This window comes from Oreochromis niloticus, linkage group LG7 (assembly GCF_001858045.2).
Source record: "Oreochromis niloticus isolate F11D_XX linkage group LG7, O_niloticus_UMD_NMBU, whole genome shotgun sequence".
In the NCBI taxonomy this organism is placed as follows: domain Eukaryota; kingdom Metazoa; phylum Chordata; class Actinopteri; order Cichliformes; family Cichlidae; genus Oreochromis; species Oreochromis niloticus.
Window position 1 is genome coordinate 45,360,654 of NC_031972.2, and position 71,006 is coordinate 45,431,659.

Consider the following 71,006-nt stretch of genomic DNA (forward strand, 5'->3'; position numbering starts at 1 on the left):
GTCTTGACTTTGCTTGCCTTTTTTGCATATCCATTTTGTCATGGGCTCAAATTCTTTTCCCTATACTGTTTTTCATATAACATCTACTGGCTGGATTGTTGCCTACATCTGGTGAGAATTTCATGTCAATACCACCTTTCAAAATATATTTACTTAGAAAATTGGTGAAAAAGTGTTCAATATGTAAATATGTAAGAAAAATTGTGTATGTTTCTGTTCTGTGTCCTGTGTACTGTTTGTTTGTATATGTGTCTTTTTGGCTGCTGTTACAACCAAATTTCCCCTTGTGGCACAATTAAAGGATTATTCTATTCTATTCTAATATTTACTTTTATTAAACTTCCTTGTTTTGATCATGTGAATGACGCAAATACTTGAACCCAGCACAGCACTGCACAAATGTGAAACTAACCACCAACGTCTGCTTTCAACTCCTGTATACTGGGAACTTGGCTGTTAATGGAATTTGAGTACGGACCTCACATAATCACAGACGACTGAGTCCAATGACTGACATGTTTCGTGATACTGGAACTGAAGATAGGGTTGTTTTTGTAGAGTCTGAGGAGAGGGACGATGAACTTCAAAGTAGGAAAACTTTTTAATTTCCATTTCGTTTTGTGTCTGTGTAACTGTGTGTGTGTGTGTGTGTGTGTCAAGTGTGTGTGTGTGTGTGTGACAATGCTGTCTGTTTTTATGAGGCTGTTGCATAATGGGGGAATCTTTTTCTTGAAGTTTCTCTGCCATATATTGAAGTTGTGACATAAGAATCTTTATGTTTCTCTTTGGTTGTAATTGGTGTAATTGGTTGTGCAGTATTGGTAAGGTTAGTACAGTTTTCAGAAGAAGACATCTGCATTTGTTCTGTGCTCACTTACAGAAAAGCAATCAAGATAGTAAATGTAGGCTTCAGAATTGGGGGAGGGGTGGTAGGTGATGTTTATGTGCTCAAGCCCACTGACACTCAGCATATTCATCCAGCATGTCAGACCTATCAAAAATGGCTTCATGTAAAAAGCAGAAGAGAGATTTTATAACTGTGCTTAAACAAATGTTTGATGTCACTGCATGCTAACTTAGTTTGTGTCACCAACTGTGAGTACAAAATCCTCAGAAAATCATGTGTTCTGTCCCAAAACATGTTTCATATTCATATCATTTACATTATTTATTTATATTTATTCATTTATTCATTCAGTGAATTCATAATTCAAATATTTAAAAAAAATCAGTTGCGAGGACACAGCAACCTTTTGGAAATACCTGGGCCCCAAAGACAGAGCTGTAACTGTTCAGTTTCTAGTAGAGCCAACTGCTTTAACTCTCTCACTGTCTAAAGACTTCAAAAATGAAATCATCAGTGTCAGTAACTCTTTTCAACATCTTTCCTCTCTCCAAACTGCAGCTGAGCTCAGACCAGTGACAGCAATGAAACCTCCAGCTTACGTTCCAGTGCAGGTGAGGGCCTATGATGGGCCCTCTGGACAGCCTGGAGGATCTGTATTGGTTCAGCACACCACTGTGAACGTCATCACTGAGCCTCCAAAGGACCATTTTATCTGGTCCCTCCTCTGCTTTCTCTACTCATACCCTTGGTGTTGTCTTGGACTTGCAGCTCTCATTTATTCTATCAAGGTGTGTTTGTGTGTGAATATATACCTGCCTGCCTACCATATCTTAATATACATTGATTTACCATATAAATCAAGCTACATGATCATGGCATCAAAAACAACAAACACCAAAATTGAAGTGCAAAAGTGTGTTCTAACACTTTCCAAGGAAAACTCAGTCCTAACTAAGACCACTGCAAGAGTCATAAGGACAGTTTGGGCTGAAGCACAACAATGTACATGGCACAGTAAAGATAAAAATAGAGATAAAATGATTTAATGAAAGAAATATCTTAAATATGTTATACAATTTACATTATTTTCTACACCGATAGTAACAAGGAAACTATATGGGCACAAAAAAACCAAAAACCAAAAAAAAGGCAACTGGGATTATTATTATAATTGTTTGCACTTACTAAAAACAGGAAGCTTAAGTTTTCCAGAAAATGAAACTTAGGCTACGCTTAACATTTTCAGTTTCAGTTTACATTGGGATAAAGATGATTACACTATTTACAATCTATATGTTTCTGTCCTTCTAGGCCAGAGACCGGAAGGTGGCCGGAGATCTGGAGGGTGCACGACGTCATGGGCTCACTGCCCGTGGGCTTAACATTGCCGCCACATTCGTGTTTGCCATTGGATTTGTGATTGTAATTATTACAATCAGTTCTGTGACTGCAAATCTATCTGCTTAGGCTCACAGAGAACCGTTTACACCGGGATTAAGTTAGTTGCTTCTTTGACTTGTTATTAAGCCTCATATTCTGTACAAGGAAAACACAGCTTCAGACCCACTGTTTAATTTCAGAAATAGGGGTGTGTTCTAATAGTTCATTTTGCTTAGTCTCTCAGTTAGGAACTGTGGCGGTCATAATAAAAGCTGTTCCAATTATCCAAATACTAAGGAAAGGTGCTTCGGTGCTTCTTTTATTGCTTCCTTTAGCATAGGGTACACTGGAGCATCCTTTATAAAAAGGGAGGAGAAAAAGTGTCCCATAATTCATTGCAACAGACCATTTGGCCGTTCATGAAACAATGCATATAATAAACAAAGTTGCGCAGATCATGTAAGTGTGGTTGGCCACCAGTGGTTCTCCAAATGATCCTGTCTCCAAATCTTAGAGAAAATTGTTTATTGCCAATTGATGGATTTTTTAAAACGACAATGGTATCTTAGAGGTGTCCCAATCAGGTTTTAAAAACCTCCATAGCACTGAGTCAGCACTCTTATAGGTTTTTAATGATATCTTTCTTACCTGTAATTCTGGTAATCATGTTGTCCTCGTCCTCCTTGACCTAACAGCTGCTTTTGACACTGTAGACCACAACATTTTACTGTCTCGCTTACACCATCTTGCAAGGCATTCATGGTACTGCTTTGAATTGGTTTAGGTCTTATCTTTCTGACAGAACTTTTAGTGTTAACTTTTTAGGATTTGAGTCCTTTTCTGCCGCTTTTCAGTTAGGGGTCCTGCAGGGCTCAATTTTAGGGTCTTTGCTTTTTTCATTATATTTACAACTCTTGGGAACCATCCTCAGAAGGCATGGAATATCCTTCCACTGTTACGCCGGTGACTGCCAGATTTATCTCCCTCTGAAGCAGAAAGATGCGTTCTCTATTAAACCGCTTCTAGCATGTCTAGAAGATATTAAATCTTGGATGTCCCTAAACTTTTTAAGATGTAATTCAAGCAAAACTGAGGTGACTGTGTTTGGTCCTATCGGACCACTATTGATTTGGGACCCCTGGCAGAGTATTTTAAACCTGTTATTACTAACCTGGGTTTTAAGATGGACAGTAATTTTAAATTGAACACTCAAATTAGGGCTACTGTCAAGTACAGTTTTTATCATTTAAGGCGCTTGGCAAAGGTAAGACCTATTTTATCCAGGCCGCATTTTGAAACAGTAATCCATGCTTTTATTTCATCTCCTTTAGATCACTCTAATGCACTGTATTTTGGAGTTAGTCAGCTTCTTCTCTCTCATCTGCAGGTGGTTCAAAAGGCTGTTGCACTACTTTTAACAGAACTCTCAAAAGAGAGCACATAACTCCCATCTTCGCTTCACTCCATTGGCTGCCTGTATATCTTAGAGTTCATTGTAAAATTTGAATATTTGTTTTTAAATGTTTAAACAGTCTTGCCCCACCTTACCTCTCTGAGCTTCTTCATCCTTAATCACCCCTTGGGTTTCCTAATCTCTGGAACAATCTGCCCCAGCACATTAGAGAGGCCCCTTCATTGTCCACTTTTAAAACATGTCTTAAAACCAATATTTACTCGTTGGCATATGACACAGTATGACCCTGATTTTGTTGTTTTAGTGTAATCTAATGTGCTGATTTTATTGTCTTTAATCCAGTTCTAATTATCATTTTATACTATTTTATTTTTGCTATTTGTGCTAATTTTATTATTTTAAAATTAATTCTAATCATCATTTTACATGTGACTTCTTGCTTATCTTTATTCATTGTATCATTTTTGGCATGTCAAATGTACATCACTTTGTTTTCAGCTGGGAGCTGTTCCGAAAGTGATATATTAATAAATTTCTTGCTTGCTTACGTTCTTCCCTCCACTTAAATTTAATAGTAACTGATGGCCAGGGGATGTCAGCATTTGGGTTGTATAAATATTATGACACAATTTTTCCTTTGGGAAGGTACCATCTGTGCAGTCTGCAATTCTGTTGAAGAAAGATGTTGAATCTATTTAAATATTGTAGAAAAATAATTGATTTCTGTGCATTTCTTTTTTACAGGTACATTAAATTAAAGTTGATTACGTCATCACGAGGCGGAGGGTGGGGGGTGGTTCCCTATTTTTTTTTGCAGGGAGTTGGCAACCCTATTAGTTAGGTTGTTTAATATTTCTGCTAAGTACTCTTTCAAATACCAGAATAGGGAGGATGGAGTAGGTTTAAGTTTATTAGACTGATCAGTATTGCTGAACTATGAAATATTTTGGGTGCAGTGTATTTTTTGCATACAGGTATAACAGAATAGCTTCAGTGTTTTGTTTTTTAAAACTTGAGTATGAACTTATACAAAATGCAGCAAGATATTAAAAACAGTTTTATTGATTAAAAAATACACTATATCGGATTCATATCGGTATCGGCAGATATCCAAATTTATGATATCGGTATCGGACATAAAAAAGTGGTATCGTACCATCTCTACCTTAAACCACAGTATTTAGAATAGAATAGAATAGAATAGCTTTTTATTGTCACTGTTACAAGAACAGTGAAAGGCAGTTTGGCATTTCTCCATGTGTGTGAAGTACACAATAGCGTAAGTATTTACACAATAACAGACAAATTTACATTTACACAAGAAAGATATGTACAAGTTATACATACACCTGCAAACATACACGCACATACATACCTATATGTATATATACATATTTGCATCCGTACATGCATACACACACATATTTCCACATACACGCTTACATCTATATACATACACATACATGCCATCTAACTAGCAGGTGCACTGAGAGGTCCAGTGTGATCAGTGATATTGCACATTGAGTGTGTGTGGGGGGGTGATATTGCACATTGAGTGGGGGTGTGGGGGTGGGGGGGTGCTGTTGGAACTATACTAAATAATGTTATAATAAATACAGTTTAAAGTGGTAAAGGTGTTGGTTGCATTGAAGTATAAACAGAAATACGATTTATAAATAAGGTGTAATGTCCATGAGTGTTGGCAGTGCAGTTATCCTCCAATCAGGGTGGAGGCAGGGCATGTTTGACAGCCTGTGGGTAAAAACTTCTGTTGAGTCTGTTTGTCTTTGACCTGATGGACCTGTAGCATTTACCAGAGGGAAGGGGTGAAAAAAGTGAGTGTCCAGGGTGTGAGGGGTCTTTGATGATGATGCTGGCTTTCTGCTGAAGTCTGCCAGTATAGATGTCTCTGAGGGGGGTTAGTGAAGTGCCGATTGCCCGCTCTGCTGCCCTCACCACCCGCTGCAGTTTCCTCTTGTCCTCCGCGGTGCCGCAGTTGAACCAGAGTGTGCAGCAGTAAAGGTGCAGGTCTCCATGACTCCGGCCATACAGGTGCAGTGGGCGGCTTCAACCTTCCCTGTGATGCTCACAATGACCCATGGCTGCAATGCTGGTTCATTCAGTCTTTGAGAGTGCAGTACCTGAAACATACAAAGACAAATTTAATTTAAAGACAAGGACTTTAATGAGCCAAGGCCGACAAAATCTCAATATTTTGAAGATTAGTACAAAGGAAAAGTATAATACAATTAATGATATTAAAAATGAAGGTATAACTCAATATAGACATGCAGAAATGGGAGAAAATTTATTGATAGTTAAAAATATTCAAGATCATTGCTGAGGGATGTGGTGTGGCTCATCTCCCTCGGGCGTCTCCTGGTAAATTGTGATGAAGATGAGACCCTTGAGCATCTCTTGTGGGACTGCTATAGGACTATCGAGATAAGAAGGAGAATGAGGGAAACTGGTTACGAGGTCTTTTGTCTCTTTCTCCACTGTAAGAGGTAGCAAGGGAGTGTAAAACTTTCTTTGGGTGGGGAAAATCAAAGGTGTGAAACCTTTGTGTACTGCTTTTTGTTCCTGTAAGTGGTATTTAACTGAGAGCCATGCTAGGCTCAGGGAGGGACTCTGCTGATCGTCTGCCCCGCGATGATGCATTCCCTCACCAAGCTCGGTTTCTGTTCTTGTTTTGATTAAAGAATGTTAGCTGCCGCTCACCGCTTGTCTGGAGGCTTTATTAAATGGAAAACTTCCACAACACATCTCATCTGGTCTCATCTGACCAGATTATATTCTCAGAGTATTTCACAGATTTGTCTAAATGTTTTTCAGCAAAGCTTAAAAGTTCTTAAACTCTTCTGATATTTCTTTTCACTCCTCTGTGTCCTGACCTCCAGTGTCTTGACTTTGCTTGCCTTTTTTGCATATCCATTTTGTCATGGGCTCAAATTCTTTTCCCTATACTGTTTTTCATATAACATCTACTGGCTGGATTGTTGCCTACATCTGGTGAGAATTTCATGTCAATACCACCTTTCAAAATATATTTACTTAGAAAATTGGTGAAAAAGTGTTCAATATGTAAATATGTAAGAAAAATTGTGTATGTTTCTGTTCTGTGTCCTGTGTACTGTTTGTTTGTATATGTGTCTTTTTGGCTGCTGTTACAACCAAATTTCCCCTTGTGGCACAATTAAAGGATTATTCTATTCTATTCTAATATTTACTTTTATTAAACTTCCTTGTTTTGATTATGTGAATGACGCAAATACCATAACCCAGCACAGCACTGCACAAATGTGAAACTAACCACCAACGTCTGCTTTCAACTCCTGTATACTGGGAACTTGGCTGTTAATGGAATTTGAGTACGGACCTCACATAATCACAGACGACTGAGTCCAATGACTGACATGTTTCGTGATACTGGAACTGAAGATAGGGTTGCTTTTGAAGAGTCTGAGGAGAGGGACGATGAACTTCAAAGTAGGAAAACTTTTTAATTTCCATTTCGTTTTGTGTCTGTGTAACTGTGTGTGTGTGTGTGTGTGTGTGTGTGTGTGTGTGTGTGTGACAATGCTGTCTGTTTTTATGAGGCTGTTGCATAATGGGGGAATCTTTTTCTTGAAGTTTCTCTGCCATATATTGATGTTGTGACATAAGAATCTTTATGTTTCTCTTTGGTTGTAATTGGTGTAATTGGTTGTGCAGTATTGGTAAGGTTAGTAGAGTTTTCAGAAGAAGACATCTGCATTTGTTCTGTGCTCACTTACAGAAAAGCAATCAAGATAGTAAATGTAGGCTTCAGAATTGGGGAAGGGGTGGTAGGTGATGTTTATGTGCTCAAGCCCACTGACACTCAGCATATTCATCCAGCATGTCAGACCTATCAAAAATGGCTTCATGTAAAAAGCAGAAGAGAGATTTTATAACTGTGCTTAAACAAATGTTTGATGTCACTGCATGCTAACTTAGTTTGTGTCACCAACTGTGAGTACAAAATCCTCAGAAAATCGTGTGTTCTGTCCCAAAACATGTTTCATATTCATATCATTTACATTATTTATTTATATTTATTCATTTATTCATTCAGTGAATTCATAATTCAAATATTTAAAAAAAAATCAGTTGCGAGGACACAGCAACCTTTTGGAAATACCTGGGCCCCAAAGACAGAGCTGTAACTGTTCAGTTTCTAGTAGAGCCAACTGCTTTAACTCTCTCACTGCCTAAAGACTTCAAAAATGAAATCATCAGTGTCAGTAACTCTTTTCAACATCTTTCCTCTCTCCAAACTGCAGCTGAGCTCAGACCAGTGACAGCAATGAAACCTCCAGCATACGTTCCAGTGCAGGTGAGGGCCTATGATGGGCCCTCTGGACAGCCTGGAGGATCTGTATTGGTTCAGCACACCACTGTGAACGTCATCACTGAGCCTCCAAAGGACCATTTTATCTGGTCCCTCCTCTGCTTTCTCTACTCACACCCTTGGTGTTGTCTTGGACTTGCAGCTCTCATTTATTCTATCAAGGTGTGTTTGTGTGTGAATATATACCTGCCTGCCTACCATATCTTAATATACATTGATTTACCATATAAATCAAGCTACATGATCATGGCATCAAAAACAACAAACACCAAAATTGAAGTGCAAAAGTGTGTTCTAACACTTTCCAAGGAAAACTCAGTCCTAACTAAGACCACTGCAAGAGTCATAAGGACAATTTGGGCTGAAGCACAACAATGTACATGGCACAGTAAAGATAAAAATAGAGATAAAATGATTTAATGAAAGAAATATCTTAAATATGTAATACAATTTACATTATTTTCTACTCCGATAGTAACAAGGAAACTATATGGGCACAACAAAACAAAAAAAGGCAACTGGGATTATTATTATAATTGTTTGCGCTTACGAAAAACAGGAAGCTTAAGTTTTCCAGAAAATGAAACTTAGGCTACGCTTAACATTTTCAGTTTCAGTTTACATTGGGATAAAGATGATTACACTATTTACAATCTATATGTTTCTGTCCTTCTAGGCCAGAGACCGGAAGGTGGCCGGAGATCTGGAGGGTGCACGACGTCATGGGCTCACTGCCCGTGGGCTTAACATTGCCGCCACATTCCTGTTTGCCATTGGATTTGTGATTGTAATTATTAGAGTTCTGTGACTGCAAATCTATCTGCTTAGGCTCACAGAGAACCGTTTACACCGGGATTAAGTTAGTTGCTTCTTTGACTTGTTATTAAGCCTCATATTCTGTACAAGGAAAACACAGCTTCAGACCCACTGTTTAATTTCAGAAATAGGGGTGTGTTCTAATAGTTCGTTTTGCTTAGTCTCTCAGTTAGGAACTGTGGCGGTCATAATAAAAGCTGTTCCAATTATCCAAATACTAAGGAAAGGTGCTTCAGTGCTTCTTTTATTGCTTCCTTTAGCATAGGGTACACTGGAGCATCCTTTATAAAAAGGGAGGAGAAAAAGTGTCCCATAATTCATTGCAACAGACCATTTGGCTGTTCATGAAACAATGCATATAATAAACAAAGTTGCGCAGATCATGTAAATGTGGTCGGCCACCAGTGGTTCTCCAAATGATCCTGTCTCCAAATCTTAGAGAAAATTGTTTATTGCCAATTGATGGATTTTTTAAAACGACAATGGTATCTTAGAGGTGTCCCAATCAGGTTTTAAAAACCTCTATAGCACTGAGTCAGCACTCTTATAGGTTTTTAATGATATCTTTCTTACCTGTAATTCTGGTAATCATGTTGTCCTCGTCCTCCTTGACCTAACAGCTGCTTTTGACACTGTAGACCACAACATTTTACTGTCTCGCTTACACCATCTTGCAAGGCATTCATGGTACTGCTTTGAATTGGTTTAGGTCTTATCTTTCTGACAGAACTTTTAGTGTTAACTTTTTAGGATTTGAGTCCTTTTCTGCCGCTTTTCAGTTAGGGGTCCTGCAGGGCTCAATTTTAGGGTCTTTGCTTTTTTCATTATATTTACAACTCTTGGGAACCATCCTCAGAAGGCATGGAATATCCTTCCACTGTTACGCCGGTGACTGCCAGATTTATCTCCCTCTGAAGCAGAAAGATGCGTTCTCTATTAAACCGCTTCTAGCATGTCTAGAAGATATTAAATCTTGGATGTCCCTAAACTTTTTAAGATGTAATTCAAGCAAAACTGAGGTGACTGTGTTTGGTCCTATCGGACCACTATTGATTTGGGACCCCTGGCAGAGTATTTTAAACCTGTTATTACTAACCTGGGTTTTAAGATGGACAGTAATTTTAAATTGAACACTCAAATTAGGGCTACTGTCAAGTACAGTTTTTATCATTTAAGGCGCTTGGCAAAGGTAAGACCTATTTTATCCAGGCCGCATTTTGAAACAGTAATCCATGCTTTTATTTCATCTCCTTTAGATCACTCTAATGCACTGTATTTTGGAGTTAGTCAGTTTCTTCTCTCTCATCTGCAGGTGGTTCAAAAGGCTGTTGCACTACTTTTAACAGAACTCTCAAAAGAGAGCACATAACTCCCATCTTCGCTTCACTCCATTGGCTGCCTGTATATCTTAGAGTTCTTTGTAAAATTTGAATATTTGTTTTTAAATGTTTAAACAGTCTTGCCCCACCTTACCTCTCTGAGCTTCTTCGTCCTTAATCACCCCTTGGGTTTCCTAATCTCTGGAACAATCTGCCCCAGCACATTAGAGAGGCCCCTTCATTGTCCACTTTTAAAACATGTCTTAAAACCAATATTTACTCGTTGGCATATGACACAGTATGACCCTGATTTTGTTGTTTTAGTGTAATCTAATGTGCTGATTTTATTGTCTTTAATCCAGTTCTAATTATCATTTTATACTATTTTATTTTTGCTATTTGTGCTGATTTTATTATTTTAAAATTAATTCTAATCATCATTTTACATGTGACTTCTTGCTTATCTTTATTCATTGTATCATTTTTGGCATGTCAAATGTACATCACTTTGTTTTCAGCTGGGAGCTGTTCCGAAAGTGATATATTAATAAATTTCTTCCTTGCTTACGTTCTTCCTTCCACTTAAATTTAATAGTAACTGATGGCCAGGGGATGTCAGCATTTGGGTTGTATAAATATTATGACACAATTTTTCCTTTGGGAAGGTACCATCTGTGCAGTCTGCAATTCTGTTGAAGAAAGATGTTGAATCTATTTAAATATTGTAGAAAAATAATTGATTTCTGTGCATTTCTTTTTTACAGGTACATTAAATTAAAGTTGATTACGTCATCACGAGGCGGAGGGTGGGGGGTGGTTCCCTATTTTTTTTTGCAGGGAGTTGGCAACCCTATTAGTTAGGTTGTTTAATATTTCTGCTAAGTACTCTTTCAAATACCAGAATAGGGAGGATGGAGTAGGTTTAAGTTTATTAGACTAATCAGTATTGCTGAACTATGAAATATTTTGGGTGCAGTGTATTTTTTGCATACAGGTATAACAGAATAGCTTCAGTGTTTTGTTTTTTAAAACTTGAGTATGAACTTATACAAAATGCAGCAAGATATTAAAAACAGTTTTATTGATTAAAAAATACACTATATCGGATTCATATCGGTATCAGCAGATATCCAAATTTATGATATCGGTATCGGACATAAAAAAGTGGTATCGTACCATCTCTACCTTAAACCACAGTATTTAGAATAGAATAGAATAGAATAGCTTTTTATTGTCACTGTTACAAGAACAGTGAAAGGCAGTTTGGCATCTCTCCATGTGTGTGAAGTACACAATAGCGTAAGTATTTACACAATAACAGACAAATTTACATTTACACAAGAAAGATATGTACAAGTTATACATACACCTGCAAACATACACGCACATACATAATACATACATATATGTATATATACATATATGCATCCGTACATACATACACACACATATTTCCACATACACGCTTACATCTATATACATACACATACATGCCATCTAACTAGCAGGTGCATTGAGAGGTCCAGTGTGATCAGTGATATTGCACATTGAGTGTGTGGGGGGGGATGATATTGCACATTGAGTGGGGGGGGGGGGGTGCTGTTGGAACTATACTAAATAATGTTATAATAAATACAGTTTAAAGAGGTAAAGGTGTTGGTTGCATTGAAGTATAAACAGAAATACGATTTATAAATAAGGTGTAATGTCCATGAGTGTTGGCAGTGCAGTTATCCTCCAATCAGGGTGGAGGCAGGGCATGTTTGACAGCCTGTGGGTAAAAACTTTTGTTGAGTCTGTTTGTCTTTGACCTGATGGACCTGTAGCATTTACCAGAGGGAAGGGGGTGAAAAAGTGAGTGTCCAGGGTGTGAGGGGTCTTTGATGATGATGCTGGCTTTCTGCTGAAGTCTGCCAGTATAGATGTCTCTGAGGGGGGTTAGTGAAGTGCCGATTGCCCGCTCTGCTGCCCTCACCACCCGCTGCAGTTTCCTCTTGTCCTCCGCGGTGCCGCAGTTGAACCAGAGTGTGCAGCAGTAAGTCAGAAGGCTCTCAATGGTGGAGCGGTAGAAGTTTACTAGCAGTCTTTGGGGTAATTGGGCCTGACGTAGTTTCCCGAGGAAGTACAGCCTTTGTTGTGCTTTCAAAATAGAATGGCCCTAGACCGTTGGCCGAAAAAGGAAGTTTGTGTGCCATGTTTGGTGACATGTGTTGTACTTTTATTCCCAACAACACTGCTCCGGACGGCTCTGTAACCAGGGCTCTGGAGGGTCTGAAAACTTTATCCAAAACTATGCATGAACATTCGGGGGTTAATAACGCACTGGAGAACTGGATGACCTCTGTCTTTGGGCAATGGAAAGGTGTGTTTATGTCTGCCATGTTTTCTCTTGTTACTTTCATAGGAATATTGGTTATAGGTTGTTGTCTCATCCCTTTGGCCAGACGAGTGCTGGTGAAACTGGTAGAGAGGGCTATGGATTCGGGGCCAGCTGGTTTAACTAGCACGGGGTCTATGATGCCGTTGCGGGAGGTGGCTGAGTGGCCTGAGGAGTGAGACAATAAGAGGGGTGTTGGCCTTCTTCAAAGGCCAAAGAGGAGGAGTGTGGAGATTAGAAAATTATTTTGCTGTTACTATTCATGTTGCATTAGTTATCATTTCATCAAAGCATCTATTGAAGCTGTTGATGCTACATTAAAGTCTGTATTTCAGGTGTTATCATAATCACACAGTTATATACATTTGCATTGTTGTGCTTATTAAAGACTTGAAGCTCGGTCAATTAATTGATGGTCGGAAGCTTCAGCGGTGCGAGGTCCGACTGATCTATTGAGTAAAGTGACCTTGAGTTATGAAAGTACTGCATACATGCTTACAATACACCACATAGTATATAGGAATTCAGTAACCTGCGGCGTTGGAGTCTGCCTGGCAACAGATGACTCAGAGTCTCTGCTTGTCGAGTGAGGCCATGCACTGAGGTCAAAGCACACATAGTTTGCCTGCACACATACACAGTATCTAGACTTGTTTTGCTTGAAACTGCAAAGTTGTTTTACCTGCATACGTGACAGTTAATTCCAAAGTAAAGGACATTAAGTGAAATAACAGGACGCATCGGGTGGAGGAACAGAGGAAGGAAAGGTTATTTTTGAATGTGTCCAAGGTTGGGATTACTGGAACTGATGCATGTTATCTATCTGCTTTGACGCATGATGTCCATCATCAATGTTATATTATAAATAAAACTGCTGATGTATTGTTCGGGGGAGATCGATGCTGATTGTGTGACGGTGCTCATCTTCCCCACACGTGTGTTTAATAAAATCATTGTTTTGACACACTGGGACTTTGCAGTCGTCTGTCTCTTCCTCAAATCCGAATCAGGACACTACCTGGTGGGAGATGTTTGTGGACCAGGTAAGGTCGGCCGAGATGTGGACTCCGAGGAACTTAAAGCTTTCTACCCTTTCTACCTCCTCCCCATCAATGTAGAGCGTAGAGTGCTCAGAACGCTTTGTTCTTCTGAAGTCGATTACCATCTCCTTGGTCTTGGCTGTGTTCAGATGCAGGTTGTTGTTGTCACACTATTGCTTCAGATGCTGAACCTCCTCTCTGTAGGCTGAATCATCGTTGTTGTCGATCAGTCCTATGACAGTGGTGTCATCAGCAAATTTTATAATGGTGTTACTGGTGTGGATTGGTGAACAGTCATGGGTGAAAAGTGAGTATAAGAGGGGACTGAGGACACACCCCTGTGGGACACCCACATTCAGAATGAGGGTGGAGGAGGTGTTCTCTCCCATTCTTACGTTCTGGGGTCTGTTGCTCAGGAAGTCCAGTATCCAGCTGCACAGTGAGCTGCTGAGTCCTAAGTTGCTTAGTTTATTAACCAGTTTGTGGGGTTGAACTGTATTGAAGGCAGAGCTGAAGTCCACAAACAGCATTCTCACATAGGTGTTACTACAGTCCAGGTGTGTGAGGGCTGTGTGAAGAGCTGTTATTATGGCGTCCTCTGTCGACCTGTTTGCCCTGTATGCAAACTGGTGTGGATCGAGGTTTGCAGGGATGGCAGCTTTAATGTGGGACATGATGAGCTGTTCGAAACATTTGGCAATTATGGGTGTTAAAGCAACTGGACAATAGTCATTCAAGCAGCTCACTGTGTTCTTCTTGGGCACTGGAACGATGGTGGCTGACTTAAGGCAGGATGGTACTACAGACTGTAGCAGTGAGAGGTTGAAGATGGTGGTGAAAACCTCTGCTAGTTGGTCTGCACATGCTTTAAGCACTCTACCGGCTACACCGTCAGGACCAGCTGCTTTCCTCGCGTTGACTCTGCGCAGTGTGGCTCTGACCTGGTGCTGCTCCAGCTGGATGGGAGCGTCGTCCCTCTCTGTAATGGCAGGATGGGTGATGGTGTCCCTGTTTTCTTGGTCAAAGCGGGCGAAGAAATGGTTTAAGGTGTCAGGTAAGGTGATGTCTGGGGAGTTGGTTTGTGTGCAACTGTCTTTGTAGCCAGTGAGTGTCTTGATCCCCTGCCACATGTTTCTGGAGTTCTTTGTGTTAAAGTGTTCCTCGATGTTCTGTTTGTATTTGCACTTGGCTTCTTTTATGCCTTTAACCAGAGATTGGCGTGCCTCTTTGTAGACTTGTTGGTCTCCTGATTTGAAGGCGCTGTCACGTGCTCTTAGTAGGGCTTTCACTTCACTGTTGAGCCATGGCTTCTGGTTCGGGAACACTTTAACAGTCTTTGTTGTTGTTACACTCTGAGTACAGAAGCTGATGTATGAGAGTACGGCAGATGTGTGGCCCTTCAAGTCTGATCCTTCTGCAAATACACTCCAATTCGTGTTATCAAAACAGTCTTGTAAGGCCGTGGTGGCTTCCGCGGTCCACACTCTTACTGATTTTTCAGATGTTTTTTGTCTTTGAATTAGAGGTTTATAAGCAGGGATCAGGGACAGAGAGAGATGATCAGAGAGTCTGAGATGAGGCAGGGGGGTTGCCTTGTAAGCATCTGGGATGTTGGTGTAGACCTGGTCTAGTGTGTTGTTTTCCCTCGTCGGAAAGCTCACGTTTTTAAAGAATCCAGGCAGGACAGATTTCAGGTTTGCGTGGTTAAAATCTCCTGCCACGATCACAGCGCAGTCCGGGTGCGTTGTTAGCTGTTTATTAATGGAGCGCTGGAGTAGCTCCATGGCTGACTTAGCATTAGCTTGCGGCGGCACATTAACTGCTATTATTGTGATCGCTGTGAGCTCTCTCGACAGGTAGAAGGGTCTGCACTGAACCATCATGTATTCCAGTGGTTCCCAAACTTTTTTTGCCAGGCCCCCCTTTTTTACAAGAAAAATGTTCGCGCCCCCCCACCACCTAACACCCCCCCCCCCCGCACAAACACATCCTCCAAACACACACACCCATATTTTGTTTACAAACTCCATTGCGGTTTATTTCACACCTCAAACATTTAGTAAGCAATTAAGCAAATACAAGTAAACGGCAATAAATTACAGGTAGTAATAAAATATACTACTAACTCTTTTACGCTACGTCCACACCTACACGGGTATTTTTGAAAACTCAGCTGTTTCTATGCATTTGGGCTTTTCGTCAACACGTAAACGGCGTTGCGATTCACCGAAAACGGAGATTATTTAAAACTCCTTTTTTGCGTTTACGTGTGGACGAGGATTACAGAGTTCGTTGCAACGTCAAAGGTATGTGCCTTTTTTCACGTCACGCTGTGCGCCACGTTATTGTTTACATGAGATGAATTGCAGAATGGCAGATAAGAGACAAAATACTGTTAATTAGTGATGCGCAAATCATGAACGAATCGTTCAATACTCGAGAATCACTTTACTGACTCGTGAATCATGATTCACAAGCGCAACTGACTCACTGACTCATCCCTGTTGCTGTTAGCAATCTAATTTCATTAGTAGAAATATATCTAGCTTATAATTCAAATTGTGAAGAAAAACACAACATCCAGTATCTTAACAAAAACATTTCTGCTCTGAACTGGAAGAAAAAACCCTGAGTAGAAGCTCACATCAAGACAATAGCTCCTCAGTTCAAAGTAGCATCGCTCTGTTAACATGCTAACAGCACATTTGAGCTACTCACCCCCTCCCTTCCTGCGCTGAATCATAGGGGAAGCAAATAACTCATGACTCACTAACCCCCTCCCTCCTGTGCTGAATCATAGAGCGAGCGAATCACTCATGACTCACTAACCCCCTCCCTCCTGTGCTGAATCATAGAGCGAGCGAATCACTCATGACTAGCTAACCCCCTCCCTCCTGTGCTGAATCATAGAGCGAGCGAATCACTCATGACTCACTAACCCCCTCCCTCCTGTGCTGAATCATAGAGCGAACGAATCACTCACTCACTCACCCCCTCCCTCCTGGCTCGCAGCTACTTCTTCTTCTTCTTGGTTGGCAACCAATGTTAAGGCGCACTACCGCCCCCTGGCTCACAGCTCAGTGGACATTTAGATGAGAAAATATATATTTGACATATGTAAGGAAAATACTAATAAAATAAAAATAAACAAAAGAAATGTTCCATTTAGAAATTCTTTTGCTCTTTTTTGCTATATAAAATAGTTGTTTTCTTTAAGAATCACTCATCTTAGTAGTAGGATTTACATTAAAAGAGAAACAAATTAAGTTTGAGTGAAAATGTACATTTTTTGCACTCTCTGGTCAACTGACTCAGTGACTCAAATGACTCAAAAAACCCGATTCACTTTGGTGAGTGACTCATTAAAACTCGATTCAGTAAAAAGAATCAAATTTACCATCACTACTGTTAATCTGACTATCTTCAGGTTTTACACGCTTACATATACACATGCAGTTACTGTCCCTCCATTTAGAAAGGCAGAGGCGTCACGGTGTAATTCTTTTACGTGTAGTTGTTTTTTTTTCCTGTGTAATAATATTCAGCATTGCTATCAATACATTTTTCAAAATGGCTCTCTGTGCAAAATGGGTTTAAACACATAAACAGCTGTGGGATACTGTTTGTCCGTGATTTGAACAGGGGGAACGAATTACGGCAGGATCAGCCTGATATTATTTGTATCCCGCTGTAACTTTACTGCATAAAGAGCTAACATGTCCAAAATGTCAGGAGTAGTTAGTTATTACAAGAAGTGTTTATGAACTAAAAATCAAGAATGTGGGATACTGTTTGTCCGTGATTTGGAGAGCCCAGCGCTGCTCCCGATGCAGGGAAACTAATTTTGCAGGGGAGACCTACCTTGGCACTTGTGCAGGTGAAGCCAAAGGGAAGATATGCTTCACCATATTGTAGCGGGTCAGGGCTGTTCGGGGATGTTATGGACATTTATGTTATGTTTTACAGTTCTGTTTGTTGTCATGTTGTCATGGTGACGGGCGTCGCTCCCTCTGTGTGTGTTTTCCGGTGAGAGAGTGCCCTTTTGTGTTGTTGTTGTTTTGGTTGCCGCGCTGAGCAGTTGCTCGCGGCAGTGTTCTCCAAAAAAAACTCTTAATAAACGGCTGTGCTCCCGGGCTAACACGGCGGGTAGCAAGACCGAACGGAACCTCTGTCTCCTCCGTTTCCTGAGCTCGCCACATTGGTGTCAGAAGTGGGATAGCTCACCCTCGCCGGAATGGAGAGAGACATTCGGAGGCTAGAGCAAGCTATCGAGGAGAACATTACCTGCCTGGGAAGCTGGCGATTGAAGAGAGAGGAAGCTAGCGGCCATGTAAGTCCTCCGACGGGTCCCGACGGCGCGAGCGCACCGCGGCGGCGGCCCGCTGTGACCGATGCTAGGGCAATGCTTGATGGGCTGCCTCCGTCGGCCGACACACCGGGCCCCCGACAGCGAGCAGTGATGCCTGCAACGCCAGCTAAGGTACCGAAATATAACGGGCTAACTCCGCTAGAGCCCTACCTCTCACAAGTACGGCTAGCCGCGAGACATAATGGCTGGAGCGACGGCGAGGCTGCTACCCACCTAGCGTTAGCATTGGAAGGAGATGCACTGCAGGTACTCCATGACTTAGCCCCGTCAGAGCAGCATGAGCTCCAGGCCCTCACCATAGCACTCGAGAGGCGATTTGGGCAGCGGCACTCCACTGAGCAGAGCAGGGAGCAGCTGATTAACCGGAGCTGTAGGCCGGGGGAGAGCCTGGGCACTTTTGCAGCGGATGTGTTGCTGTATGCTCGTCGTGGCTACCCAGAGTTCCCAGCAGCAGCCCGTGAGGAGCTTAGCCTGCATGCTTTCCTGCGAGGGCTTTTTCCAGAGCGACTGCGCCAACACGTCCGCCTGGCCATGCCTCAGACTCTCAGTGAGGCGCTCCTTCAGGCTGAAAGGGCCGAGCCAGTGCTCACCTCGCCGCCTAACCAGCAGGTGCGGCCCCAAACCACCCTCAAATCAGAGCCGCAGACTGCGACGGGGAGGGGGCGGTCGCGGAGATATGCCAGCTGCAGCCCTCGGTGCCTCAGAGGCGTCCTCGTCGTCCCACCGACCGCTGTTACCGGTGCGATGAGCCTGGCCACGTGGCGCGTGACTGCCCAGCACTTGCCCCGACGGCCAGAACTACGAAGCCACAGGGAAATGGGGTGGGAGCGGTGTAGTGAGGGGACCACCGCCCCAGGTTCCTGTCCCCCTCCAAGGACGATGCACGGTGGTGGGCCGGGTTGGGCACCTCAAGGGACTCTACCTGAGCTGCTGCGTTGAGAGCCAGCCATGCCGGGCCCTGGTGGACACGGGGTCCACCATCTCCCTGATACGACCTGGCGTGCTTCCTGGAAAGTCCGGGTCGCTGGACAAGGGTTGGTCGCCCACCGACACCCAGCTGATGACAGTGACGGGGGAGAGAGCTGATATGCGGGGGAAGAAACCGTTGCAGATCCGAGTGAAGGATCTGGAGCTGATTCACGACTTCTGGCTTGCTGACATTCAAGACCAGTGCATCATCGGCCTCGATCTGCTGACCCGCTGGGGGGCCCGCGTCGACACCGCAAAGCGGGCTATCACTCTTGGCACAGAGACCCTCGGCCTCCAGTGCGGTCAAAAGCAGGGAGCGACGGGGGCCAGAGCCAGACGAGACAGGCATCGGGCAGCTGCCGCTCAGTGGACTTCGGGCGCCGGTGGCCCCGGGTCATCTCTACTCACCTCAGCCCCGGCCCCTCAGCCCAACAAATCTCCTTCGACCGAGACAACCGAGGCTGTTTGTGACCTGTGGCAGCGCAGCAGCGTGGGTCTCAACGGTGATCAGCGCCAGCGGTTGCGGTGCCTCCTGGACGAGAATGTGGACCTCTTCGCCGCCAGTGACAAAGACTGCAGGCAGACAGGGCTAGTCCAGCACACCATCGACACAGGCTCCGCCCAACCCATCCGTCTGCGCCCCCACCGGCTGCCCCTCTCAAAACGGCAGGTGGCGGAGGGAAAGATCCGTGAGATGGCTGCGGCTGGGGTGATCGAGCCGTCCAACAGCCCATGGGCGGCACCCGTGGTCCTGGTGGGGAAGAAGGATGGCAGCCCGAGGTTCTGCGTGGACTTTCGCCGTCTCAACGCAGTCACGAAGAAGGACTCGTACCCGCTTCCGCGGATCGACGAGGCCCTAGACTACGTCAGCGGCTCTAGCTGGTTCAGCTCCCTCGACCTACGCAGCGGTTACTGGCAGGTGGAGCTAGCCCCCGAAGCAAGGCCTAAGACTGCGTTCACCATTGGACAGGGGCTGTGGCAGTTCAGGGTCATGCCCTTTGGGCTCTGCAATGCGCCAGCGACGTTTGAGAGGTTGATGGAGAGGGTGCTCGTGAACATCCCCCGTAGCCGCTGTGTTGTGTACCTGGATGACCTGTTGGTACACGGGGGCGACTTCGACAGTGCGCTGTCCCACCTGAGCGAGGTCTTCGGTGCCATCCGTCAAGCTGGGCTGCGGCTCAACCCTGCGAAGTGCCGGCTGTTGACGAGAGAGACTACGTTCTTAGGCCATGTGATCAGCGCTCAGGGCATCGCCACCGATCCCGCAAAGGTGGCTGCGGTCCGGGATTGGCCGACTCCCTCGAACGTCAAAGAACTGGGGAGCTTCCTGGGCCTAGCCTCCTACTACCGTCGGTTCATTAAGGGGTTCGCGACGACAGCCAGCCCCCTCCACCGCTTAACCGACAAGGGCCAGCCGTTTGGCTGGAGTGATGCCTGCGCTGCGGCCTTCGCACAGCTGAAGGAGGCCCTCACCAGAGCCCCAGTCCTGGCCTACCCCGACGCCCGGCAACCCTTCATTGTGGACACTGATGCTAGCGACGTAGGAGTTGGGGCGGTCCTCTCTCAGCAGGACGATGCTGGAGAACGAGTGGTGGCATACTTCAGCCGAACTCTGGGGCGAGCCGAGAGGAACTACTGTGTGACCCGGCGGGAGCTGCTGGCTGTGGTGCTAGCGGTGCGGCACTTCCGGCCATATCTGCACGGCTGCCGGTTCCTCCTGCGCACCGACCATGCATCTCTGACTTGGCTCCTGAACTTCAAACACCCGGAGGGTCAGGTGGCCCGCTGGCTGGAGGTCCTTCAGGGTTACGACTTTGAGATCCAGCATCGGGCAGGTCGACAGCATGGCAACGCTGATGCCCTCTCCAGAAGGCCCTGCATGGCCGTCGAGTGCCGCTACTGTCTGCGACAGGAGGAGCGGGCCCAGGAGGCGCTGGGGTGGCTGCTGCTCAGGCCACGGCCAGCGGAGGGGGATGGCTCCCACTGACCCCGCAGCAGCTGAAGCGGGAGCAGGAGGCCGATGCGACGTTGGTTCAGGTAGGGGCCTGGCTGGAGGCGGCGCAACGCCCCGACTGGACGGGGGTGTCGGGACAGGAGCCCGAGGTGAAGGCCTACTACTCCCAGTACAACAACCTGGAGACCCACGACGGCCTCCTGTACCGGAGATGGCGGACCCCCGGGCAGGGCAGAGATCTCCTGCAGTTGTTGGTGCCTCGGTCGCTGCGGTCGCAGGTGCTCGAGCTCGTCCACGGCTCGGTGGGGCCGGCCACTATGGGAATGCCAAAACTCTCCGCCGTCTCAGAGGACGGTTCTACTGGCCTGGCTGTCAACGGGATGTGGAACTTCATGTGCACTGCTGTGACACCTGCACGGCGCAGAAGGGCCCAACTCAACGCTCCACTGCCCCCCTTCAACAGTACCTGGTGGGGGCCCCGATGGAGCGAGTGGGAGTGGACGTCCTAGGGCCTTTCCCTGTTACGGAGTCAGGGAACCGGTACGTGTTGGTGGCCATGGATTACTTCACAAAGTGGCCGGAGGCCTACGCTGTGCCGGACCAGAGCGCATCGACGACGGCGGAGAAGCTGGTGGAGGAGATTTGTGTCCACGACTTCTTCCGTTCTGTGTCGCGTTGACAATGTCTCATCCCTGAACCTGTGTGAATTTCCCTGTGTTTCCTCGGTCCTCATTTAGTAGTGATGGCCAAATGAAGCTTTCTGAAGCATTGAAGCTTGTATTGAAAAACGGTTCATTACTCGAAGCTTTTCAACACGGTCCTCTCTGGTGACATCTGGTGTCCAAAAATATGAAGAGCAGCTTGAATCCACAAAATAAAACCAACTGCTTCATAATGATTGCCCACTCTACAGAGTGGAATTCTGTCTGATATTGGGCTGCTGTTGTGTTGCTTTGAACGCGTATTTTTTGGTGTTTAAAAAATGTAGTTTATTTGTTTAATAAATAATTTTGACCAGTAAACTTTCCTTGTTTGAACATGCACCATGGTGTGGTCTTTCTTTGCTTGGGACTTCTTGATGTTGGTAAATACAATAATGGAAAAATACCACGTTACATATAGCATACATATAATATTGCGCAATATGGAGTATGCTTCTGCCGTGAGGTCCTGCCTCCATGTACTTATGCAATTAATCGCTAGACGGGTATATTTATAAATAATATTATATTAGGGGAATTTTCCTTTACATGATTTTGACCTGGGGGCAGAATTGATTGTGAAATGGAAAGGGAAATGCTCATGAACTTGCAAATTAAAAACATGATGCATTTAAGGAAACCCTTTTTCATTTTTATTTAAGAAGAGAATTTGTTCCACTGTGCGATGGCCGAACCTGTTCCTGTTCGTGGAGATAATTTCTCCTGCCTTAAGGAAAATCCCTTCACATGGCACAGAAGAGGCTGGAGTGCAGAAAAACCGGTAGAGATGCAGTTATACAGTCTACCTGGGCCCCACAAACTATCAGCTGAAGGGAATAAATAAATTAAATTGCTGCACATTTTGTAGACTAACATTTTAAGATTATTTTTTAAAATAAAATATATCTTTTTATAACATTAAATGTTACGAGTCAAATGGAAGTTTTTCTAAAGTTATTTAATGATATTTATATTATGAAAAGCAGATTTTTGACATTTTAAGTTTTTCCCGTTTTCAGATAAAATAAACACGCGCAAAACAAAAACAAACACCCAGAATGCAAAGCTGGAAAACCCACCGACCAAAATCAACTCAAAATACTCCCACACAACAGAACCAAATCTCTCAGTAGAATGATCAGTGGTTCGCTATCTGTCACCATCAAAACACTCCACACATCCCGCGAATGATTCACTTCCTTCCATTTGAATCAGGTACCGAAGCAGTTACGTGCGTAATGAAGCTTCGGACGTCACTGGTCACGTGACTTTTGCCAAACGAAGCAAGCCTCGACACAGTGCTTCTGAACCAGTGTGTTGTTTTTTTCGACACACGCTCCGGAGCCTCAGCTTCAAGCGGGCCATCACTATCATTTAGCATTCCCAGTCTAGTTTTGTATCATTGTTAAGCCTGCAATAAAGCCGTGATTTTTAAGTTCAGTTCTGTTTCCATGAGTTTTGCGTTTGGGTCCTCACCTGGCTGCGCACAGCCAGTTCATGACAAGCATCTCATCTGGTCTCATCTGACAAGACCATATCCTCAGAGTATTTCACAGGCTTGTCTAAATGTTGCTCAGTAAAGTTTAAATGTTCTTCAAGATGCTTTACCTCATTACTTATTTTCTTTGAAACAATTTTCCATGCTGATTCCAGATCTTTCTGTAGTGCTCCACAGGTGCACTACTTTCTTGGCGACTGGATAACTCTTCTGGTAATTCCTTTCACTCCTCTGTGTCCTGACCTCCAGTGTCTTGACTTTGCGTGCATTTTTCGCATCTCCATTTCCTCATGCGTTCAAAATTCTTTCCCTATACTGTTTCTCATTAGAGCACATAATTTATGGACATCTAATGGATAGATTGTTGCTTACATCTGGTGAGAATTTCATGTCAATACCACCTTTCAAAATATATTTACTTAGAAAAGTGTCCAATATTTGTTTTACCTACTGTATCTCTGACTGTCACTGTAGCAACAAAGGCTGTGTTGAACTTCCTTCCTTTACCTTTTTCATCATGCCAATGACGCAGATACCTGAACACAGCACAGCACAAATGTGAAACTTAACCACCAACGTCTGCTTTCAACTCCCGCATGCTGAGCACGCTGTAAACTTCACATAATTACAGACGGCTGAGTCCAATGACTGACATGTTTCGTGATACTGGAACTGAAGATAGGGTTGTTTTAGTAGAGTCTGAGGAGAGAGACGATGAACTTCAAAGTAGGAAAACTTTTTAATTTCCATTTCCTTTTGTGTCTGTGTAACTGTGTGTGTGTGGCAATGCTGTCTGTTTTTATGCTGAGGCTGTTGCACAATGGAGGAATCTTGTGCGAGACTTTTTCTTGAAGTTTCTCTGCCATATATTGAAGTTGTGACATAAGAATCTTTATGTTTCTCTTTGGTTGTAATTGAAATTGAATTTTGTGGTTGTGGTGGTTAGTACAGTTTTCAGAAGAAGACATCTGCATTTGTTCTGTGCTCACTTACAGAAAAGCAATCAAGATGTCAGGGTTGGGGGAGGGGTGGTAGATGATGTTTATGTGCTCAAGCCCACTGACACTCAGCATATTCATCCAGCATGTCAGACCTGTTAAATAGCTTAATGTGAAAAGCAGAAGAAAGCTTTTATCACTGTGCTTAAGCAATTTTTTTTATATCACTGCATGCTAACTTTATATCACTGCATGCTAACGTTAATTAATTAACGAAAGACCAAGACAGACTTTTAATTCATTTGAAAGCCTGATGCTTAGCCTCGTCCACCCCAGCTGTAAAACTCAGAAACCAGTCTTACTTGTTATCATCTATCGTCCACCTGGGCCTTACACAGAGTTTCTCTCTGATTTCTCAGACTTTTTATCTGATTTAGTGCTCAGCTCAGATAAAATAATTATTGTGGGTGATTTTAACATCCATGTAGATTCTAAAAATGACAGCCTCAACATCGCATTTAATCTGTTATTGGACTCAATTGGCTTCTCTCAAAATGTAAAAGAACCCACCCACCACTTTAATCACACTCTAGATCTTGTTTTAAGGTATGGCATAGAAACTGAACATTTAACAGTGTTTCCTGAAAACCCTCTGCTGTCTGATCATTTCCTGATAACATTTACATTTACAATAATTGATTACACAGCAGTGGAGAGTAGACTTTATCAAAGTAGATGTCTTTCTGAAAGTGCTGTAACTAAGTTTAAGAATATAATCCACCCACTGTTATCATCTTCAATGCCCTGTACCAACATAGAGCAGAGCATCTATCTGAACGCTACTCCAACAGAGGTCGATTATCTTGTTAATAATTTTACCTCCTCACTACGTACGACTCTGGATACTGTAGCTCCTGTGAAAACTAAGGCCTCAAATCCAAAGTCCCTGACTCCGTGGTATAATTTTCAAACACGTAGCCTAAAGCAGATAACTCGTAAGCTGGAGAGGAAATGGCGTGTCACAAATTTAGAGGATCATCATTTAGCCTGGAGAAATAGTTTGCTGCTTTATAAAAAAGCCCTCCGCAAAGCCAGAACATCTTACTATTCGTCACTGATTGAAGAAAATAAGAACAACCCCAGGTTTCTCTTCAGCACTGTAGCCAGGCTGACAAAAAGTCAGAGCTCTACTGAGCCAACAATCCCTTTAACGTTAACTAGTAATGACTTCATGAACTTCTTCACAAATAAAATTTTTATCATTAGAGAAAAAATTACCAATAATCATCCCACAGATGTAACATTATCTACAGCTACTTTTAGTACCATCAGTGTTAAGTTAGACTATTTTTCTCCAATTGATCTTTCTGAGTTAACTTCAATAATTAATTCCTCCAAACCATCAACGTGTCTTTTAGACCCCATTCCTACAAAACTGCTCAAAGAAGTCCTGCCATTAATTAATGCTTCAATCTTAAATATGATCAACCTATCTCTAATAATCGGCTATGTACCACAGGCCTTCAAGGTGGCTGTAGTTAAACCTTTACTTAAAAAGCCATCTCTAGACCCAGCTGCCTTAGCTAATTATAGGCCAATCTCCAACCTTCCTTTCATATCAAAAATCCTTGAAAGAGTAGTTGTCAAACAGCTAACAGATCATCTGCAGAGGAATGGCTTATTTGAAGAGTTTCAGTCAGGTTTCAGAGCTCATCACAGCACAGAAACAGCTTTAGTGAAGGTTACAAATGATCTTCTTATGGCCTCTGACAGTGGACTCATCTCTGTGCTTGTCCTGCTAGACCTCAGTGCTGCGTTCGATACTGCTGACCATAATATCCTATTAGAGCGATTAGAACATGCTGTAGGTATTAAAGGTACTGTACTGCAGTGGTTTGTATCATATCTATCTAATAGACTCCAATTTGTACATGTAAATGGAGAGTCCTCTTCACACACTAAGGTCAATTATGGTGTTCCACAGGGTTCAGTGCTAGGACCAATTCTATTTACATTATACATGCTTCCCTTAGGCAGCATCATTAGAAGACATAGCATAAATTTTCACTGCTATGCAGATGATACGCAGCTCTATCTATCCATGAAGCCAGGTATCACAGACCAATTAGTTAAACTGCAGGAATGTCTTAAAGACATAAAGACCTGGATGGCCGCTAACTTTCTGCTTCTTAATTCAGATAAAACTGAGGTTATTGTACTCGGCCCTGAAAATCTTAGAAATATGGTATCTAAGCAGATTCTTACTCTGGATGGCATTACCTTGGCCTCCAGTAACACTGTGAGAAACCTTGGAGTCATTTTTGACCAGGACATGTCCTTCAACGCACATATTAAACAAATATGTAAGACTGCTTTCTTCCATTTGCGCAACATCTCTAAAATTAGAAATATCCTGTCTCAGAGTGATGCTGAAAAACTAGTTCATGCATTTATTACTTCCAGGCTGGACTACTGTAATTCTTTATTATCAGGATGTCCTAAAAACTCGCTGAGAAGCCTTCAGCTAATCCAAAATGCTGCAGCAAGAGTACTGACAGGGACTAGAAAGAGAGAGCATATTTCTCCTGTTTTGGCTTCCCTTCATTGGCTTCCTGTTAAATCCAGAATTGAATTCAAAATCCTGCTCCTCACATACAAGGTCTTAAATAATCAGGCCCCATCTTATCTTAATGACCTTGTAGTACCATATCACCCTATTAGAGCACTTCGCTCTTGCACTGCAGGCCTACTTGTTGTTCCTAGAGTATTTAAAAGTAGAATGGGAGGCAGAGCCTTCAGTTTTCAGGCCCCTCTTCTGTGGAACCAACTTCCAGTTTGGATTCGGGAGACAGACACTATCTCTACTTTCAAGATTAGGCTTAAAACTTTCCTTTTTGCTAAAGCATATAGTTAGGGCTGGACCAGGTGACCCTGAATCCTCCCTTAGTTATGCTGCAATAGACGTAGACTGCCGGGGATTCCCATGATGCATTGAGTTTTTCCCTTCCAGTCACCTTTCTCACTCACTATGTGTTAATAGACGTCTCTGCATCAAATCATATCTGTTATTAATCTCTGTCTCTCTTCCACAGCATGTCTTTATCCTGTTTTCCTTCTTTCACCCCAACCGGTCGCAGCAGATGGCCCCGCCCCTCCCTGAGCCTGGTTCTGCCGGAGGTTTCTTCCTGTTAAAAGGGAGTTTTTCCTTCCCACTGTCGCCAAAGTGCTTGCTCATCGGGGGTCATATGATTGTTGGGTTTTTCTCTGTATTTATTATTGTGCGATCTACTGTACAATATAAAGCGCCTTGAGGCGACTTTTGTTGTGATTTGGCGCTATACAAATAAAATTGAATTGAATTGAATTGAATAACTTAGTTTGTGTCACCAACTGTGAGTACAAAATCCTCAAAAAAATGTGTCCTCTGTCCCAAATCATTTATTCACAGTCATATTATTTACATTATTTATATTTATTAATTTATTCAGTGAATTCAGATTTCAGAATTCAAAGATTTAGAAAAATTCAGTTGCGAGGACACAGCAACCTTTTGGAAATACCTGGACCCCAAAGACAGAGCTGTTACTGTTCAGTTTCTAGTAAAACCAACTGCTTTAACTCCCTCACTGCCCACAGACTTCAAAAATGAAATCATCAGTGTCAGTAACTCTTTTCAACATCTTTCCTCTCTCCAAACTGCAGCTGAGGTCAGACCAGTGACAGCAATGAATCCTCCAGCTTATGTTCCAGTGCAGGTGAGGACCTATGATGGGCCCTCTGGACAGCCTGGAGGATCTGTATTGGTTCAGCACACCACTGTGAACGTCATCACTGAGCCTCCGAAGGACCATTTTATCTGGTCCCTCCTCTGCTTTGCCTACTTAAACCCTTGTTGTCTTGGACTTGCAGCTCTCATTTATTCTATCAAGGTGAAGTTAATTAAATCAGCTTTTTTCAGCACCTGTTATTCTTCTGAGTGTGTGTGTGTGTGTGTGTGTGTGTGCGTGTGTGTGTGTGTGCATGAATAAATATATTAATTTTTAACTGTCTGCTTACTATGACCTACATTATATTGATTTTACCACATAGATCAAGTTACATCTCCATGAACTCCAACTACACTTTTACAATCTATATGTTTTTGTGCTTTTAGGCCAGAGACCAGAAGGTGGCTGGAGATTTGGAGGGTGCACGGCATTATGGGGCCACTGCTCGCCAGCTTAACATCACCTCCACAGTCCTGGTTGCCCTTGGACTCCTGATATTCATTATTATGATCGCAGTTGTTTTTGCACGGATATCTCGTTAAGCCCTCAAAGTAACAAACCCTGACAAAACGCTTCCTTTTAACAGACTGCAGTGCATTGCTTGCTGCTGTGACTTAACATTAAAGACTTTGGATGAGAAATATTAACATCAGTTTTATGATCAGTCTTCATTATTAGATTTTGACTATGATTTGTCTCTGTTGGCATGTCTTTTGTTAGAAAAAGATAACATTTCATATATATTGTTTTTTCATATTTCAGTGAAGGTAAATGTATATAAAGTTGATTTTTCGCTAATTAAATTAATGTTTGTTCCTATCTATCTTCACCCAGGTGAAAAATAAGCACACTGCATTTGGCATTTGCTAAATTGCATACAGAACAATGAATAACAGTATTCAGAATTCTTCTTTGTTCACAAAAACCTTTTTTCTGTAGCTGTGGATCATGCTGCATATTCACTGAAAGGGATCTCAGCTCATTTAAGGCAGGAAAATATGTTTATTGAGATGTTTCATTTTCCACTCACTAATATTCCACAGAAACAGTGTGGACATTTCATCCCCTTAGAATTTGTTTGATTTAGAGAATTAAGAGTTGATTTGTATGCTATGTTGTAATAAATATTATCTTTGAGATTTAAATGGTGTTGGACTGTAACTCATTAAAAAAAATGTATTTACTAGGGGTGGGAGCTTTGTAGCTACTGTAGCAATTCTTTCTTCCTTTTTAGAAATGAATATTGTAGTTTAATATCTTAGTATGGAAATAGTCTACTTCTGAGGAATTGTTGTTTTCAGGTTTATTTCCAGTTGAGTAGATTTTTTTTGTTGTTACACTAAACTGACCATATTAACTCAATAAAGGTATCACACTTGGGAATCTTCTTCTTTCACTGCCCAATTTAGGAGTCGCAACAGCAGATCATCTTTCTCCATCTCACCCCATCCCTTGCATCCTCCTCTGTTACACCAACCCTCCTTCACTATACCCTTGAATCTTTTCTGTGGTCTTCCCATTTTCCTATGAAGCCTCTGATAGTCACCTCTCTCTCCCTAAACTATCTTCACCAACTCTTTCTTGCAGTTTCATTATGGCACAGTTCTGCACATCTCTCTTGTTTTAAAAAACTGGAACCAGTCCACTTCTTCTTCATGCCTCAGCCATCCTCTCACTCTTCCCAGGAGGGTGGCATGGATGCCCCTCCGGTGGTCCTCCTTGGGGTCTTGCACTCTGGGGCCTGGATGTCCTCCATGCCTGCTTCATGCCCTGGGGGACGGGGCTATGGCTCCCCATACCCTCTAGCAGATCGTTACATGGAGAAACCTTTTGAATACAAGCGCGCTCATCCACACAGGTGTGCACACGGGTGTTCACTGTTCATAGATACTGAATTTCCTGAGGGTCCTCAGGAAGTACAAACCAGACTCCAGCCTGCTGCTGACCTTCTACCACTCGTCCATTGAGAGTCTGCTAACATACTGCATCACAGTATGGTACGGCAGCTGCACTAAGGCGGATAGAGTGAGGCTTCAGTGAGTAGTCAAGGTAGCACAGAAGATCATCAGCTGCCCTCTCTCCTCCCTGATGGACATGTATTCCTCCTGCTGCATCAGCAGAGAAATGCACATAATCAATGACATTTCCCACCCTGGCTTTGACCTTTTCAACCTGCTTCCCTCAGGGAAGCACTACAGGTGCATCAGCACAAATACCCAAAGACTCAAGAACAGTTTCTTCCCAGAAGCCATAACCACCCTGAACTCACACATCCACCGATAACACAGTTCCACTGCCCATTCCAAGAACTTCCCTCTATAAACCACCACTGTGCAATAACCCAAACTGTATATACACAAGACTACTTATTTACATATTTATTTCCTTTTTCCCGGATTTTTATATTTGTGCATTTTATATATGTATATTTTTTCTTTTTTCGAAATACTGTTCACATGTAGCTAGTGCTGCAGAAACTGTGCACCTCGCCCCCATTTCTTCTCCCACATGTTAGCACTGAGTTTGAGATGCTCAGTATCTCACTGTACATCTGTATAGTGACAATAAAGGCATTCTATTCTATTCTATTCTAAAATACAGTCAGCGTTGATCAGAGGATGATGCCATTTGGAGCCTACAAATAAAGTGACACTATTAACCTTTTCTTTGTAGTTTCAATTGTACGAAGCATGTCGGTCCCATTTGTTGAAGAACATCCCCACACCATCATGTTCGTACCTCCAGACTTCACTGTTGGTCCGGTGTTTTTGGGGTGATATGCAGTGCCTTTTGACCTCCAAAACACGGTGTGTATTGTAGCATTGTCATGGTCCTGGCTCATTTTGACCCAGCGTTCTTAGTTTTCTTGTGTTTTTGTATTTTGTTCTTTATTTATTCCATAGTTCCTAGGTTGTTCTGTTAAGATGTTGCTTATTAGATTTACCCCTCGTGACTTTACCCCCTGTGTGCCCCCTCTGTGTATCTGTGAGTCCTCGTTTCTCCTCCTTGTGTTTTATTTCATGTTTTCCTCAGCCCCCTATGTCTGTGTTCTCTCTCCTCCTCTGGTCTGCGTCTCTGTGTACTTCCTGTTTTACTTTGATAGTCTCCCGACAGTGTGCGTCAGTGTTGTGTTTGCTCCTGCCGTGTCTCGCTATGATTATCAGTGTCACCTGTGTTCCCCGTGTGCTTCCACTTCCCTCGTTAACCCTCTGTGTATTTGTGTCCACGTCTTCTTCCGTTCTGTGTCGCGTCGACAATGTCTCATCCCTGAACCTGTGTGATTTTCCCTGTGTTTCCTCGGTCCTCAGTTCGGCATTCCCAGTCTAGTTTTGTATCATTGTTAAGCCTGCAATAAAGCCGTGATTTTTAAGTTCAGTTCTGTTTCCATGAGTTTTGCGTTTGGGTCCTCACCTGGCTGCGCACAGCCAGTTCATGACAAGCATCTCATCTGGTCTCATCTGACAAGACAATATCCTCAGAGTATTTCACAGGCTTGTCTAAATGTTGCTCAGTAAAGTTTAAATGTTCTTCAAGATGCTTTACCTCTTTACTTATTTTCTTTGAAACAATTTTCCATGCTGATTCCAGATCTTTCTGTAGTGCTCTACAGGTGCACTATTTTGTTGACGACTGGATAACTCTTCTGGTAATTCTTTTCACTCCTCTGTGTCCTGACCTCCAGTGTCTTGACTTTGCTTGCGTTTTTGCATCTCCATTTCCTCATGTGTTCAAAATTCTTTCCCTATACTGTTTCTCATTAGAGCACATAATTTATGGACATCTACTGGATAGATTGTTGCTTACATCTGGTGAGAATTTCATGTCAATACCAACTTCCAAAATATATTTACTTAGAAAAGTGTCCAATATTTGTTTTACCTACTGTATTTCTGACTGTCACTGTAGCAACAAAGGCTGTGTTGAACTTCCTTCCCTTACCTGTTTCATCATGCCAATGACGCAAATACCTGAACACAGCACAGCACAAATGTGAAACTAAACCACCAACGTCTGCTTTCAACTCCCGTATGCTGAGCACGCTGTAAACTTCACATAATTGCAGACGCCTGAGTCCAATGACTGACATGTTTCGTGATACTGGAACTGAAGATAGGGTTGTTTTAGTAGAGTCTGAGGAGAGGGACGATGAACTTCAAAGTAGGAAAACTTTTTAATTTCCATTTCCTTTTGTGTCTGTGTAGCTGTGTGTGTGTGGCAATGCTGTCTGTTTTTATGCTGAGGCTGCTGCACAATGGAGGAATCTTGTGCGAGACTTTTTCTTGAAGTTTCTCTGCCATATATTGAAGTTGTGACATAAGAATCTTTATGTTTCTCTTTGGTTGTAATTGAAATTGAATTTTGTGGTGGTGCTGCAGCATTGGTAAGGTTAGTACAGTTTTCAGAAGAAGACATCTGCATTTGTTCTGTGCTCACTTACAGAAAAGCAATCAAGATGTCAGGGTTGGGGGAGGGGTGGTAGATGATGTTTGTGTGCTCAAGCCCACTGACACTCAGCATATTCATCCAGCATGTCAGACCTGTTAAATAGCTTAATGTGAAAAGCAGAAGAAAGATTTTATCACTGTGCTTAAGCAATTTTTTTATATCACTGCATGCTAACTTAGTTTGTGTCACCAACTGTGAGTACAAAATCCTCAAAAAAATGTGTCCTCTGTCCCAAACCATTTATTCACAGCCATATTATTTACATTATTTATATTTATTAATTTATTCAGTGAATTCAGATTTCAGAATTCAAAGATTTAGAAGAATTCAGTTGCGAGGACACAGCAACCTTTTGGAAATACCTGGGCCCCAAAGACAGAGCTGTTACTGTTCAGTTTCTAGTAAAACCAACTGCTTTAACTCCCTCACTGCCCACAGACTTCAAAAATGAAATCATCAGTGTCAGTAACTCTTTTCAACATCTTTCCTCTCTCCAACCTGCAGCTGAGGTCAGACCAGTGACAGCAATGAATCCTCCAGCTTACGTTCCAATGCAGGTGAGGACCTATGATGGGCCCTCTGGACAGCCTGGAGGATCTGTATTGGTTCAGCACACCACTGTGAACGTCATCACTGAGCCTCCAAAGGACCATTTTATCTGGTCCCTCCTCTGCTTTGCCTACTTAAACCCTTGTTGTCTTGGACTTGCAGCTCTCATTTATTCTATCAAGGTGAAGTTAATTAAATCAGCTTTTTTCAGCACCTGTTATTCTTCTGAGTGTATGTGTGCATGTGTGTGTGTGTGTGTGTGTGTGTGTCTGTGTGTGTGCATGAATAAATATATTAATTTTTAACTGTCTGCTTACTATGACCTACATTATATTGATTTTACCACATAGATCAAGTTACATGTCCATGAACTCCAACTACACTTTTACAATCTATATGTTTCTGTGCTTTTAGGCCAGAGACCGGAAGGTGGCTGGAGATTTGGAGGGTGCACGGCATTATGGGGCCACTGCTCGCCAGCTTAACATCACCTCCACAGTCCTGGTTGCCCTTGGACTCCTGATATTCATTATTATGATCGCAGTTGTTTTTGCACGGATATCTCGTTAAGCCCTCAAAGTAACAAACCCTGACAAAACGCTTCCTTTTAACAGACTGCAGTGCATTGCTTGCGGCTGTGACTTAACATTAAAGTCTTTGGATGAGAAATATTAACATCAGTTTTATGATCAGTCTTCATTATTAGATTTTGACTATGATTTGTCTCTGTTGGCATGTCTTTTGTTAGAAAAAGATAACATTTCATATATATTGTTTTTTCATATTTCAGTGAAGGTAAATGTATATAAAGATGATTTTTGGCTAATTAAATTAATGTTTGTTCCTATCTATCTTCACCCAGGTGAAAAATAAGCACACTGCATTTGGCATTTGCTAACTTGCATACGGAACAATGAATAACAGTATTCAGAATTCTTCTTTGTTCACAAAAACCTTTTTTCTGTAGCTGTGGATCATGCTGCATATTCACTGAAAGGGATCTCAGCTCATTTAAGGCAGGAAAATATGTTTATTGAGATGTTTCATTTTCCACTCACTAATATTCCACAGAAACAGTGTGGACATTTCATCCCCTTAGAATTTGTTTGATTTAGAGAATTAAGAGTTGATTTGTATGCTATGTTGTAATAAATATTATCTTTGAGATTTAAATGGTGTTGGACTGTAACTCATTAAAAAAAATGTATTTACTAGGGGTGGGAGCTCTGTAGCTACTGTAGCAATTCTTTCTTCCTTTTTAGAAATGAATATTGTAGTTTAATATCTTAGTATGGAAATAGTCTACTTCTGAGGAATTGTTGTTTTCAGGTTTATTTCCAGTTGAGTAGATTTTTTTTGTTGTTACACTAAACTGACCATATTAACTCAATAAAGGTATCACACTTGGGAATCTTCTTCTTTCACTGCCCAATTTAGGAGTCGCAACAGCAGATCATCTTTCTCCATCTCACCCCATCCCTTGCATCCTCCTCTGTTACACCAACCCTCCTTCACTATACCCTTGTATCTTTTCTGTGGTCTTCCCATTTTCCTATGAAGCCTCTGATAGTCACCTCTCTCTCCCTAAACTATCTTCACCAACTCTTTCCTGCAGGTTCATTATGGCACAGTTCTGCACATCTCTCTTGTTTTAAAAAACTGGAACCAGTCCACTTCTTCTTCATGCCTTAGCCATCCTCTCACTCTTCCCAGGAGGGTGGCATGGATGCCCCTCCGGTGGTCCTCCTTGGGGTCTTGCACTCTGGGGCCTGGATGTTCTCCATGCCTGCTTCATGCCCTGGGGGACGGGGCTATGGCTCCCCATACCCTCTAGCAGATCGTTACATGGAGAAACCTTTTGAATACAAGCGCGCTCATCCACACAGGTGTGCACACGGGTGTTCACTGTTCATAGATACTGAATTTCCTGAGGGTCCTCAGGAAGTACAAACCAGACTCCAGCCTGCTGCTGACCTTCTACCACTCGTCCATTGAGAGTCTGCTAACATACTGCATCACAGTATGGTACGGCAGCTGCACTAAGGCGGATAGAGTGAGGCTTCAGTTGATTAGTCAAGGTAGCACAGAAGATCATTGGCTGCCCTCTCTCCTCCCTGATGGACATGTATTCCTCCTGCTGCATCAATAGAGCAACGAACATAATCAATGACATTTCCCACCCTGGCTTTGACCTTTTCAACCTGCTTCCCTCAGGGAAGCACTACAGGTGCATCAGCACAAATACCCAAAGACTCAAGAACAGTTTCTTCCCAGAAGCCATAACCACCCTGAACTCACACATCCACTGATAACACAGTTCCACCGCCCATTCCAAGAACTTCCCTCTATAAACCACCACTGTGCAATAACCCAAACTGTATATACACAAGACTACTTATTTACATATTTATTTCCTTTTTCCCGGATTTTTATATTTGTGCATTTTATATATGTATATTTTTTCTTTTTTCGAAATACTGTTCACATGTAGCTAGTGCTGCAGAAACTGTGCACCTCGCCCCCATTTCTTCTCCCACATGTTAGCACTGAGTTTGAGATGCTCAGTATCTCATTGTACATCTGTATAGTGACAATAAAGGCATTCTATTCTATTCTATTCTATTCTATTCTATTCTATTCTATTCTAAAATACAGTCAGCGTTGATCAGAGGATGATGCCATTTGGAGCCTACAAATAAAGTGACACTATTAACCTTTTCTTTGTAGTTTCAAATATACAAAGCATGTCGGTCCCATTTGTTGAAGAACATCCCCACACCATCATGTTCGTACCTCCAGACTTCACTGTTGGTCCAGTGCTTTTGGGGTGATATGCAGTGCCTTTTGACCTCCAAAACACGGTGTGTATTGTAACATCTCATCTGACCAGATTATACTCTCAGAGTATTTCACAGGCTTGTCTAAATTTTGTTCAGCAAAGTTTAAACGTTCTTCAAGATGCTTTACCTCATTACTTATTTTCTTTGAAACAATTGTCCCTGCTGATTTCAGATCTTTCCGTTGTGCTCCACAGGTGGTCGTTAGCGACTGGATAACTCTTCTGGTAATTCGTTTCACTCTGATGTGTCCTGACCTCCAGAGTCTTGACTTTCCATGCCTTTTTTGCATCTCCATTTCCTCGTGTGTTCAAAATTTTTTGCTTATACTTTTTCTCATTAGAACACATAATTTATTCATTCATGATACTTCATGAATTTAAGGGCAGCACGGTGGCACGGTGGTTAGCACTGTTGCCGCACAGCAAGAAGGTCCTGAGTTCAATTCCACCATCAGGCCGGGGTCTTTCTGTGTGGAGTTTGCATGTTCTCCCCGTGTTTGCGTGGGTTCTCTCCGGGTACTCCGGCTTCCTCCCACCGTCCAAAGACATGCAGCTTGTGGGGATAGGTTAATTGGATAATCCAAATTGCCACTAGGTGTAAATGTGTGAGTGAATGTGAGTGCGAATGGTTGTCTGTCCCTGTATGTTAGCCCTGCGACAGACTGGCGACCTGTCCAGGGCGTACCCCGCCTCGCGCCCTATGACAGCTGGGATAGGCTCCAGCGCCCCCCGCGACCCTGAAAAGGATAAGCGGAAGCGAATGGATGGATGGATGAACACATAATTTATGGACATCTACTGGATGGATTGGTACTGACATCTGATGAGAATTTCATGTCAATACCACCTTCCAAAATATATTTACTTAGAAAAGTGTCCAGTATTTGTTTTACCTACTGTATCTCTGACTGTCATTGTAGCAACAAAGGCTGTGTTGAACTTCCTTCCTTTATCCCTTTGATCATGTGAATGACGCAGATACCTGAACCCAGCACAGCACAAATGTGAAACTTAACCACACTGAAAAAAATAATCAGTGGGATAAACATAAAAAAATTATTGTAAGCGGTTGCACGAAATTAAGTTATGTTTGGTTAACCTGAGTTTTTCATGTTATACCTGCACACATTTATCTGGTAACATGAACATGACTTTTTTATGTTGTTGTTACGTTTTTCATTCTGGTCAAATATTTATAGAAACCACTTGTTTATCAGACATGAACTTTTTGTGTTAATTGTATTGCACTACTATGTGTTATATTGACAAGATTATTTTATGGTAAGCTTATTTTATTTTATAACAAATTTCTAATATATAATATATAATCTAATATATAATTGAGTGTTCAATAAATAAAACTAAATTAAGGCTGATCTTACTGTGTGTACTGTACACTTTCTCTTCAATCAAAGAAATAAGCAAAACATTTTTGAACAATGACCTGTATTTTTGAAAATACTACACAGTTGTAACAATGGACTTTCAATTCAGGCTTCCAAAATATACATGAGTCATATTTGTACAATGCATCTGTTGAAAAACATTCCACAACATTCCTCAAAGTTATCTGCTGTAACCTGGATTCAACATTGTAGGGCCTTATGACATCACGCTTATGTAAAAAATAGTTTTTTAAATGTAAGAGCCATAAGGTAATATGGCAAAAGGGGTGTAATTATTAAAATGACACAAAAAGGAGACTTAAAATAACATTATAATCCACAGGCACAAAACCAAGAGACCTAAACTGATTAGTATTGGCTTGCTTCTATCACTAAACATCACAATCACTAATACTAGACCATGCAATCTGTTTGTAGTGGTGCACCTTGGGAAAAAAAATTGCTAACTGGTGAAATTGGTGCAAGGCACCATTTCCATTGAGAAAAATGGACATTCAAAGTTTGAATTTTTTTTCAAAAGAGCCATGGCTTGAAAAGTGAACACTGAACACTGCAGTAATAAAGGCCCCAAGTTGAAAAGTGCCAGAAAAATAAGTTTCACTATGTACTGCAACTTTACCAGTGCTGGCTTAAAAGAAAGGATGGTACATATTCGAAGAGGTAAACATGTTGTTCCCACATCATAACTGGAAAACTGTTCAATCGTACAGTCTGGTCCTGAAAACCTGGGCCTTCTTTGAAAGGCTGTTCCTTTTGAGCTCCATAAACAGTTTCTATAATACCTCGAAGGTATACTTTTCCAGTGGGTAGGTGAGGTTCAAAGTGTACATTAGTCCAAACAGCACTGCAGCTGCTAGGGTATAGTTATCCAAATCCTGCCAGACTCTCTGGCCTTCAAGGACTATCCCGATGTCCTCAGGGCTGCCATTGGCATCTCTTGACTTTATGATGTAAATTCCCATGGTTGTTTCCTTATTAGATCGTTGGATAATGGCTTCATCTGCGGCCTAGAAAATGCAGAAATCCAAAATTTAATTAAACAAAACACAGGTCAAAGAACATTATACCAAATCTTATTTTAATCTGTGTCACTATTCCAAAAAATGTTAACATTAACACATTAGGTGAACAAAAATGGATTCATTACAGCATGTGGTTTGAGTCCTCAGAATGCTCAAAGAGTAATGCATTTCTGAAGTGAAATCTCCATGCAAAGAAGCAGAATACTGTCAGAGCATAGAGAGGTGTTCAACTATGAACTCCACACATAGTTCTAATGCAGGTACAAGAAAAAAAAAAACGCACCCATGGTAAATTGTGAAAATCCCAGGTGATTTTCAACATACTCCTGGCATAGAGTGACAAGCAGCATTTTGTTAAAATTATTATTTTCCCTAAAGTGTATACACAAATTATTTTTTTTCTTACCTGGGCCGTGGGCTCCAGAATGTTCTGAAGTCTTCTTCCTCTTTGTCCTCCTCGCCTTTTGAAGACCTTTATTAGTTTGTCAGATAGCACATCTATCTGCGAGAGTATCCTGGACTGCAGTGGCATGGAGGTAATGCGCTTAAACTCTGCATTTATCTAAAAAGAGAAGTTGTCACATAAAAATGCTGTCAAAATCTCAGATCTCACAAGGTTACATCCACACAAAGTTGTTATTTTTGTCATATTACTATTTATTAGCTATGGGTCCCATGTTGCTGAGCAGTTCCATAGTTGCCCTTACTTCCATACCACCCAAAGCCTGTTTGCAACCACAGCAGTTGCCTCCTTCTGGCCATTTTGCAGTTCTGCCAAATGACCCAGAAACTACATCTATTAGTGTCATATACACATCAAGGTCTTTCATTAATACTTAGTTAAATTAATTAATTTGACCTTTCCAGAAAATTTACCTTACAGAATGTGAGATAACATATGCAAAGCTTCACTAGTAAATAAAATAATGTTATTAAAACCTTAACTGTAACACCTCTACATAACAGTGCTAGAGAATTGTTCTGAAGCAACACCAATCTGCCCTTCAGCAGGGATAAGCACCATATATCGATACAGAAAAAATAAATTTAACATATTTATATTGTCATTTTTTCTTATCTCTTTAAGCCCTCCTCTCAGTCTCTCTATAAATCAGTTAAAATAATTTGTTGGGTTTTTGTTTGTCTTTAACATGTTATCAGTACATTACATTCACTGCCCCAGAACATGAAATAAAGCCCCAAGTCATGCACTTCCTCTCCTAATGAGTACTGCATAGGTGTCATGCCCTAAATAAACCGACTTTAGTGAAGACCCCCCACCCCCCCTCCGAACACACACACACACACACACACACACAGCCCACCCATGGCAAACTAGCTTGTTTAACTGTTTAACTAAAACATTTTAGGTACAACCAGTTAACTAAATGGACACAAGTTTGTTAGTCTGTATTCACTGAGAAAAAAACAAGCGAATGTGACTGGGCACACACTGAAAAAAAGCTAATGCACATAATATTGTCCCGCAGCTTAAGCTAGCATTATCGTTAGTTAACTTAAGGAATGACTTGTTTTTTCCATTATGTTGCTCAACGGCAATTCATGAGAAAAACTTCCCCATCTAATGGATGTTCTCTTCGTTTCCTCTCAAACATGTAGTTTTCAGTTTACCTCGACAAAGTAAAGCTCAGCACCAAAGGTAAACGAAGCGAAGACAAAAAATGGCGGACGCCACAGTGAATTTTCCCTCGCAGAACACACCCTGGGGGGTGGAGTTTCAACAGAAAACATAACTATTTTCTGTTATTTTGATATGACTGGTTTTAAAAGACTGAACATCCTTCTAAAACAAGTGAAAGGCGTGAGACTTAATTATGTTTAGACCAAAAATATAAATTATTCATGTTGGATATATTTACTGTATTTTTACTAATTTAACAACCTCATCATTGCATTAGCTTTATGCTATAGCATTACGCTTACATTAGCTTGAAGCTCAAGGTCGTCATTTTATTTAATTTCTTTTTCTGGGCTTACAAACAGGACACACAACATTTAGATAACCGTTACACTGAATCTTGGGTCTGTGTTGAGTCTTCCAGCTGCTGACTACAGAAGCTAGATTGACCTTTTAGCATGTTTATAGCGGCTGTGGCTATGTGCTGGTAATGTTACCATGTGTGCGCAGTCACATTGGCAGCAGACATGTTTCAACAAACTAGTCATATCCCGGCCCTACATTAGCTTGTTTAATGGTTAAGACACTGCAGGTACCACCACTTACTACAGACACCAATGCAAGTTTGTAATAGTCTGTTAATTTAGACTGAAAGAATATATAAACAATATTAACTCACATTATATATGTTAATTACTAATTTGCTTATCGCATAATTTCGGTTACCATTAGCTAACTGGAGCCTAACATTGGCCTTTCCTGGTTTTCGATAAACAGCCCACATACCTGTAAAATAACAACACCCCAGTAAAAGTCCACATATATAAAGGGTCTACACTCTTTCTCACTGGTGTGTTAGCTTTAAAATCTTATTTACCTTCAAGTGTAAAACTCCAGATGGTAGTAGATTTTCCAAAGCGAGAGACAAAAATGGCGGACAGTGCAGCCGATTTTTCCTTTCCAGGGGGCGGAGCTTGAGCATAAAACACGACTAACTTGTTTCTTTTCAACATGATTTATTCTAAAAGAATGAATATTCTTAAAGAATATGTGAAAATTAAAAGACAAAAATATGTTTAGATGTGAAATTTAAATTAGTCATGCTGGATATATGAAGTAATTCTATGCAAATTCAACAACCACCCTATTGCATTTTTTTCAGTGCACCAACGTCTGCTTTCAACTCCTGTATGCTGAGCACTTGGCTGTTAACTTCACATAATTGCAGACAGCTGAGTCCAATGACTGACATGTTTCGTGATACTGGAACTGAAGATAGGGTTGTTTTAGTAGAGTCTGAGGAGAGGGACGATGAACTTCAAAGTAGGAAAACTTTTTAATTTCCATTTCCTTTTGTGTCTGTGTAGCTGTGTGTGTGTGGCAATGCTGTCTGTTTTTATGCTGAGGCTGTTGCACAATGGAGGAATCTTGTGCGAGACTTTTTCTTGAAGTTTCTCTGCCATATATTGAAGTTGTGACATAAGAATCTGTATGTTTCTCTTTGGTTGTGAGTGAATCTGAATTTTGTGGTGGTGCTGCAGTATTGGTAAGATAAGTTTTCAGAAGAAGACATCTGCATTTGTTCTGTGTTAAATGTAGACTTCAGAATTGGGGGAGGGGCGGTAGATGATGTTTATGTGCTCAAGCCCAATGACACTCAGCATATTCATCCAGCATGTCAGGCCTGTTAAATAGCTTCATGTAAAAACTGTGCTTAACCAAATTTTTGATGTCACTTCATGCTAACTTAGTTTGTATCAGTGTCTGTGAGCGCAGAATCCTCAAAAAAAAAAAACGTATTTACATTATTTATTTATATTTATTTATTTATTCAGTGAATTCAGATTTCAGAATTCAAAGATTTAGAAAAATTCAGTTGCGAGGACACAGCAACCTTTTTGGAGAAGCCTGGACCCCAAAGACAGAGCTGTTACTGTTCAGTTTCTAGTAGAGCCAACTCTTCCAATTCCCTCACTGCCTAAAGACAAAGACTTCAAAAATGAAATCATCAGTGTCAGTAACTCTTTTCAACATCTTTCCTCTCTCCAACCTGCAGCTGAGCTCAGACCAGTGACAGCAATGAAACCTCCAGCTTATGTTCCAGTGCAGGTGAGGGCCTATGATGGGCCCTCTGGACAGCCTGGAGGATCTGTATTGGTTCAGCACACCACTGTGAACGTCATCACTGAGCCTCCAAAGGACCATTTTATCTGGTCCCTCCTCTGCTTTGCCTACCTAAACCCTTGTTGTTTTGGACTTGCAGCTCTCATTTATTCTATCAAGGTGTGTGTATGTGAATATATGCATTTTACCTACCTGCCTACCATATCTTACCATATGAATCAAGCTACATGATCATGGAATCGAACACAACCAAAACTGAAGTGCAAAAAATTACTAAATCAGTGGAAAAATGTGTTTTAACACTTTCCAGGGAAAACTCATAACCAGTGATGGGAATAACGGCGTTATAAGTAATGGCGTTACTACCGGCGTTACTTTTTTCAGCAACGAGTAATCTAACTAATTACTATTCCTATCTTTACTAACAAGAAAATGCGGAGCAGTCGTGTTACTATTTTTCATCAAACAGATGGTTGAAGCTGTGTTCAGCTTACCACACCTTATATCAGTTGCACCGAAGTAGCTGTCTATGTAATTAATCCGGGTGCTACAGCGTTTAGCAGCTGTGCGCGACCCTGCGGGCAGTAATCACTTTCTGGTAGACGATCACTCTTTGGCACAACACCTGGAGCTAAGGGGGCACAACAATCGCATGAGTGCTGCTGTTTGGCTGAGGAAGAATAAAGTAGTTGTGGTAAGCCAGTCGCATGACCACTTTAAGATGACAAAGCAACAAGGTGATATATACCAGTTTTTAAATTGTGTTGATAGGCCACGTAAAACCAGAGTCATGATAAACAATATATATGCGGCGTTTTTTCCTTAATAGTTTCGTCACGTTTAATGTCTAAGGACAGCGCTAGCAAGCACTCTCTGCTTATGACCAAAAAATAAAGAAACAAAACAAAAAACAGCCCGTTCGTGTTGGTGGAAAAATGCACCATGTCGACCAATCAAAAAATGATATGACAACATGACATTTGGTTGTTTAGGAAGAGGGGGAAGTTTTAGGAGTGACCGAGAGAGAGAGAGAGAGAGAGAGAGAGCAGGAAAAGAGAGTGAGCGAGTTTTGAGATGTGAGAGATTTGTGACATTTAGCGTGTTTGGAGTGTGTAGTTAATGTGTTGTCTTGTGTACTTAGTGTGTAGTGTTGTGGATAGTTTTGTGTTGTGTGTCAGAACAATGAGGCGACTGCTGTCTCCAGGTAGAGAACAGGAGTGATACACCTGCTGCTGTCAGACCTGCAGGTATCAGGCTTGTGATGTTCTCCTTTATAGTCGACAGAAATGATTTTTTTGGAGTGGCACAAATAATTTTTGTGGCATCTTATTGAATGCAGAACACCTGATTGTTCTGTAAATAGTTTGAAGTGGTTATTTAAAAAAGGGTAAATGGTAAATGGCTGCAAATAACTTTGTTTGCAAAACTTGTGCATAGGATTTTAAAATTGACAATTTAAATTTGCATGTAAGTTATGAAATATGATTCAATAAACATGTTAGTGGTTGTTGCAGTAAAAAATATAACTTTCTACTCAGATTTCATGTTTTTTGTCTGATTTTAGATCAATTGTGTTAATGCAGTATGTCAAAATGAAAACATAACTGTAAATTCAGACACGTGAGGTTGTGCTGAAAAGGATGATACCAAACAAGGCAAAGTAAATAGTTTTTAAAGGTGAAATGTGGAGGGAAAATCAAAAGTAGTTAAAAATGGCCAATTATAATCTGGACACCAGAGGGTTAAACATTTTTTAAGTAATGCAATAGTTACTTTTCAAGTAATTAATTACTTTTAGAATCTTGTAACTCAGTTACTAACTCAGTTACGTTTTTGAAGAAGTAACTAATAACTATAATTAATTACTTTTTCCAAGTAACTTGCCCAACACTGGTCACAACTAAGACCATTGCAAGAGTGATAAGGACAGTTTGGGCTGAAGCACAACAATGTACACAGCACAATAAAGAATAAATGATTTAAAAACTACAACAATGAAAGAAATATCTTACATTTGTTATAGAGTTTACACCATTTCCTACACTGATAGTAACAAGGAAACTATATGGGCACAAAAAAAAAAACAACCCCACAAGTGAAAGAACACCTGGGATTATTATTATAATTGTTTGCGCTTACTAAAAACATGAAGCTTAACTTTTTCAGATAATGAAACTTGGGCTATGCTTAACATTTGCAGTTTCAGTTTACACTGGGATAATTATATTATAATTACACCATTACAAACTATGTTTCTGTCCTTCTAGGCCAGAGACCGGAAGGTGGCCGGAGATCTGGAGGGTGCACGACGTCATGGGTTCATTGCCCGTGGGCTTAACATTGCTGCCACAGTCCTTTTTGTCATTGTACTTGTGATTTTCATTATTATAATCAGTGCTTTGTTTGCAAATGCATCTGCTTATGCTCACAGAGAACCATACTATTATCATTTTAACAGAGATTAAGTTGCTTGCTGCTGTAACTTGTTATTAAGCCTCATATTCGGTGCAAGAAAAACATAGCTTCAGACCCACTGTTTAATTTAAAAACTAAAGGTGTGCTCCAATAGTTCATTTTGCTTAGTCTCTCAGTTAGGACCCGTGGCGGTAGTAATAAAAGCTGTTCCAATTATCCAATTACTTAGAAAAGGTGCTTCGGTGCTTCCTTTATTGCTTCCTTTAGCACAGGATACACAGAGCATCCTTTATGAAAAGGATGAAGAAAAAGGTGTCCCATAATTCATTGCAACAGACCATCCGGCCGTTCATGAAAACAATAGACATAATAAACAAAGTTGTGCAGATCATGTGAATGTTCGTTGTAACATTTTTCTTTTCATTTCATGACCTCCTTGTATATTTCTGCGTTTTTAATAACTGTTTGTTAAAAAACTACTTGCTGTTGAGTTGCTTTACATGAAGACTGCAGTATGCTATGTAAGCTCAAGATTTTGATCTACACTGACTGATCAAAGTGTGCTTAAACTTCTCTGTAATCGCTGTTCTTTAGTAAAATCTTTTTTTTGTACTGCAGTCTTCAGGATTCATTTTTTTACCTCAGTACAGTTCCGCTGGAGAAAGTGATGGATGGAGGGAATTTTACTGCAGTGAGTTACACTGGATCACATCAGTAAAACATAAGATACATTTTATATGCTATGGGGCAGATTTACTAAGTGAGTCCAATTATTGTGATATTGCAATTGCAGGATGATCTATGATCTATTTAGAAAGATGCAGGCAGTTCATATCAGTAAAAAAGCAGCACTCTGTCCAGAGTGACAAAAAGTTACCTGAAATAAAAAAGATTAGCTTTTAACAGCTTTTGTTTTCATTGCCCAGCTTGAAAATCATTACTAGATGAGCAGGTTAAAGAGGTGTAGTAGCACCCCTTTTTAGAGTTATCGTGAAAGAGTGATTTTTTTAAAACCAGGAAAGTTATACCTGCACATATATTGGCAAAAGTATTCAGGCAACCATTCAAATCATTGGATTCAGGTGTTCCAAACACCTCCATGGTCAGAGGTGTATAAAATCAAACAGCTAGGCATGCAGACCGCTTCAAAAAACATTTTTGAAAAAATGGAGTGAATTGAATTCCAGCATGGTACTGTGATAGGATCACACCTGTGCAACAAGTCCAGTCGTGAAATTTCCTTGCTACTAAATATTCCACAGTCAGCTGTTAGTGGAATAATAACAAAGTGGAAGTGACTGGGAATGACAGTAACTCAGCCACAAAGTGGTAAACCAAATAAAATCACAGGGCGGGGTTAGCAGATGCCGAGGTGCATAGAGCGCAGAGGTTGGCAGCTTTCTGCAGTCTCAGTTTCAGCTGGGCAGCTGCATCTGCACCTTACATCACTAAATACAGTGCAAAGCGTCAAATGAAGTGGTGTAAAGCATGTCGCCACTGGACTCTAGAACACTGGAGATGTTTTCTCTGGAGTGACGAATCACGTTTCTCCACCTGGTAAGCAGATGGAGGAGTCTGGGTTTGGTGGTTGCCAGGGGAACGGTATTTGTCTGACTGCATTGTGCATGGTCCAGCTTTGTTCACAATAAGAATACCCAGTGATGCCAGCTGATAAAATTGTGTACATCAGAATCTGCTTTAACTACTTTGTAGAGGTGGAGCAGCTGGCCCTCAGCTCCACCAGCTTGTCACTAGGCATCGAGCCCAGTCTTGACAAGATGCTGGACGGCAGATTTTCTCTTGAAGTTTTTTAGGTGACTTTAAAGCTGGCGTTCCAAGAGAGAACCCACGCAAATACGAGGACAGCATGCAAAATCAAAGCAGAAATGCCCCGGCCAGGTGGTGGAATCGAACTTAGCTGTGAGGCAACAGTGTTAACCACTGCGACACCATGCTGCCCAGTCTAGTAACTGTAGCTCAGAAAACAATCCTTTAATCTTAATCCATGCAGTATTGCATTTCAGGCAGTACTGATTTAATACTCAGTTCTTATTTCTGACTTCTTATTAAGTTCTTACGCATACGGAGAATTATTTTTAACGGTTATTGTACAGGTCACATACACAAGTACAGGCCACTTTTGAAGTAGACTATCAGTAATGGTGTTTCAACAAATTTTACAAATCGTGACTCCGACATCAAAAATACCCTTATTTCCAATATGATGATAAATGCTGTAGTGTGATGAAGCAGAACTGGCACACTGCATTGTATATAAAATGTTCAGTTTGCCTGTTATTAGCTTTACTAAACAAAATGTCAGCAGTGAAACTTCTCATCATCAAAATTTTGTGTTAAGTTCTTCCTTCCACTGAAATTTAATAGTAACTGATGGCCAGGGGATGTCAGCATTTGGTCTGTATAAATATTATGACACAATGAACCTTTATTAAATTAATTTCTTAAGTTAAAAAAAATTATTATGAGATTAGATTTGGCCATTTATGATAAGAGGTACATTACATCCCCTAATCCAGTGCTCCCCAACACCCCAGCCACGGTACCAGTCTGTGAGCCGTTTGGTACCGGCTGACAGATCGACTTTGGTTGAGGCTCGGGTGTGAAATTTATGGTTTTCAGGGTTTGTATCGGTTTTTATCATTATTTTTTTTTTTTTATCATTTTTATCATTAATTCAGTTTTCCTGGGTCTTTTCTCGTGTGTTATGAATAAATTTTCTTTTTTTGGTACCGGTACTGGTTTTATTTTGTTGTATTTATCCGCCACACCTTAAAGGCCGATCTGTGAAAATATTGTTGGACGTAAACCGGTCTGTGGTGCAGAAAAGGTTGGGGACCACTGCCCTAAACCACAGTATTTTACAATGTCCACTGAAAACTACGAACAAATCATTAATTTGAAAACTTAACATACAGTGTGTTAAGTGGCAGCTGTGTTTGTTAGGTAATTAATTGTGTCATTACTGTATTTATTGATCAGACCTGGCCTAAGTATTTTGTCTTGCAAAAGTCAAGCCTCAACAACGCTGTTTTTCCTTCTTCTCCATCTCACTGGTATTTTATCTGCTTGACCACCAAGTGGCGCTCCAAACAAATGATCCCAACAGTGTCAGTGCCCCACAGACCCAGCTTCAGTTTAAGTTCAAAGTGTTTCCAGATGTTGCTTCTTACAACAGCTCAGATGAAGACAGTCTCACACAGGTAACAGTGATTTAACAGGATTTGTCAGCATGTGGTCGAGAGCTACAAACTGTGACTGGGTGAGAGTGTCCTTCCCCTTTAGCATGTATTTTAATGTCATGAGAAACCATGTTTTAAGTCAAATTAATTGACATTTAATTATTTTTATACTTATGTATTTAATTAATGCCAATTTGATTAATTGATGAAACATTTAATTAATTATTTAATTACATAATTTATTTATTTATTTTGGCACTCCTGACCCTCTATAAAGGGGAATTGCAAAATTAAACATTTTCTTTCGATGATTTAGATCCAAAACAACATCATGCAACTCTACCAGTCCTTCTCTGTATTTCTCAATCAACATTCGTAAAGCAAACATTGCATATGCTGTCCTCTTTCTGAGCATTAAACTATACTATTGTTTGCTGATTGTCCCCTCTCTTCTTAATCTATCTTCAGCGTCAACTTTATCCTTCTGTAGTTTCTGCAGCTCTGCACATCACTTCTCCTCCATTCCTCTCACTCTCTGAGATTGTTTTAAAAAAATGTGACTTTATACCACATTGCCAGGTGTTCGCTCGCTCTGTGGTAGAGTATCACTTCCTGTTCCTGCTAAAACACAGTGGTGTTTCTGAGTAGCTTATCTGCTTAGCAAATTAATTAAAAACTTTTAAATACATTCTTTTTTCATAGTATAATCTTCACGTGCTTCATCCGAGGCACACTTTCTGTGTGCTCACTACCTAATTTATAGCCAAAGTATTCACTCACTGTCTCTGTACTGTTTCGCTAGCTTAGCTTAGCTCGTAGCCGACTCGTTAGCACCATGGCTACTTCACCTGTCCCTCCTGCACTTTCCTGCTCATTGTGTCAGATGTTTAGTTACTCCTCGGCCTCCTTTAGCAGTAATGATACCTGTAACAAATGTAGCATATTTGCAGCTCTGGAGGCCAGGATTACTGAATTGGAGACTCAGCTTCACACCCTTCATTCACCCGTAGCTAGCCAGGCCCCTGTAGCTGGTGCAGCCGAAGACCCGCTAGCTGTTCCCCCGCAGACCCCAAGCAGCTGGGGAAAGAGGGCGGCTGGGTGACGGTGAGGAGGAAGCATAGTCCTAAACAGAAGCCCCAGGTACACCACCAACCTGTTCATGTGTCTAACCGTTTTTCCCCACTCGGCGACACACCCGCCGGGGGTCAAACTCTGGTAATTGGTGATTCTGTTCTCAGACATGTGAAGCTAGAGACACCGGCAACCATAGTCAATTGTCTTCCAGGGGCCAGAGCAGGCGACATTGAAGGAAATTTAAAACTGCTGGCTAAGGGTAAACGTAAATTCAGTAAAATCATAATTCACGTCGGCAGTAATGACACCCAGTTACGCCAATCGGAGGTCACTAAAATCAATATTGAATCGGTGTGTAACTTTGCCAAAACAATGTAGGACTCTGTAGTTTTCTCTGGTCCCCTCCCCAATCAGACCAGGAGTGATAGGTTTGTAGCTTAACCCTATTCGCTGGAACGTTGAAGACAATGTAATTACACAGCAAAGCAAGACATGAGTAGGCAAAGTTCTTTATGTTTCTCGTGCACGGGAGAGAACCGGACAAACGCCGTTCCTTCGCTTGACCCCAGTTGCTCTCGTCTGCTCTCCCGTAACACTGCTCTTTTATTGTGGTTACATGAATATGCATAGGTTCATTAACATATGACATCTTACATAGGTATACATGAGAACAAAGAATACCTTGTGTGTGTGTGTGTGTGTGTGTGTATGTGTGGGGTCAGAGTGTGACCCCATAACCGACTTCCCTAAACCTGCTGGTCTGGAAGTCCAGCAGTTCATCTAAAGAGAAGGCACTTAGACTAAAACAGACATAGACACGTTTATCCTACCATAAAACAATAAGACAAGGTACGACCTCTCCCATGCTCCCAGAGCGCTCTGGAATGCACACAAAGTTTGCAGACTATTAAGGATCAAACCTCTACCAATCTACACCTAATTATAAAACTCTAAACATATATGGGTAGATATTTCTAAGCATAAATGACAATCAACAATACAAATCTAACAAGGACATGTTTAGCCGCATGTTCTCCTTAAATTGCTGGCTGTCTGAGTGGTGTCCCAGAAACGATGTGGGCTTCATAGATAATTGGCAAACCTTCTGGAGGAAACCTGGTTTTGTTAGGAGAGACGGCATCCATCCCACTTTGGATGGAGCAGCTCTCATGTCTAGAAATATAGACAAATTTATTAAACCCCCCAAAATATGACTATCCAGAGTTGGGACCAACAAGCAGAGTTGCAGTCTTACACGCCTCTCTGCAGCTTCTCTCCTCCTGCTACCCCCCCAAAAACCCATCTCCATTGAGACTGTGTCAGCCTCACAGAAAAACTAGTTCATACATTTATTACTTCCAGGCTGGACTACTGTAATTCTTTATTATCAGGATGTCCTAAAAACTCGCTGAAAAGTCTTCAGCTAATCCAAAATGCTGCAGCAAGGGTACTGACAGGGACTAGAAAGAGAGAGCATATTTCTCCTGTTTTGGCTTCCCTTCATTGGCTTCCTGTTAAATCCAGAATTGAATTCAAAATCCTGCTCCTCACATACAAGGTCTTAAATAATCAGGCCCCATCTTATCTTAATGACCTTGTAGTGCCATATCACCCTATTAGAGCACTTCGCTCTCGCTCTGCAGGCCTACTTGTTGTTCCTAGAGTATTTAAGAGTAGAATGGGAGGGAGAGCCTTCAGCTTTCAGGCCCCTCTTCTGTGGAACCAGCTTCCAGTTTGGATTCGGGAGACAGACACTATCTCTACTTTCAAGATTAGGCTAAAAACTTTCCTTTTTGCTAAAGCATATAGTTAGGGCTGGACCAGGTGACCCTGAATCCTCCCTTAGTTATGCTGCAATAGACGTAGGCTGCCGGGGATTCCCATGATGCATTGAGTTTTTCCTTTCCAGTCACCTTTCTCACTCACTATGTGTTAATAGACCTCTCTGCATCGAATCATATCTGTTATTAATCTCTGTCTCTCTTCCACAGCATGTCTTTATCCTGTTTTCCTTCTCTCACCCCAACTGGTCGCAGCAGATGGCCGCCCCTCCCTGAGCCTGGTTCTGCCGGAGGTTTCTTCCTGTTAAAAGGGAGTTTTTCCTTCCCACTGTCGCCAAAGTGCTTGCTCATAAGGGGTCATATGATTGTTGGGTTTTTCTCTGTATTTATTATTGTGTGATCTACTGTACAATATAAAGCGTCTTGAGGCGACTTTTGTTGTGATTTGGCGCTATATAAATAAAATTGAATTGAATTGAATTGAATACCATGCTGGAATTCACTGACCTCCCTAGAGTGACCCATTCTTGCACAAAAGTTGCTAGTAGCAGTCTGCATGCCTAGCTGCTTGACCCCATTCAGCTGTGGCCATACAAGTGATTGAAACACCTGAATTCAACGATTTGGATGGGTGAGTGAATACTTTTGACATTATAGAAAGTTAAAGGGTCGCAACAACTGTTTTTAATTTCTTGTAGTCATCAACGCATCATTACAGTGTCCATATTGCTGATCCTGGACTTGTCCTGGATGTACAGTATAAAACAAAATTCTTCTGCATTTCAAGTGAGTTGCTTCTTTAGAGTTATTCACCAACTTAACACAAATACACAAATAAACCTGCAAATTCCAGCCTCAAAAATTGGAGAGCTTATAAATGGAGAGCTAAAAAATCCAAAGAGATATTATAAATCTGCTTCATTTGCCAGAGCCACATTTTAAAATAAAGTAAATAGTTTTCAACTGTTTAGGGTGCACACGAGCTAGCACAAGAGAACTCCAAACCTCCAAACTTTGCTGAAGTGTTTGTGGATTTGACGGCTGTCCACTACCCCCTGATGTTTTTCCATCACAGATGCATTGTTGCCTTCAAATATAGGCTGCTCTTAAAGGGATCTGTTTGAAACTGTGTAGCAGAGGTCATATGGTCAGTGACCTCATGATAGCCTCCAGTTTTTTAGTCTTCCACCATTTTAATCGGTCATCCATTCATGCTTGCACCTGCTGAGTGCTGTTAGGACCAAAATTCTGCCTCAAGGCCAGTGTTGTTCCAAATTTCCCTCTTCCCCACTCATCTTATATTCGCCTCACTTTGTAGCACATTAAAAATTTTCTTTTAAGGATTTCTGTTTATCTTCTCACAGCTTTGTTTTGGTTCTCTACATGCCATTTTCAGCAACAAAGAAACACTTCAGCCAAAACAGTTTCTCACAACAATGATGTAATGTAATAAAATGTTTTGTCATTGAAGATCAGCAGCAGAGACTTTGACAGAAACTTGTGCAGTGGGTGGATATTTGATTTGAGTGTGAAATATGTTTGTTAATCTTTCACACTGGAACTTACAATGAATTTAAAAATTAAAAAAGTGACAAATAGGAGGTGTGGAGGCGAACCTGAATACGGTATTTGGAAAGGCTCAAATAACGTGGTTTTTTTTGTTTTTGTTTTTTTTGTTTGTTTTACGAATACTTAATTCGAACAAATATTTGAAAAATATTCATATTCACGAACAAGAAAAATTTTATATCAAAAGCTGCGTTTCCTCATGAGACCGCAGTGCATGCCCGGATGAGTGAGCGAGTGAATGACGTGGGGTGACTGACACGGGCTGCTGCACACAGCAACAGACAGGGCTCGGCTGAGCGAAAAAAGAATGAACTGCATCACTGTTTTTGTTGAATTGATTTTTGTACCATAACTGTGTTCCGGAGGGAGTTTATAACTTTCGGGAAGTAGAGTTTTATCGGGAGATTATTCCATTGTGCTGCATTATTGACGTCTGCAGTCGGGTGCTCTCATGTTTGCTCTGTTTACGTAGCTGTGTTAGCTTTAGACAACAGGCTGCTGGCAGAGTAACGTTAAAAAGGTTAAAAAAGGTTAAAACAATGCTTGTGTAGCTGTGTTGAATTGTATGCACTTGTGGGCGATATTTGGTACGTTTAAGTTACTCTGTCTTTTGCAGACAGCAAGAGGTAGGTTATAGGCTATTTAACCTATTCAACCAAATAGAAATGAGTGTGGCTTCTGCTGAGCCATCTCTTGGTCCTCCACCGGCCCTAAAAAACTTGCTCAAGTTCTGTGTGGAAGCATTTTACGGTCAGTCCTGCAGATAAAACCAAAGTGATATGTAATTTGTGCAAAATTCAAATCAGCAGAGGCAGATATCAAACATCTGTCAACATCTGCTATGCATAATCACATGCACTTAAAGCATCCTCTCCTGGTACTGTCTGCCAACCCCCCCACAAGCACCAATTCAACATCACAGCCATGTTCTGCCCCTGCAAGTCAGTTTCCATCACCTATATTAGCTGCATTTGATGCAAAAAGGCTTATCCACCCATCCACTTCACTGCAAAGCAAATAACAAACACAGTGGGAGAAATGATTTGCCTTGATGTGATGCCCTACTCAGTAGTGGAGAATAAAGGTTTTTGCAAACCTCTCAATGTGGTTGCACCTCGATATCAACTACCATCTTGTTGACATTTCTCTCACACAGTTATACCACAACTTTACCAAGAAGCGAAAACAAAAGTAAAAGAAGTTCTCTCAAAAATTGAAGAGAAATTTGTGCACTGCACGTCTGAGATCTGGATGAGCAACTTTTCCACAAATGCATATCTTTCTCTCAATGGCCACTGGATAGAATGCAAACAGAGTCCCCAAGGAATAGATGAAGATAAACATGTGACATCACTTCTCAAGATGGAGGTCCTTAATGAAGATCACACAGCAGCCAACATTCTACCTCACCTCCAGGCCGCTGTGAAACAATGACAAAGATAGTGTTGGAGCGAAATTTTCTGTTGAGTATTTTGTCACAGATAATACCATTAACACGGTTACACCAATGGCTGTGGTGCACATTAGTTGTATGTCTCACACCTTACAAATAGCGGTAACAGCTGGTCTAAAAGAGTGCCGGGGAGTGACCAATGTGATATTGATTGCTCGCAAGATCCCTGGGTTTGTACACAAATCAAACAAAGCTGTGAACAAACTTCACAAAATCCAGGAAGAGCTTGGCCTTTCCAAGAACACTTTGGTGCATGATGTGTCAACCAGGTGGAATTCCTCCTTCCACATGCTCCAGCAGCATGATGACCAGCAGACGACCACTGACTACCATGAGTGCAGAGATGGATCTGGGAGGTGTAATGTCACACCATCAATGGGAACTAGTGCAGGCCACTGTGAAAATACTACAACCATTTGAGGAGGCAACACGCACCCTGTGTGAGGATGTGGCTTCTCTGTCTTCTGTTATCCCTTGTGTGCAGGCTCTCAAGACTGCATTAACAAACTTAAAGGTGGATGTGGATGTACAGGCTCTTCCAGAGGCACTTGGTGACCACATTGCAGTCTCAGTTGGCTCAGCGCTTCAAGGCTGTCTTTGTTGACTCCTTGGGTCATTACTTTAAAGCCACCCTACTGGATCCCCGATTCAAGAGCTTGCCCATGTCACTACTTTGTACATCAGAATTTGAAAGGCTCAAGGCAGATGTATCTGCATAGGTGGATGCAGAACTCTAAGTGGATGATGTTTCTGGGGTACCTGAAGTTGCCAGCTCATCCTCAGTTGAGAGTGAGACCTGTGTGCAAAAAAGCAACCATGTTTGTGCTTTGTGAATCCACTCAAACATCACTACTTAGCCATCAAACCACAGCCAAAAAAAAAGTATGTAAGTTTCTGGTGTGATTTAATTTCCATTGTGGTTGGAAACTGTGAAGAAAAAACAGGTTGCACCAAATACAACAAGCGCATGACTTTTGAAGTTCATGTGTGTTGGTAAAACCTGCGGAAGTACGAGAGTACACAAACTGGTACCTTTTCCGCTGTGGTCACTGTGCTAACTGCTGAGTAACTGGCTGCATGCTCTACACACTGAAAATGCACGATATACAGATTATACACATTCAAGATGTACTTAGCACATCATTAAAAGACTCTTTGTTTACTGGTGTTACATTATCTTACTTCTTTCTATGACATTGTTCTATAGCACTGGTGGAAACTGATTGTCAATCAGTCATTCTGTCACTTATTTCTTTTGCAAATAATTATTTATTTATTTTTTATTACTTATAGAGAAGATTAAAAAAAATTCTACACATATACATACTTCCCTTCCACTCCTGTTCTTTCATGCAGTACCACAGTTCCTCTCTTGGGACCCTATCATCTGCTTTCTCTAGATCCAAAACAACACAATGCAACCCTACCTATCATTCTCTATATTTCTCAATCAACACTCTTAAAGCAAACGTTGCTTGTCTTCTCTCCCAGCTCTTGACGGAGGCGGTCACATCTTCTCCCTCTTCCTCTCCCTTATCTTTCCTGCTATCTATCTCCATCCCTCAGAGAGAGATCTCCCTCTCCCTGTCCAGGATGTGTACATCCACATCATTGATTTGATCAATGGTCTTTGATCACTGGACTTTGACCAGTAGTTGTTGATCAATGGTCATGAGAATTTGGATATTAATGATCAAAGAACTGACCTCCCAGCCCATTTCATTCAGTAGTGCTAATTTCAGTCATTGTGCATGAACAGAATCAACCTTTTGGGACTTCTATTGTACTTGTGCGTGTGTGTGCATTTTTTCTTGCCTAACATATCCTAATACAGTGATTCCCAACCTTTTGGAGCCACAGCCAGGGTTGGTCAAGTTACTTGAAAAAAGAAATTAGTTACTAATTACTGATTACTTCTCCAAGAAAGTAATCCTGTTACTTTACAGATTACTCATTTTCAAAAGTAATTAGTTACTTTATTACTTATTTACTTTTTAAAAACTTATTTACTTTTTAAAACCTGAATACGTAATAAAGCAATAGATCTTTCAGCCCAATTCTATTTTTTCTGCATAATCCATCATATAAAATAGAATCAAATGAAAAAGTCTGTTTTTAAAACTTGTTTTATTAGTTTTAATCTTTTAACTTTATGCACATTGCATCAAGCAAAAATTTAATTATATGCAACAATCTTTGACTGGAAGAAATTTGTTCATCATTTTCTGCATATTCCAGCATCTTTTCATGAAATCAAACTCAAAGTAATGTCAGTACTTCCAAGCTTTAAACGCTGCATGGCCGCACTCTCTCCCACACTCTCTCCCACACTCCATATTATCCATTGTTGATCTACACACGTCTGTTGCTGCCACGGACATTGTGGGCTATGTCATTGTCATGAGACACTCTAACAAACAAAATCATGGTTTAGTAACACAGTAACACAGCGTGCTTATGGAAAAGTAACAATAATCAAATTACTTTTTTGCAATGGTAATCCCTTGGTTTACTCGTTACTTGAAAAAAAGTAATTGTTTTATAGTAACGCGTTAATGCGTTACTGCCCATCTCTGGTCACAGCACATATTTCACATTAGAAAAAGTCCCAGGCCACCACCACCACCAAACAAACATGTTACGAAAAGCATTTTTATTGAAATATAATGTAAATCTACTCTCAGTCTACTCAATTTACCTAACCTAGGATTGTTTACTTAAACACAATGTTCTTGCAGGAATTGAAGAAAGACACCTCAACAACTCTGAGTCTCTCTCTTTGATCATCTTCATAGCAGTCATGCTAGTTTTAAGTCCTTTCTCACTAATCTTGGTGGTTTTCCTCATTATTGCTGCCTGTTTCTCAGTCTGGATTGTGTGTTATGTTATGTCTCCACTGCCCGTGGGTTTACCGTTGCACCATTCTGGTTGCCAATATATTCCTGATTTTCATTATTACAATCACTGTTGTGTATACATGGACAAATGCATACATAAAAATATGTCATTCAGTAACAATAATTATCCTTATACAAAGGGAAAAAAGGAAAAACCTGAGTATCAGATTAAATATCATATTACAGGTTGCGTGAGGCCGAATCACCCACAAAGACATTCAGATTTAAAGTTAACCAGCAGTGCATCCTGTAGGTCAGCTATGGGCAGTGTTGGGACTAACGCGTTATTAAGTAACGCGTTACAGTAACTACGTTATTATTGTGGTAACGAGCACGGTAACTAGTTATTATGCCAAAACCAGGAACGCGTTACTCGTTACTGGGATTTAGATAGGCTCGTTACTCGTTACTTCGTGTGGTGGCTATCGCGGAGCTTCCACAGATTCAATAACATTAGCAAGTGGTGGAGGCCAGCAGGTGGATGAAGGAAAAGGGAGGCAAGAGGAGAGACCCGAAGCGGCCGCCGGTCCGCGTGTCAGGTGAACTGAACTTCAGGTAAGAAGTTATGACCTGCAGTCTATCGGAGTCAGATATAAACCAAGTTTAGGTGGAGTTTATTTTCGGTATGCTGACATTTTCGTACTGCGTGCTAGCTAGCATGACGGAGTTTCTATACAGCTGGGTGGGTGCTATGTTACTGATGTTGAACTTTATTTTGTTCATACAGTTAATTATTAGAGTTACCAACCGTCCCGTAAAAAACAGAATCGTCTGGTATTCAGAGAAAATATTACGCGTTTCGTACTGAGGTGAAAAGGAACACAGCTTCAGCTACAATGAAAAAGACACAAAGCTGGAGCTGCACAGCTGCCTCTTCTTCTCTCATTCTCTCCTCTCCCGTTTCTACTTCAATCACGAAACTGATCAATGATCAGCTGATCGGCTTTTCTCTCTTGTTTATTTATCGCCCACTTTGCGCCAGAAAGAGGAAACCAGCGGATGTCGCGTTAAACAACAGCAGCACGTTTAAGCTTGATCAGCTGTTGTTAGAATTTATTTAATATTAATTTCTAGTATCAGCTGATGTTTGCTGGAGCCACAGCTGTAAAGCTGCTGGTCATGATATCGATTTGGTTATCTGGTGAGAAGGAAACATGCAGATGAAACCAGGAGATGTCCTTACTGAATCATCAGAGCTGAACAGGTGATGGAGAAACAGGTTTACCTTTTAGGTGACATGAATGAGTTGAAGAGAAGTTATGAACTGTTTCTGAGAGACAAATAACACCAGGATCCTTTTCTAAGTAGCTGACAGCTGGTAACTGTGCAGGGGCGGGTCTAGCAAAGTGTTGCCAGGGGGCCAGGTAGGGCATTAACAGGGAAAGGGGGGGACAAGGAAATACTTTTCTTTATTATTCTCATTTAAAATGTCTCGCTTTTAAAAAAAATAATTATCTGAGTCTTGCAACAAACAATTAATAGATTGATACATATATACCATCAGAACAGTGTACATCACTGTCACAACAGTGTTTATTTTCATTCAAAGGCTTTATGATTTTTCCTATAATGGTGGGCTGGTCTCTAGTCAAAATGCCCGGGACGATTTTTTTGTCCCAGTCCAGCTCTGCATGCAGCTCATCTGCAGTCTGGTATTACCTACATCTTCCTATTCAGAAGGCAGAATTTCTGAGTTCTGAGTACAATCAAAAGCACCACGACTGCAGTTTTTGTGTTGGATGTAAAAAGTAGGCTAGAATCATGGCGGCGGTCAACGACGGTCCAGGCGTGGGATTTCTCTCGTGGAAATGTGCACATTATTTTTTCCTTTCTGTTGCTAGGTGGCACAGTGCACTTGTGGCAAGTAAGCAAGCTAGAAGACTGGCAGTCTGGCTGGGTATCCAGTTACGGAAGCAACACATTAACAAGAGAATTCTGAGTAAAACCAAAGTTACTTTCCCTAGTAACTAGTTACTTTGAAAGTAACGAGTAACTTGAAGTAACTGAGTTACTTTTTTAGAGAAGTAACTAGTAATGTAACTAAGTTACTAATTTAAAGTAACTTACCCAACACTGGCTATGGGTGAACAGATTCCAGAAATGACTGCTATAAAATCATGTGGTTCACCATCTGCTACTGTGGAGAGAAGTGATGCTGGGTTTAACACAGTACATCTTTTTCCTGTGCTGTTTGTGTCATGAACTGAGGTTCTCACGAATACTGTTGCCAAAAGCAGACTCAACACAAATTCAGCAGCAAACTATAGCAGAATTAACATGAGCCAAAAGACTAAAGCAGATACAGACCATAGGTGAGCCTAGTTACCACTAAGAGTGACTGAATGGACTAGCGTGTAGCAGCAGACCGCGCTGGCTGAAGTAGTACTCCTGTGATTGTCTGTGATGGCTGAGGGCGTAGCTGAAGAGCCATCCAGAAACACTCTCCTGCACGACTGCTCCTACGGACATGACAGTTTTGCATTTTTCAATAATACATAACACACCCTCCAGATCTCCAGCCACCTTCCAGTCTCTTCAATAGTAACGTGGTGCTGAAAACACTGTTATGATTTTTAGAGAGATCTCCATTTCCATGCTGTTATCTACGGTCAAGTCTTTTGCTACCCAGACACATATTGTCACCAGCTGGAAGAACTGATGCTGCTGTCTCCCTCAAGCTCTTTTACCTGCATGTGTGAGTGTCAGGCTGGTTGTTCCTTACAATGTCCTCCTGGAGGCCTGACCTCCAGTTTGCTGAAAATGTGAGTGTCACGTCATACATCAGCAATTATTTAATTATAATCTTTAAGAAGTCCAGCACTACTCAGAACATAACCAATGCAAACAGAAACCTTGAATTCACTCCCACCATTTGAATGCAGCAAAGCTCTGCATTTACATGAGCTTTGCACTTGGTTTTTTCTTAATCGTTTGTTTTGCTTTGGAATATGAAATGGCATTATTTCTTTCCTTGCTAATGTCCAGTGTTAAAGAACCAATTTAGAGAATTCCATCAACTCTTATTTTGGCGTCCATGCAAATATTTCCTCATGTCTTCCATCTGTTGTGCAAAGCTGATGATTTAAGCAAATTTTGTAACAGCAGGAAAGAAAGTCCAAGTACAGTGCTGTGAAAACTTATTTACCCCTTCAAATTGCAATACTAAGGAAAGATAGTTTCATCATATCAGGAACACAATGTCAAAATAAAATTTTAATCCAGGCAATAAAGGTTATTTCTCCAACTATAACTGGCAGTGCTATTAATGTAAAATGTTTCGTGACTGGCAGCGCTTTCTTTGCAGGTTCATATTTAGATGTGACAGTTTGATACATTCTTTGTATCGTACTTTATTTTGTAGTGATGAATCTTGTAGGTCAGGTTTTCATGGGCTTCCTGCTCCAACCCCCCCAAAAGCTTTAAAAGCCACAACTTGTGGTGACTCTCTTGTTCTTGTTCACACCTTTCTGCTCTCTAAATTGCAGCTGAGCTGAGAACAGTTTGAGCGATGCATCCTCAAGGTTACCCGACTGAAGCCGTGCCATTACAGGGTGCGAATTATGGTGGACTCCCTGGTCAGCCTGGAGTGGTCCAGCACACTGCTGTGAACATCACCGCAGGGCAACAAGTCATCACTGAGCGCCCCAAAGACTATATCATCTGGTCGCTTTTTTCCCTTGTCTACGCAAATCCTTGTTGCTTTGGACTTGCAGCTCTCATTTATTCCATCAAGGTGAGTTTATTGTGACACATTTTACTTTGTTAAAAACCACATCTTTTATGTGCTTGCTCTATGTGAGAGAAGATAAAGTTATCCAAAATTTTGGGAAATTGATGTGTTACAGAAGCCAAAACCTTAAAGACAACCTGGAATAAAAAAATATTTAAACAAAAACAAATATATATGTTTTCAATAAAATAACATGCAATATGATAAAAGGTTAAAATTACACAAAAGAAAGGAGTTCAGTTAAATGAAATAAGAGTATAAAAAAATATGCATACAAAGTACAAAAAAAATCTAAATAAAATTTAATAGACCATTACATGAAAAAAATGAATATGATACAGGAAAGAGCTCAGTATGATAAAATCTTAAAATCTTAAAATAAAGTGAAAAAACCAAAAACATGCAATAAAAAACAACAAAAGGAAATTAATATTCTGTCTTCATGAAATTAACCACCTGAATTTATTTAAGCAATAAATCAAACAATTGTCTTACCAAAAGTAGTAAAAACAACACAGAAGACATCAGATGACATTAAAATGTCTGAGTGTAAGAGAGTGTAGTGGACAGTGCAATGAAGTGGCTTTGCTGAGACAGTACAGGACGAAATAAACTATAAACACAGAACAGCTGATTCACTGTAACTGTAAAACTATATAAGCTACCGTCTTTTGCATTTTGTAAATTTAAAAAAATCAGTGCTTGCAAACAAGAATCTTAATATTTTCTGGGACTATGAAAGGATTATGTTTAAAATCTGACATTCTGAGTCTCTCTGGAATTGAACATGTGTTGGACTCCAGTTTTTAAAGTGTATAAAATACTTTCATCCTTCCAGGCCAGAGACAGGAAGATGGTTGGAGATATGGATGGTGCACGACATTATGGCTCCACTGCTCGCAATCTCAACATTGTTGCCACAGTCATAGTTACCACTGCAATCCTGATTACCATTATTGTATTCATTGCTAAAGCAGCTTCCTATCACAGTTACAGTAACAGTTACAATTACAACTATCGATATTAATTACTTTATAATCATTTTAGAGTCTCCTCCTGCTGTGATGAGGTCACATTTGTGTTTTTCTGCTTAAAATAAATTTTGCAATCTTCTAGAACTTTTTAATCGCATCATGTGGAAAAGAAGACATTTGACATAAATCTTCGATGGAAGTCTTCTCTATTTCTTTACTGATAAGTTTTATTTTCAGACTTTGTTATTTGATACTTATATCCTGTCAGCAAATCATTGAGAACTGAAAAGCTTCATATTTCAATAAAGGTCCCTCAATATTACTGTTTTACATGTTTGTTTGTTTTTTGTCTTTTTTTTCCAACAAATTTTATATACCAAGAGTGGGCAAAGAGACAAAGTTGTGTGTATTTCGTGTCAGAGAATGAACTGACAGTGTTTCATTCATGTGCAGCTACGAAGTGTCCTTGGGCCAGACATTAGAAGCAGCCGGTAAGCAACAGGTAATGATAAACTTCAAACCAAAATAAGAAAAGTAATATTTACTCATTGTTTCGGTTTTAAAGTTGATCACATCTGAATCATGCACAAGAATAAGTGCATAAACAAGAAATGAGTTCTAAGCAAACAGAATATGAAGTAGTAGTAAAAAAAATAGTAGAAAAGAAATTGTTTTGCTCACATCCGATGACAAAGTCCACAATATTAATGATTCAGTCATATCAAAGTCATCAGTGCATAAATTTGTTTTGCATGGTTTGTTACACATCCAGTAATTGAACTAGGACACACTTACCCTGTTGACATTAGTGGGAGAAGTTATTTATACATTTTTTGTGCTGTGCTGTGAGTATGTGTGAAAAGCCTTAGTCACATGTGTATGTTGATCCAAACACACTGAGCACGACTGCCACTTTGATCAGGGGAATGATGTACATTAACATCAGTCCCAAACTTTGCAGCTCCTGGTCCGTGGCTACAAATGACAGCATGTCAGCAAGTTTGAGTAGCTTGTGAACTTGGTGTCCTTCACCTTCATGGGCTGAGCAAATCCACCTCATTGACCAAAAACATTCTCTTTTCAGATATTTGAATATATCGTTTAGAAAATAGACATTGACTGTGGAGCTGTTGTTCAGTATTTCTTCTTTTTTTTACCTGCTGTTGAGCAGGAACATTGTGATCTCCTCTCTGAGATCACAAAAACACTCAAACGCTCCACCTTTGTCCTGTAACATGGAGTAAAGAGAGATTGAAGTCCTGGTGGCTGTGCCTTGCATCACAGCTGAGGGAATAAAAGGACTTGACACCCAGCCTTATGTGTAAATATGTGTTGAAAATGGTCAGAGTGCTAAAACAGAGATTTACCCTATCTGCTAGTAAGGATTAGATATACATCTGATAAATATGTTAGCAGAGAGATCTGAGTATAGTGAAAATGTTGTTAAATGTTGTAAGAGATAAACAGAATTATGAGTCATATGGGATTTTTTTTTTCCTGTCCTGTTCCACACTGTAGGAATCAGAATTATTGCCTGAAGGCCAAGAAAAAAATGCCCAACGGATTTAATTTTCCAAGTTGCCATAATGATCCATAATGAATCCTCTTGATTGATCTTTGTTATTTTATTTTATTTTATTTTAAACTTCTAAGTTATTACAAACGAAACAGACATGACTGGGGGATAGGTTACATTACAGATTACAGAATACATGCCCCAAAATGTAGTTTGCCACGTATTCCGTTAAGTTACTCAATGTGAGTAACGTGTTCTGAATGCTTTGGAAATCTCACTATATTGTCATGATGTTGAAAATTACATGAATGTAGCAATCACATCCTGCAAATTCTTGTTTGTTTTTCTTCACCAATTGGCTGTTAAGCCCAAATCTCCCTGAATAGACAATATATTTACTGTAGAGGAGCAAGGACTTATGCTAACATAAGTTAACATATGATGTTAACATAAGATAAGATGTTAGCTTGGTGGTGAGTAGCCTTCAGTAATAGTAATAAATCACACAGCAATAGTACATAAAAGATACTGAAGTGGGAGGTAGCTACCACAACTAAAACAAACGGTAAATGGACTGACTCTTATCTAGCGCTTTTCTACTCTCAATATGCAACATGCCACTTTCCCCCAATCACTTTCTCTAAACTGAGTGCTACATTCATACACATACACAATCCGATGGATGCATCGGAGAGCAACTTGGGGTTGGTATCTTGCCCAATGATACTTGACATGCTAACCTTCAGTTGGTGGATTAGTAGGTTACCTGCTCTACCTCCTGAGCTACAGCCACCCCACAAGCCACAAGGGAGTTAGAGTAGACTAATGTTAGTTTTTGTAAAATAACTTATTTCCAGATGTTTCTTTAGGTTGGAGGTGGAGTCTTTTGACGCTGAGAGCAGCTTGGTTGCTGGTAAACAGAGTTTGCATTGAACGGTCAGATTTCACCCATCCCTTTCTTCTTTAAATGTGAAGTGGTGTTGGAATTTCCAAGTAAGAAATGCATTCCTGCTCGTGGACTGCTGGCTCTGTTGTGCTGGCTCCGGGTCCATTGTGTAACTGAAGCTACCAACATTAACAGGACGCTTACATTAGAGCCTCTTATTATGTGTTTTGTTTGGGTTGTAATGCGTTTAATTACCAAAATTAGAGAGGGGATAGCCGAAACATATGAAACAGGAAATGACTGTTGTGTAATCCATTTATTTCAACAAAGTAACTGTATTCTAATAATCACCTATTTAAACGGTAATTATAATGAAATACAGTTACTCATATTTGTATATTTTAAATACGTAATGCTGGTACATATAATCCGTTACTCCAAAAACTGATTACTTCTAGAGATGGCACGATACCACTTTTTTATGTCCGATACCGATATCATAAATTTGGATATCTGCCGATACCGATATGAATCCGATATAGTGTGTTTTTCAATCAATAAAACTGTTTTTTTTAATATCTTGCTGCAAGTTCATACTCAAGTTTAATTAAACAACAACACTAAAGCTATTCTGTTATACTTCTATGTAAAAAATACACTGCACCCAAAATATTTCATAGTTCACCAATACTGATCAATCTAATAAACTTAAACCTGCACCATTCTCCCTATTCTGGTATTTTAAAGAGTACTTAGCAGAAATATTAAGCAACCTAACTAATAGGGTTGCAAACTCCCAGCAAAAAAAAATAGGGAACCACCCCCCACCCTCCACCTCATGATGCTTAATCGACGTAATCAACTTTAATTTGATGCAGTGTGAAAAAAAAATGCACAGAAATAAATTATTTTTCAAGAATAATTAAATAGATTCAACATCTTTCTTCAACAGAATTCCAGACTGCACAGATGGTATCTTCCCAAAGGAAAAAGTACTATAGCTTACTAGGGTATATTAGAGTTAACAGTTACTATATACAGTAATGGACTTCTATACATTTTACATCAGATTAAAACTTTGGGTGTAAGATTCAGATAATTATTTATTAAAAGCTAGACATTTTAAATGAGAATAAGAAAGAAAAGTACATTTTTGTGCCCCCTTTTCCCTGTTAATGCCCTATCGGCCCCCCTGGCATAACTTTGCTAGATCCGCCCCTGCACAGTTACCAGCCGTCAGCTACGTAGAAAAGGATCCTGGTGTAGAAAGTAATATTAAATAAATTCTAACAACAGCTTATCAAGCTTAAACGTGCTGCTGTTGTTCAGCCGCTGGTTTCCTCTTTCTGGTGCAAAGTGGGCCAAAAACAAAGAAGAGAGATGGACTCGCGACAGAAAAGCAGATCAGCTGATCATTGATCAGTTTCATGATTGAAGTAGCAGCAAGAAGAGGCAGTCGCTCCATATATCGGTTGTTAAGCTTAACGTGGGAATGCTTTACAAACATTCAGAGATGAACTTACACACTTGCTTTACTTCTCTCTGGGATAACTTCCTCGGAGATGAAATGCTGGTTTGGTAGCGAGGCTCCAAATACACACAGCCGCTCTATCACGTGATGCATACTGCTCCGACGTGCTACGGTTATGAGCCGAGTTACGCCTTGTCGCAAGTTTTGTGAGGTGCTTTTTTGATATTTAATGGATCGGATTACATTTTTTATTTCTCGCCGATATCCGATCCAGTAATTTACGTCAGTATCGGACCGGTCCATCTCTACTTACTTCCACATAAAACTGGGGACGCAGCACAACACTGTTGAGATAATTTAAAACTTCTTAATCCAGTACAATTGTCAAGTTTTAAACACACATTCCATTGACTCCCTGATGAGATAACAGATAATGTGCTGCTTGTAGTAAAAGAGGCGTCATATATTGACAAAGAACCAGAAGGAACCTGAATGGAGGTGTGGTCCTGCAACTGAAATCCAAAGAAATAATCTGCAGTTGTGATGTTTGCAAAATACCTAGAAACGTGTTTTTATTGTCAGTGTCCAACAGTGCTCACATGGAAAACTATTTCGACATTATTACATTCAATGTTCTCAAATATACCAAAATAATGATTGGGAGAAAAAAAAATACTTTCATTTTTTTTTAATTGCTAAATGACAATCATGTGGGGCTTAGCTATAATAGTTAGACCTTTCTGGCTACCTGAGACAGTTAACTAATTTAAAAAATATTTTTTCTGTCAAAGGTGACACCTTTAGGTCGCTATGCTGCATTTAATACGAATGTCCATTGTGCATCTTTTGAAATCAAAACAACTAATTTCTTAACGTAGTTTTTCACTGACACCTAGTGGACACCGACACATGTGGCACATGTTTGGGTAAAACAGACAAACAAAAGAAGTAATTAAGGTTTGCAGTGTTTAAAAAATTGTTTTTATTATTTATATTGGGCCAAATGAATACAGCAGTTTTCTCAAGGCACTTTATATTGTAAGGTCTAGACTATACAATAATAGACAGAAAACCCCAACAATCATACGGCCCACTTTGAGAAAGTACTTTGGTGAAAGTGGGGAGGAAAAAATATATTTTAACAGGAAGAAACCTCTGGCAGAACCAGGCTCAGGGAGGTGGTGGCCATCTGCCTTGACCCGTTGGGGAGATTAACAATAGCCAGAGATTTACAATAAATAATGATTAAATGCAGAGTGGTGTATAAACACATGAAATGAGTGAGTGAAGAGGAAACAATCAGTGCACAGCAAGCAAGACCTATTGCAGTCTAAATAAAGGAGAATTCAGTAGAACGATGTCTATCTCCTGAATCCAAAATGGGATCAGTTTTGGACAAGAAATTCTGTCTCCCTTTCTACTTTTAAATACTTTAGAAATTAAGTCTGTCGTCTGAGAACAAAGTGCTGTGATACGGTGATGCGGTACTATGAGGTCTATGAGGGCCCTGATTCTTCAAGCCCTTGTATGCGATGAGTTTTATATCCTGAGTTTGTGATGTGTACTGTTAAAAAAGGTCAGTTAAAGTTTTTAAATGTGAATTTGAATAGAATCAGTGCAAACATGCTGGGAGGGGGGGGGCACAGTTCTGCAGCACTATATACATATGAACAGTATTAGCAGAGGGAAAAAAATATATATATATGTATAAAATGTACAAATATACAAGCCGGTTTTAAAAAAGTAATATGTAATAAATAGTGTTGTGTATATACAGTTGGGTTATTGCACATAGAATCACAGTGGTGGTTCATAGAGGAAGTGGGGGGGGGGGGGGCTGTGTTACCGGTACATGTGTGAGTTCAGGGTGGTTATGGCTTTAGGGAAGAAACTGTTTTTGAGTCTGTGGGTTTTTGTGCTGATGCACCTGTAGCGCAGCAGGCTGAACATGTTGAAGCCAGGGTGGGAGCTGTCCTTGATGATGTTTGCTGCTCTGCTGAGGCAGCGGGAGGAGTAAATGTCCATCAGGGAGGGGAGAGGGCAGCTGATGATCTTTTGTGCTGTCTTGACCACACTCTGAAGCCTCACTCTGTCCGCCTTAGTGCAGCTGCCGTACCATACTGTGATGCAGTAGGTTAGCAGGCTCTCAGTGGACGAGCGGTAGATGCTCAGCAGCAGGTTGGAGTTCAGCTTGTACTTCCTGAGGACTCTCAGGAAGTGCAGCCGCTGTTGGGCATTCTTGACGACCGCTGAGATGTTGTCTGTCCAGGAGATGTCAGCAGAGATGAGGACACCAAGGAACCGTTGATGTAAAGGGGGGCTAAGTCAGTGCTGTGTCTCCTGAAGTCAACAATGAGCTCTTTGGTTTTCTTAGTGTTCAGTGCCAGGTGTGCCAGGTGTAACACTGCATTTATTATATTTAAAAGTAAGGATTATTGCACTTACATAAATCTAGTGAAATCAACTAAATAAACACAGTTAATAGTTTTGTATATATATAGATTTTTGAGAAAAGCCCCTAGCTCATCAGTCAAGAGCTAGATTCTGTATTTTTGCACTGATTAAAAAGTATTACAATGTGCCATGTGATACCCCCCCCCCCAGCACCGTCTTCCACCTCTCCACTCACAGCTCCTCCACCGCCACTGCTGCTAGCACTGAATAATCATGAATAATCCTCTTTCATTTTGTTTTTTTAGTAGCTTTCATGAGCCTGGAATTCTCAATTGACTCAGATGGTATATGCTCCAGTATCCTGTAGTTCTTCCTATCTTATTCCTATTCCTTTATTCATGAACTTTGAACTATGCAAAATATTAAGACTCTAACTCACGAAGATAATATGCAAATATGCAAAAAAAATGTTTTATCTATTAACAAATATCAATTGATTTACACTAAAACAAAGTCCTGGAGATCAGATTTGAACTTTTTACAATAATATGAATCTTTAGATGTTACTTGATGCTAGCATATTTTTTTCTGCCTGCAAGAAAATCCTGTAAAAGAATTTACAAGACTCCATAGATGTTCAGCATTTCTGACTTCCTGCCACCATCTTGGTTTTGAGTGAAATAAACTGCACTTCCCATGACTGACCAAAAGGAAGCAGTGTATGGGAAGATGCACAAGCAACACTGTGTTAGCTGATATGCAACTATAACAACAAAACGCATGCATATACAAGAGAACCGTTTTTTAATAGCTGCCCTCTGTAGTGACTATTATGCACGAAAGCACGACATGTATCATATATTATATAAACACACATATTACTTTATGAGTGCATTTTTAAAGGTGACCACAAAGTAACAGGTAACCTGCTATTTATAAATAAGAACATATTGAAGGTGTTGCATGCCATTTATAACTCATAACTCATAACTCTTTGATCTGCTGCTCACCACAAACAAACACAAGCATACTGTAACGGACTAGGTTACAAGTTAGCTGACTGTTGTGTTATCAGTGCTTTGTGTTCAGAATTTCTACTCACTTATGGCATAGTTGGACCACACCAGCAGCATGGTGATTTACTGAGTGTCCTTGATTGTGTAGTAGACTAGAGGCCAAATGGCCTGTCATCAGATCAGCTACCAATGGCAGAGTCTGGAGGAGAGCATGTGTGTGGTTGGCTGAGAGTGTTTGGGGGGGGCGGGTGTTAGAGAATGTTGTTGTGGGTGTTTGCGGAAAAAAGGAGCGCGAGTTGGGGGTTTGTTTTGATTCTGGAGAGCGCGTTTTTTCCGTTGTTTTGGCGTTGGCTACGGCCCACAGTAGCCTGTGTTACTATTCTTAATAAACACCGGTAACCGGAATACCAATCGTCTCTGTCTTCTGACGGAGAGACGCTACAATACATTTTGGACTTAACTGTACTTTTAAACTCTAAACCTTATGGATAATCAAAGAGAAGGGCGAGAAGAGAAGAGCCACCTCCACGGGACAAGACTCAGCAGTCCACCTGCATCTTAAGGATAAAGGACACTCTTTCGAGGATGCCAATGTTCACATTTTGGACAGAGAGGACAGATGGTTTGAAAGAGGCCATCTATGTCCACTGTGAGCGACCATCTTTGAACAGAGGCGGTGGTTTACGACACCAACTGTCTGCCATCTATAATCCAGTTTTGAGTTCCCTCCCCAGACGCCTTAACGCCCACTCACATCCTGGGCCATCTGACCTCAGGAAATCGCATGATAAGGTGGGGCCAGGTTTCACAATGAGCTCACCCGAAACCCTGGCTGATTGGGACCCCCACCCGCTTTCACACCTTGGCTCATGTGATTAGAGGATCATCAGGGGGTCCTTTGTCCCTCTTTGGGGGGGAAGCTCCCACTGGGTTTAAATCTGGGACTCTCGGCCTTTTGACCTTAGAACTGAAGAAGCTTCTCGGATGAGAGGTGAAACGTCTTCAAGCAACTTAAAGAAGTCCAGACGCTTTTCTTTGCAAACTCCTTTGACTACGATGACCTGGATGACTGAGAACCTTCACAGACTTATGGATAATCATATATACAAATTAATTAATCAATAAACAATTAAATGAAAGAAAAGTTTCAGTTTTTCATTTTCTGAAAGGGGAGTTTCACTGGTTTGACCCACTTAAGAGCAAAGTGGGCTGTATGTGGCCTACCATGTAAAATGAGTTTGACACCCCTGATCTAAACTGTAAATACTGAGGCACATGCTGCATACTCTGCATACTGTAGCTGCTTTCATCCACATCCCAGTTGTACTTTGACAGTGTTTACTCTGATTATTCTGACTGGATTCCTTCAATGCTGAGGAACAATGACAATGTTTTAAACCTTTGGTGGAAATGTATTTTCGATCAATTTAAATCCCCCCAGTTTTACAAATACACTATTTATACTTTTTGTTTTTTTACAAGTAATTTTAAAAGCAGAATTGTGATTTAAATTTTTTGTTGTTGTGAGTGTGTGGCTGCGAGCTTGAAAGCCGCAGCCACTGTGTGAATGACAACCAGAATAAAGTGTGTGAAAAGTGTCGAAATGTGGTCAGTTCCATCATTCTCCTGTCGCAAGCATATTGTGGTAAACTACAAGAAGCTAACTAGTACTAATTTATTTAAAGACTATTGAGAAAAAAAATGGCTTCAGTGTGACTAAACATCGACACATTGCACTTTTGCACATTTTTTACAAGCAATATAATTTTGTTGGAGTATTGAGCTCTGGCTGCATTCTTTCCTCTTCGTATCACTGCTGCACTGGGGCATATAGTGGGTAAATATGCTACCATTCCTAAAGCCACAATCTTTTATAAATCTTAATTCTTGCTTTTAACACAGCTAAACAGCTTGAATTTGATTTCATTTGTTTTAATATTTCCAGAAAAGCCATGCATTGTTAACATGCTATTCTTGCTTCCTGGAACAGTAGGTCCCATGCTTTTGGGACCTACTGTTCCAGGAAGCATTTGCTGTGGTTGTGTGGTTTTGGGTGAGAATTAACTGTCTTTCCCCAGCATCGCATGTTTTTTTGTTGTGTGTGTGTGTGTGTATTTGTATGACTCATATATATATTAAAATTAAAATTTACTGCCAAAAAGCTTAGTGTCTCCAATTTGTGTCTGTCACAATTTGCTACACAATGGGACTGACTGATTCAACTGATTGCAAGAGTCGGCAATTCATTTGCATTTATAAATGATGTGGCAATTAATTGCAGACCCTGACCTGTTTAAGAGTAGTTGTTTTCATTCTGAGTCTGACAGAGACAGGTTGCCTCCCACCAGACTCAGCCTGCGGGTGACCAGTTGGTGGTCGTCCTATTTTTACTCTCGTGTGACTGAGGCCTAAATCACCTATTGTGTTCTACACTAACTCTTCATTTATTTATTATTTGCTTTGCCATACTGTGATAGTACTATTAGGCTACTGACATCTTTGCATTGTTGGAGCTGTTTTCTTTTAAATTTGTGCCCTTTACCACTCTGGTTTCAGTTACCTATTTAACACACATATCGTTAGCTTCATAGCATAAGTGCCTAAGTCATTGTCTGGTCAAAGTGACTTAGGCAATTATGCTATGAAGCTAACGATATATGAAAACACACACACACAAATTGATACTCTGCTGTCAAACTTCACCTGTCTGTTGTGTTTCATTATCTTTAAGTTTTTACTTGTTATGATATCTCTGCATGTCAACTATTTGAGTCACAATAACATTTGAGAAAAAAACAATAAACCTTCACACTGAGGTTGGTCTCTCATCTTGTCCATTATTCT

At 40.9% G+C, this 71,006-nt stretch overlaps 6 protein-coding genes across 6 annotated transcripts in view; all 6 read left to right on the top strand.

Annotated features, from left to right (window-relative positions):
- Positions 1-375: 375 nt before the first annotated feature.
- On the top strand, positions 376-4,192 carry LOC112841614 (interferon-induced transmembrane protein 1). The gene is made up of 3 exons (XM_019361808.2): positions 376-588; positions 1,406-1,635; positions 2,159-4,192. Exons 1-3 carry the CDS (start codon positions 507-509, stop codon positions 2,312-2,314), a joined length of 468 nt encoding a protein of 155 aa, XP_019217353.1. The 5' UTR covers positions 376-506; the 3' UTR covers positions 2,315-4,192.
- A 2,624-nt stretch (positions 4,193-6,816) lies between these two features.
- Positions 6,817-10,715, top strand: LOC112841701 (interferon-induced transmembrane protein 1-like). The gene is made up of 3 exons (XM_025908555.1): positions 6,817-7,130; positions 7,946-8,175; positions 8,690-10,715. The coding sequence occupies exons 1-3, from the start codon at positions 7,049-7,051 to the stop codon at positions 8,819-8,821; spliced, it is 444 nt and encodes a 147-aa protein (XP_025764340.1). The 5' UTR covers positions 6,817-7,048; the 3' UTR covers positions 8,822-10,715.
- A 12,869-nt stretch (positions 10,716-23,584) lies between these two features.
- LOC109194574 (interferon-induced transmembrane protein 1) lies at positions 23,585-28,906 on the top strand. Its single transcript, XM_019361813.2, has 3 exons — positions 23,585-23,782; positions 27,697-27,923; positions 28,148-28,906. Exons 1-3 carry the CDS (start codon positions 23,701-23,703, stop codon positions 28,301-28,303), a joined length of 465 nt encoding a protein of 154 aa, XP_019217358.1. The 5' UTR covers positions 23,585-23,700; the 3' UTR covers positions 28,304-28,906.
- A 2,821-nt stretch (positions 28,907-31,727) lies between these two features.
- On the top strand, positions 31,728-34,167 carry LOC100708952 (dispanin subfamily A member 2b). Its single transcript, XM_019361810.2, has 3 exons — positions 31,728-31,919; positions 32,712-32,938; positions 33,171-34,167. The coding sequence occupies exons 1-3, from the start codon at positions 31,838-31,840 to the stop codon at positions 33,324-33,326; spliced, it is 465 nt and encodes a 154-aa protein (XP_019217355.1). The 5' UTR covers positions 31,728-31,837; the 3' UTR covers positions 33,327-34,167.
- Positions 34,168-40,835: 6,668 nt separating this feature from the next.
- LOC100691351 (interferon-induced transmembrane protein 1) lies at positions 40,836-44,818 on the top strand. The gene is made up of 3 exons (XM_025908554.1): positions 40,836-40,985; positions 41,719-41,945; positions 44,054-44,818. Exons 1-3 carry the CDS (start codon positions 40,853-40,855, stop codon positions 44,249-44,251), a joined length of 558 nt encoding a protein of 185 aa, XP_025764339.1. The 5' UTR covers positions 40,836-40,852; the 3' UTR covers positions 44,252-44,818.
- Positions 44,819-59,549: 14,731 nt separating this feature from the next.
- The window catches only part of LOC100691082 (dispanin subfamily A member 2b-like), a 13,750-nt gene continuing 2,293 nt past the window's right edge, over positions 59,550-71,006 (top strand). The window contains exons 1-2 of the mRNA XM_003443847.5: positions 59,550-59,908; positions 60,744-60,865. Of these exons, the coding sequence (XP_003443895.2) occupies positions 59,684-59,908; positions 60,744-60,865 (347 nt within the window). The 5' untranslated portion in view covers positions 59,550-59,683. The remainder of the gene's footprint in view (positions 59,909-60,743; positions 60,866-71,006) is intronic.

Excerpts from the sequence above, each read along its gene's own strand:
- LOC112841614 (XM_019361808.2), top strand. The coding sequence starts at position 507 with ATGACTGACATGTTTCGTGATACTGGAACTGAAGATAGGGTTGTTTTT. Across the intron at positions 589-1,405 it reads GAGGGACGATGAACTTCAAA|CTGAGCTCAGACCAGTGACA; the intron begins GTAGGAAAACTT and ends TCCAAACTGCAG. Across the intron at positions 1,636-2,158 it reads CTCTCATTTATTCTATCAAG|GCCAGAGACCGGAAGGTGGC; the intron begins GTGTGTTTGTGT and ends CTGTCCTTCTAG.
- LOC112841701 (XM_025908555.1), top strand. The coding sequence starts at position 7,049 with ATGACTGACATGTTTCGTGATACTGGAACTGAAGATAGGGTTGCTTTT. Across the intron at positions 7,131-7,945 it reads GAGGGACGATGAACTTCAAA|CTGAGCTCAGACCAGTGACA; the intron begins GTAGGAAAACTT and ends TCCAAACTGCAG. Across the intron at positions 8,176-8,689 it reads CTCTCATTTATTCTATCAAG|GCCAGAGACCGGAAGGTGGC; the intron begins GTGTGTTTGTGT and ends CTGTCCTTCTAG.
- LOC109194574 (XM_019361813.2), top strand. The coding sequence starts at position 23,701 with ATGACTGACATGTTTCGTGATACTGGAACTGAAGATAGGGTTGTTTTA. Across the intron at positions 23,783-27,696 it reads GAGAGACGATGAACTTCAAA|CTGAGGTCAGACCAGTGACA; the intron begins GTAGGAAAACTT and ends TCCAAACTGCAG. Across the intron at positions 27,924-28,147 it reads CTCTCATTTATTCTATCAAG|GCCAGAGACCAGAAGGTGGC; the intron begins GTGAAGTTAATT and ends TTGTGCTTTTAG.
- LOC100708952 (XM_019361810.2), top strand. The coding sequence starts at position 31,838 with ATGACTGACATGTTTCGTGATACTGGAACTGAAGATAGGGTTGTTTTA. Across the intron at positions 31,920-32,711 it reads GAGGGACGATGAACTTCAAA|CTGAGGTCAGACCAGTGACA; the intron begins GTAGGAAAACTT and ends TCCAACCTGCAG. Across the intron at positions 32,939-33,170 it reads CTCTCATTTATTCTATCAAG|GCCAGAGACCGGAAGGTGGC; the intron begins GTGAAGTTAATT and ends CTGTGCTTTTAG.
- LOC100691351 (XM_025908554.1), top strand. The coding sequence starts at position 40,853 with ATGCTGAGCACTTGGCTGTTAACTTCACATAATTGCAGACAGCTGAGT. Across the intron at positions 40,986-41,718 it reads GAGGGACGATGAACTTCAAA|CTGAGCTCAGACCAGTGACA; the intron begins GTAGGAAAACTT and ends TCCAACCTGCAG. Across the intron at positions 41,946-44,053 it reads CTCTCATTTATTCTATCAAG|GCCAGAGACCGGAAGGTGGC; the intron begins GTGTGTGTATGT and ends CTGTCCTTCTAG.